At 46.3% G+C, this 72089-nt stretch overlaps 1 protein-coding gene and 1 non-coding gene across 3 annotated transcripts; one reads left to right on the plus strand and one right to left on the minus strand.

The window, feature by feature from the left end:
* The first annotated feature begins 13173 nt into the window (after positions 1 to 13173).
* Positions 13174 to 13247, plus strand: TRNAQ-CUG (transfer RNA glutamine (anticodon CUG)). The gene has a single exon. It is a non-coding gene; the product is annotated as a tRNA-Gln (tRNA).
* A 4734-nt stretch (positions 13248 to 17981) lies between these two features.
* On the minus strand, positions 17982 to 37913 carry LOC129383068 (sterile alpha motif domain-containing protein 3-like). 2 transcript variants are annotated; one of them, XM_055067299.2, is made up of 9 exons: positions 37519 to 37913; positions 35096 to 35154; positions 34791 to 34982; positions 33090 to 33183; positions 32005 to 32166; positions 28583 to 28789; positions 27015 to 27150; positions 23796 to 23869; positions 17982 to 20737 (listed from the first exon to the last, which is right to left on the minus strand). In XM_055067299.2, the coding sequence occupies exons 1-9, from the start codon at positions 37621 to 37623 to the stop codon at positions 20459 to 20461; spliced, it is 1308 nt and encodes a 435-aa protein (XP_054923274.1). In that variant the 5' UTR covers positions 37624 to 37913; the 3' UTR covers positions 17982 to 20458. The 2 variants fall into 2 exon arrangements, with proteins under 2 accessions (XP_054923274.1, XP_072143462.1); XM_072287361.1 differs by lacking the exon at positions 34791 to 34982.
* Between the last annotated feature and the right edge of the window lie 34176 nt (positions 37914 to 72089).

A 72089-nucleotide genomic window follows, 5' to 3' on the forward strand; every position in this document is an offset into this window, starting at 1 on the left:
GTGCATAGACGACTTTTCGAACACGTTTACTTGAGTCTGTTGCAAAGCTTGTCACGAATATTTCCAAACAAAAACCAGTCTCGTTCACAAGGCAGCTCGTGTGAAGGTATGTGCAGCAGCCTAGAAGCTGTGGGTGTCAGCGGCTGGCTAATGCGAAGGCCTTGCCACGAGTTGGATGGCTCCACGTGCTTCTCGGGGTCTCGTATGCCAGTACTGGACCAAAACTCCGAGGGCATCCTGTATTCCGCTACATTTCAAAACTACGCTACGTTTTCAGTATGGAACTGAAAGCATGCATTGAACACACTTGAAAACTGTGCCGCCACTTTGTTGTCGTCATTTCTAGAATCGCATGCTGTACTGCATACAATTGCACATATTTACATGTATGGAAATTTTAATGGTTTCTTTTTTTCGCTTTCTCTGCGCTGAAAAAAAAAAGAATGAGAAAAAAACAACATTTTATTCCCAACCTTCTTGGATTTGTTCCAGGCCCTTACATCTCTAGTCGGGAGATCCTTTTCTTTTCTGCTGTGCAATACAGTGATCTCTGTAGAATGAAATAGTACTGTGTATGCTGCAAGCTGCTCATCTGTTCATTTACTCACCATTGCTTATTTATTAGAAGTGCTTTCAAGGCTTAGCAACATTGTAGAAAGGAGTGGGACTAAAATGAATTATTTGCAGTTAAAAATAAAGCCATACTACCACGATATGTGACAGAACAAATGCCAGCTTAAACTGACAGTTATGTCAGTTGAAATTTTTACCGTTCATAGCCTCCATAAAAGCAGATGCATGTGAAAGCCTGTCCTTTGATCAGTATGCTAGCATTCCTACAATGGATTCTTTAAAATCACACACACACGCACGCACGCACTTTCAAGGATCCCTTTCAATCATTTGCATTGCTTTCAAGGTTTGCCAAGGGACATCAGGAAGGAAGACAGCAGCAACTTGTATTTTGTACTTGTAGCAACTGTAGCAGCAGCAACAACAACTTCTACCATTTCATTTCATTTTCTGTATCTTCATGCAACTACTCTGAAATGATTACCATCAAGTCAGGTACATTAATATAGTAGCAGAAGAATCGCGCGTGAAAATATCAGACACACTGGCAAACGTGACTGAAAAAAATGCAGCAAAATGTTCCTTCATATATGAAGGTTCACTATTGCAAGAAAGTTGGCGAAGAGGAGTAGAAGTCTGAAGCTCCGATTGTTGCAATGTCAGATTACCCTTGTTCTTGTGCTAACAGCAAACAAGACAATAATATGCACAAACGGAACTGAATATGTGACATACAAACTGTTGTTTATTGAAAAAGGAAGGCAGAAAAGAGAAAGAAGGTGATAAACGATGAAAGCGGTGGGGAATTTTTGTTTATGACCAAAGGTGACTTGGAATTGTCACTAAACTATTTACTTTTATGAAACACACCACACTCCCCTTTACTGCTATACATCAATCGGTGCATGCCAGTGTGCTCTGCTTATTTCCTACTTCAGTGTTCCTAGTACAGGAGAACCTCATTACACTGCAGCTGTCAAAATTGAAAAAAAAAGAAGACTTCGCTATACTCTCAACATCCATATTCTAACCATAGCTCACGGTTTTCCCATTTGTTCTTCAGGTATATAGTAGAACCTCGTTCATGCGTTTTAGAAAAAACCGCGAGATAAAACGTACTAACCGGGATAACGTACGATCTGAAGTAACAAAAAAATTTGGCACACTCAACCATTGTTGAAATTACGTATATGCGAAGCTCGCGCGGATCGTCGCGGCATGAGACGCCGACGCGCATGGAGCTGGTGGTGCTCCGGCGGCTGAGGCGCGTTTGATTGTTTTCCTATTGCGTGGTGTTTCAAGAGGGTGACGGAAAAGCGAAACGTGATCGAGCTGGTGGGCGACGCCGGATGCCGCCGGAATGAAGCGTTATGCCCACATCGCGCCTCCTGCAACAGGCAACGACGACGTGTTTATATTATCGCCTACTAAAAGCGTGTAGTACGCTACCAATGGAACTACGCACCACGCGCTGTAAAACAGGTGAAGATGCTTATCGAAACAGGTTTGGTGGCGATAGCTGTGAATGCGGCGTGCGACGACCCAGGCGGTATCGCTGGTATCGGAATAAGAAATTTCGCGCGCCGTCGTTTTCGCGTGAAACGGGTGGATATGTAGTTAGTGCTCTCTATCGCGCCCGTCTCGTGCCTTTTGTTGTTCACATGGGAGCTAGCGGGCGGAAAACCTATACGATCGCGGTCTGAAGCATGCAGGGAACGGCGGCGCGTTTCGGTTATCGCATGTTAAAAGCGCGCTTTACGCTTCCGACGGCACCACGAGCTGTGAAACAGATAGGCGAAGATGCTTATCATAATAGGATTGGCGGTGATAGCTGCCAATACCGCGCGATATGACCATGGAGAAAATTTGCTGGCATCGAAATGAAAAACTGAGCGCGTTCCGGGGTTTTCACGTGTGACTGGCGGGCGAGTATTGCGGTGAAGCTGCCACGGCGGGCAGCTATGTATAGCGTTCTCGATCGCGCGCGCCTTGCGCGTTGCGCATTTTCTTGTTTACACGGGATCTAGCGACCGGAAAACGTGTTATACGATCGCAGTTTGGCGACGTACTTAACGTTGGTGGCGAAAGAGTGTGTTTTCCGGGAACGTATGAATCGGTAAAAAAATGAGCGTAACTCTATTTGGTCATTTTCTGGGTTCTCGATTGCGAACGTTGGCGCCGGAAAAGCGCACGTAACGGGAACGTATCAACGAGGTTTTACTGCACTTGCCTAAGTACAACTAATTGATTCTCGTTCAGGAGGGCGCAAACCTGCTCTTTATTCAGGCTCGTTATTATTATACGTTATTGGCTAATCCTGTCCGTGGTACATTCTTATTTTCAGGATTTGTCAGAAGTGTCTTGAGCCTCAGAAACAGCGTATACAGTAATCCACTTTGGTGTCTTGTGGTTTAATGCATCTTCGATCAGATAAAAATTTGAGCTGGAAAGTGCAGCGTCTACTTTTGTTTCTTTGTTTACCAGTTTGCACTATGGCATTTAAAGACGAGTTGCGAATAATAGTGAAGTCGCAATGCTTCTATCAAATCCAAAAATTAGTATGAATATTGATGTCATTCATGAATTAAAATATGCAAGTCTTGAGACCAATTGGAATCGAGACTGACATGGCGAAGATACTGCCAGCCTTCAATATTAGAATCCTGCATAGACCTCTTCGTACAAAAATCATACCAAAGTGCTGAGCAATTTCTTTCAAAAAATTTGAAGATTCTTAATTAAGTTAATGCGTCCTATTATGTTGAGTAGGCTTATTTTTTATGCAGAGGTCATTTTTCTTTCAGAGGATTTTTCTTGAGGAAGAAGGGCTCTGTAGGGATATCAATTAGTTGAAGCAAACCAGCGGGAGGCATCGCAGGCGTCTTCCGGCGCTGACACAGGTCGCAAGAAGTGACATAACGGTGCGCAGAGCGATGAATGCCGGGCCAGAAGAAGCGGCGCCGCAGGCGGTCGTAATTACAGGTGATGCCCATATGTCCAGCAGTAGGAGTGTCGTGAAGTTGCTGGAGCACGGCGAGTCGAAGGTGCTAGGGAACGACTAGGAGGAGCTCCGGGCCGTCAGCACGAACGCTGCGATGGTATAAAGTTCCATCGCGCAAGCTGAACATCCGGAGGGACGGGTCATTGGGCGAGGAGCTTAGGCGTTCCATAAGTGTTCGAAGAACAAGATCTTTGCGCTGCTCGTCGCCAATATGAAGGAAGCCCGAGAGGGATAGAACACTGTGTCCGAGTCTGCATCGGTATCGTACGGTTGATTCACGGGATTGCGGGACAGGCAGTCAGCGTCTTTATGCAGGCGCCCTGACTTATACATAATGGAAAATGTATATTCTTGTAGACGCAATGCCCAACGTGCAAGTCGTCCAGTTGGGCCCTTCAAAGAGGAGAGCCAGCAGAGGGCGTGATGATCGGTTACGACGCGGAAGCTCCGACCGAAAAGGTACGGTCGAAATTTCGCGACCGCCCATACGAGCGCGAGATAAGTAATTTCGCTCGGACGTGGAAAGAAGGCGGCCAGCGGAAGCGATGACACGGTCTTGGCCCTGTTGACGCTGAGCGAGGACAGCGCCGATGCCATGACCACTTGCGTCAGTTCGTACTTCAGTGGGCGCAGAAGGATCAAAGTGTGACAGAATCGGGGAAGTTGTAAGCCTCTCCATCAGGGTAGAGAAGGCTTTCCCCTGTAGTGGTCCCCAAAAGAAAAATACGTATTTCTTAAGAAGGTCAGTGAGAGGGCGAGCGATGTCGGCAAAATTTTTCACAAATCGCCGGAAATAAGAGCATAAGCCCAGAAAACTACGTACATCGTTTGTGGAACAAGGTACAGGAAAATTTCGCACGGCGTGAACTTTCTGTGGATCAGGTTGGATCCCGGCGGCGTTTACGAGATGGCCGAGCATGTTAATTTCACGGCGACCTAAATGGCACTTGGAGGAGTTTAGCTGAAGGCCAGCCCTGCGAAACACGGAGAGTATGATTGTGAGGCGCCGCAGGTGGCTCTCAAAATTCGGCGAAAACACAATCACATCGTCGAGGTAACAGAGGCATGTAGACCACTTCAAGCCGCGCAAGAGAGAGTCCATCATGCGCTCGAATGTAGCTGGCACATTGCACAATCCAAAGGGCATGACTTTAAATTGGTACAGAACGTCCGGTGTGACGAAGGCGGTTTTCTCGCGGTCCAGCTCATCGACGCTAATCTGCCAATAGCCGGAGCGAAGGTCAATTGATGAAAAGTATTGGGATCCGTGAAGGCAGTCAAGAGCGTCATCAATGCGAGGCAGGGGATAAACATCCTTCTTTTATCCTGTTGAAGTGACGGTAGTCAACGCAGAAGCACCACGAGTTGTCTTTTTTCTTTACTAAGGCAATATTGCGCGACAAAACCACATCAGTAAGCGGCGACACGACGTACTCGCCATCAGGTACGGGAGGACAGGGCGTCAGGAGGACATTTGTAGCCGTCTGTGGAGACAGCCTTGCAAACTCAGCAGAACATAAGCGGTGTGAAGCGCAAGTGGTTGCGTCAGCAGGAAGTGGTAGATCCAACTGGACAACACCTACGGAGCAGTCAATTTGGGCAGAGTGTTTCGAAAGGAAGTCGAGGCCGAGAATTAGGTCGTGCGGACAGTGTTCAAGGACGATAAATAGAACAACGGTATAATGGCCCCCTATGGTCACACGTGCTGTGCACATTCCAAGAACAGGTGAAGTACTCGCATCGGCGACTCGCAGATGCACGGTACGGCGGATGCCAGAACCTTTTTGAGCCTTCGGCGGAGAGCAGCGCTCATAGCTGAAAGCTGCGCTCCTGTATCAACGAGAGATCTAACAGGAACGCCCTCAACTTCAATGTCCTGTAGGATTCCGCATGTAGGCAGGGTCAATAGAGGATTTGTGGGCTGGGTCGGAGTTGCAGCGTCACCTCCGGGAGCTGCACCGCCTAGTTTCCCGAAGCGAAGCGACCGGTTGCAGAAGGGGAGGAAGAGCGGTGAAGGAGAGGCGAACGGGACCTACGGCCTTGCGGAGACGGGGAGCGGCTGGATCTTGGTGGAGCACTGTCGGCCTTGATGTTCCTAGTCGGCGTATAGGGCGAGAAAGTACGATTGTCTGGCACTTGGCGGTAGTGACTCGGAGACGACGACCGAGGAGGCGACGACTAGTGGTTGCGGCAATGACGGGCGATGTGTCCAATATCGTAACAATTAAAACAGATGGGTATATATCATCCGCTGTGTGCCAGTCAGCTGGGTTGCGACGGAGTGGCGGAAAGCTTTGTGTCTGGGAGCGAGCGGCCGGAGAAATCTGGTAGGTGTTCGTATGGCGGACCGAGCAGAGAGATTGAATGCCCAAACTTGCTATTTCCTCCCGAACGACCGCTTGTATTAGGGAGATAGCGCGCACGCCTTCCCGACAGTCGGAACGAATTGGAGCCGGAGCCATGGCCTCAAGTTCACGGCGAACGATGCGCGTTATATTTCCCGGTCCTGTCGGCTGAACGAACCGCGGCAGGTCTTCGCAAGAAGATGTCGCGGCAGTATTGGGCAATCGGTCGAAAGTTTGAGCGAAGCGGCGGCCCTTTGCTTGTTCGAAGCGCCGGTACTCCTTTATAATTGCGTGCACAGTGGCACAATCCTTACACATAAGGAGATTGAAGGCATCGTCTGCAATACCTTTTGAGTATGTGACCAATCTTGTCTGCCTCGGTCATGCTGTTCTCAGCCTTGCGACAGAGGGCCAGCTCATCCTGTATATACACGACATAGGATTCTGTGGACGTCTGAGCGCGGCACGCAAGTTCTTTTTTTGCTGCCAGCTTGCAGATATCCCAGCTCGTTAGGTCAGCTTCATGTGTGTCGTACCATTGCTTCGCAGTTCCTCTCAGATAAAATATCACGTTTGCTAGCATCATTGTTCGATCCCACCTGTTGTTGTCGCACACTCGTTCGTACATCGTAAGCCAGTCCTCGACGTCGGCGTTGTCTGTGCCACAAAATGTCCCCGGGTCCCGCGGATGAGTGAGGATGACCGTTGGCAAGGGCTGCTGAGGCGTTGTCGCTTTTGTCGGTTGATTTGCCATTGTGACGGCAGATAGATGACGCCCGCTGCGAAGTTCCGTGATTGTACACCGCACTTTCCATCAAAATGTTGCAGGAAGAAAGCAGGCCCACGAGTGTAAAATATAGTATATTTACAACTGGTGTATATGGCGTTCAGGCAACTGCCAGACTTCGTCTTCCTCTAGTCCAAATCAACTTCTTCCTTCCCTTCACCGTAACGATATATATCCGGATATATGATGTGCGAGAGCGCAGGATTCGGATACGTCCTAGTTTGTAACTGCCGCCAAGCGACAGACTGCTTTTTGTCAATTTTGCGTGAGGTCGCGAGAATATGCCCCTCTGTAACCTATAGTGTTTCGTGAAGTCATTATATGTGGTCATTCTGTCCTCTCACTTCCACTCATTTACCGCACCGTCACGTCCGGAGGGTGCCGGGGCGTCACTTGCGACTGCGGTTCTGTCCGTAAGCCCTCGGGCTGCGTTGTGTGCCGCCTCATTGTTGCCGTCCTCCGCGGGGGTGTGAGGGGTGTCCATGTGATGTATATCTTTCTTTTGCAATATTGACCTCCTGCGAGAAGAATGCGTAGTGCCTCCGGAGAGATTCGGCCGTTGGCAAAGTTTCTTGTTGCCGTCTGAGAGTCGCTGACTATCACGGTTGCGTTAGTCTGAGTTACTGCGAGCGCTATGGCTACTTCTTCCGCTGTCTCGTTACTTGTGGTGCGTATCGTCGCGCACGTCTTGCACCGTTTCTCCCTATCGATTACGGCTGCCGTAAACCCCCGTCTGCGACTGTATCGAGCCGCGTCTACGAAGACTGCGCCCTTTTTGCTGCCGAATTTCTTCTGTACCTGCTTCGCTCTGTTCTCTCGTCTGTCCTTATTGTGTTCTGGGTGCATGCTCTTTGGTATGGGGGGTATTACCATTGTTTGATTAGTCTCTATCGGGATGCCCACCTTGATACCGTGCTGTGTGTGGTAACCTATGTCTAATCTCTCTAGGATGTGTCTGCCTGCTCTAGTCTTAGAGAGACGTTCATATTGTGCCGTACATTGCGCTTCAATGAGCTCGTCTATCGTGTTGTGTAGGCCTTATTGCAGCAACTTGTCCTTGCTGGTGCTGATCCTTATCTCTATGGCTAGTTTGTATGTTTTCCGAATGAGGCATTCTAGTTTGATCTTTTCCGCGACCTCCAATTTTAAGTACGGCGATACGTATACTATTCTGCTTATGACGAAGGCCTGTATTAACCTGATGGTGTTTTGCTCTCTCGTTTCTCTGTGTTTGTTGGCTATCCGTTTGATTAGCCTCATTCTTTGCGCTAGAGTTCTCTCCAGTATTCTGAGGGTTTCTCCCTTGTTGCCCTTGGCCTCAATGAGGAGTCCCAATACTCTGATCCTATCGACCTTGGGTAAGGGTTTCCCATCGGCCGTCTTTAACTGTATCTCCTCTCTATGGGTGAGATCTTCCCTGTAGTTGCCTGGTTCGCGACCTCTGCGAGTCGGTCTGTACAGCAACAGCTCCGATTTCTCTGCTGAGCAGGTTAGCCCTGTCCCCTCTAGATATTTTTCGATTGTTTCGATCGCTGTTTGAAGCGTTTGTTCTATTTGCCCGTCACTTCCGTTTCTCACCCATTGGGTGATATCGTCAGCGTATAAGGTATAATTGAGTCCCTCGATTTCTTGTAGCTTGGCTGGCAGCCCGATTAGCGCCAGATTGAATAGCATCGGTGATAAGACCGATCCCTGTGGCGTACCTGCGCTGCCTATCTCGATCTCCTCCGAAACTAGGTCCGCTATCGTGATCTTTGCCTTTCTGCCCGTTAGAAAATTGCGTACGTAATTGTACGTCCGTTTTCCCAGTCCTAGTTCTCCTACTCTATCTAGTATCGTTGCATGTGTTACGTTATTGAAGGCCTTTTTTAGGTCCAACCCGAGAATTGGCTTTGTCGATCTGCCCGAATCTTCTATGATTTGATGTTTTAGTTGTAACAGAGCGTCCTGCGCTGAGAGATTTCTCCTTAATCCTATCATCGTGGGTGGGAGCGCGTCCCAGTCCTCGAGGTAGGTGGTTATCCTCGCTAGGACCACGTGCTCCATGAGTTTCCCCACGCAAGAAGTGAGAGATATGGGTCTCAAGTTCTCAATCTGCAGCCGCTCGCCCGGTTTAGGTATTAACACGATTTGTGCCGTGTTCCATTGCTGCGGGATCTGACCTGCCTCCCAGCACTCGTTAATATATTCTGCTAACTTAGTTATAGACTCATCGTCCAAGTTCCATAGCGTTTATTCGTTATCCCGTCTAGTCCGGGTGCCGACTTGGTATTGAGTTTCTGTAGGGCTGCCCTGACTTCTGACTCGCCGATTTTGCTGTCTAATTCGTCAATTACCTGCCCTGTGTAGTCAGGGTGTATGACGGGCATCGCTTGCGAGATGTATCTTTTCTCGATTTCCTTGGAAGTCCTGCTCTGTCCCTGGGTACGCCTGTATTAGCCAATTTATATTTTGCCTATGTGCCGACTTGGTCCCGTCCGGGTCTAAGAAATATCGAAGGATGTTCCACGTTTTTGCCATTCCTTTCTGACTGCCCATGTCGTTGCCTTTTTCCTCCCACTGTTGTCTGCATGGCTGCTGGGCGTACTGTTCTATGTCCCTGTTCAATTTGGCTATCTTTCTACGAAGCGTCCGGTTGCGTTTTTTTTTTTTCATCTCCGTTGCAACCCTGCCTTAGCTTCCCACATGTGTAGAAGCTTATTGTCTACGTTCTCTAAATGCGCCTCCGGCGGGACCGTTTTCGTCGCTTCCGCCACATCTCCCTTTAGTTTTTTTTTTGTCCATTCTTCAATACCTTGTGTCGTGTCGTCGGCGTCCTCCCTTATTTTTCTGAATTTGTCCCAGTCGACAATCTTAAGTTGTCTGCCCTTTGTCTTTGCGCTGTCCTGTCCTTACCGTTATTTCTAGTGTATTGTGATCGCTCCCAAAGTCGTGTTGCGTATTTGTCCACTGCGTGTCCCGTATGTTCTTGGTGAATGTTAAATCTGGCGTAGTATCCGCACAAGCGCTGGTACCTATTCTCGTGGGAACCGATGGGTCGGTCACGAGGGTCAGGCCTTCCTGTTGCGCGTCTATCCAGAGGTTCCTGCCTTTCTTAGTATCGATTTCGTAGCCCCATGCCGCGTGTTGGGCGTTAAAATCGCCTCCGATCACTACCGCTCGGTTGTCCGCTATGGCTAGGATTTTATTAAAGAGCGTTCCAAATTTATCGTGTCTGCACTTTGGACTGCTATACATATTTAATACAAAGAGACTGTCCTTCGTTTTCCGCATGGGTATGAGTTCTAGAAGAATGTGACCGATTGCCTTAACATCCGTGTCGTGTTGCATGGCCGAGTGATTTCGCTTTACCAACGTCGTTAGCGCCTTCGTCTCCCCTTTGGCATTACCAAAGGACTTGTATCCCGACAAATTTCCCAGCCCGTGTGTTTCCTGCATCATTATAGTATCCGGCTTTTCTTTGTCTTTAATGTGTTGTTGCAAAATGTATCGTTTTCGATCGTATCCTCTACAATTATATTGCCAAATCGCATATCTATTGCGTCTGTCCATGGCGGCGTTACAGGTTCTCCAGTCCCTCTGCGGGTACCGGGGGCGCACGAAATTAATTTCTTTATTAAGCCATTCTTTTTGCATGTAACCTTCTCATATAAACATATCGATTGTCTGGCTTAACTTTTATATTCAATAAAAGTGTTAGGCAATCAGCGCAGAACTTATTTCGAAGTACCTAAACACGACGACAAATGTAAACTGCAAAACTGTATGCATATGAGTGCGCAAACCTAAGAATAGTCGGTGCAGCTAGCTGTGAGAAGAGGTTTATTGGCGGCTCCTAATGCAAAGGCGCAGCGACTGGGAACGGCGAGACAGCCCGAAGCACTGTCCAAAAAGACGCCAGCAATCAACAACGCGAGCCGAACCGAGCCGCGCGTTGGCGATGCGGCTGTGCCGCGAGACGCGTCTTCTTCACAATCTCCCCCCTGGCAAAAAGAGCCATCCTGGCGCCTTAAGAATCGGGAGGCAGAGGGTCGTGGTAGGGCTTGAGACGCGAGACGTGGAAAATGTCACGTCCACGCCGGCGCAAGTCTTCAGGTGGTGACAGTGGCTTAATGAGAAAATTCACCGGAGATGTTTGCTCCAAGACTCGGTAAGGCCCTTCGAATTTTGGGACGAGTTTCGAGGAAAGCCCCGGCGTTTGGAAAGGGGCAGACAGCCACACCAGACCGCCTGGAGCGTAGGTGGTATTTGGAAGCGTGTCGGTGCGGTTTTCTTTCTGGCACTGCTGTTGCTCTGCCGTAAAGGAGCGCGCTAGCTGGCGGCATTCTTCGGCCTGTCGGGCGACGTCGGACACAGGTAGACACTCGGAGGCGTCAGAACGGTATGGAAGGAGCGTGTCAATGGTATGCGTAGGCTGGCGGCCATACAGGAGGAAGAAAGGTGAAAGTCCCGTAGTGACCTGGATCGCGGTGTTGTACGCGAACGTGATGAATGGAAGGATGCGGTCCCAGTTACGATGATCAGATGCCACGTACATCGAGAGCATATCACCAAGTGTGCGGTTAAATCGCTCTGTGAGCCCGTTAGTCTGGGGATGGTATGCCGTGCTTGTCCGTTGAATAATATGGCATTCCGAAAGCAAACTTTCGACGACTTCGCAGAGGAAGGCGCGACCTCGATCGCTGAGGAGTTCTCGAGGTGCGATGTGTCGAAGCACGAAGCGATGTAGGACGAAAGAGGCTACATCCCGCGCTGTAGCATTTGGTAAAGCAGCAGTTTCGGCGTAGCGTGTCAAATGGTCAGCAGCAACTGCGATCCACCGATTGCCGTCTGGCGTCATGGGAAGCGGGCCGTATAGGTAGATGCCGACGCGATCGAAGGGTGTGGCAGGGCACGGGAGCGGCTGCAAGGCACCTGACGGGCGTAAAGGTGGCAATATGCGGCGTTGGCAGTCAAGGCAGCACCGAACAAACTTTTGTACAAAATTGTACATGCCGCACCAGTAGTAGCGGAGGTGAATTCGTTCGTACGTCTTGAAGACTCCGGCGTGGCCACATTGCGGGTCGTTGTGGAAAGAAGCACATATTTGTGACCTTAAGCTGCGGGGAATTACCAGAAGCCACCGACGGCCTTCAGGAGTGTAATTGCGTCGGTGGAGTAGCTGGTCACGAATGGCGAAATGAACTGCTTGGCGTCGGAGAGTTCGGGATACAGGGATGGTCGATTATTCAGATAGATAGTCGAAAAGAGAAGCGATTCACGGGTCACGACGTTGTGCGGCGGCAAAGGAGTCCATGTCGAGAGATGACACGGAGTGTGCGGAAGTTGTTCCGCAGGCCGAGTCTGGAGGTAAAGGTGAACGAGACAGGGCGTCTGCGTCGGAGTGTGTGCGTCCGCTGCGGTATACGACGCGAATATCGTACTCCTGGATGCGTAGTGCCCAACAGGCTAGGCGGCCAGTGGGATCTTTCAAGTTGGCGAGCCAACAAAGGGCGTGGTGATCTGTGACCAAGTTCAATGGGCGCCCGTACAGGTATGGTCGGAACTTGCCAAGTGCCTATATTAAGGCCAAGCACTCTTTTTCGGTGACGCTGTAATTGGCCTCAGGCTTCGTCAGCGTGCGACTCGCATAGGCGACTACGTATTCGGGGTAGCCGGGCTTTCGTTGGGCGAGGACGGCGCCGAGACCGACACCGCTGGCATCTGCATGTACCTCAGTTGCAGCTGACGGGTCGAAATGGCGAAGAATAGGTGGGGAGGTTAGAAGACGACGCAGCGTAGCAGAGGCGGAGTCACATGCAGGAGACCAGGAGGAGAGGGCGGCGTCACCGCGTAGAAGCTGAGCGAATTCACCATATACTGAAAGGCATCGATGACGGCACATTCCAGATGCTCTTAGCCAGGAATCCACGCACTGTGTCCAAAGTCGTCAGCCTATGCAAAAGTTACGATGAGTTGAGGAAACAGCGCGCTTCGACTCAGCGTGCTCTGGGAAGCGACGACTCGTTGGCGCGCCTTGATAGCATGGGGATAGCATAGGGGTAATTACTTGTACTTAATAAATGAAATAAAGAAACGATACATTAATGGAAACTAAAGTGGATGAAAAAACAACTTGCCGCAGGCGGGAACTGAGCCCACAACCTTCGCATTTCGCGAACGTTGTGGGTTGTATGTTGTCCTTGGTGTCAGTGTTTGTTGGCTTCTTATATATGACTAATAAAAATCGGGCCCCTCGGTTAACCCCCTTTCTTCTCGCTTATTACATAACGAGGGTCTCGAATTCGGCAACATGGATGCCTTCAGGTAGCATGTGTGGGTTTATTGACCAGTTGCCTTCACCCAAAAAGACAACGTTCTCGTGACGCCTGCGGCAAAAAGGAGGTCTGTGACTGGTGGCGCTGGTTAACACTCCCATAATTCTACTAGGACGCATAAATACCCAAGAAAGTGGATGGGGAAACAGCGCCGCGGTAGCTCAATTGGTAGAGCATCGCACGCTGAAATGTGAAGGTTGTGGGTTCGGTTCCCACCTGCGGCAGGTTGTTTTTTCATCCACTTTATTTTTCCATTAATTTTTCGTTTATTTCATTTATTAAGCACAAGTAATTTCTCCTATGTTGTCCTTGGTGTCAGTGTTTGTTGGCATTTTACAACAAAAATAAAGATTGTTTAAAACAACGCATTAGCAGCCGTGTACCAGAGTGTGTTTGTTTCTAAGGATTAAAACTTGTTCAATTCAATACTGGTCCTATATAAGAAGCAGTTGCGCACAGTTGTGGTCAAAAAACATTGAACTCTATCTAAGTGCGAATGAGGCCACTGCAAGAAGTCTCTCTAGCCTCCACAGCGTTGACTACTATGTATGAAACGGAGTAAATATAGTTCGCGTTGATGCGAGAGGCAGCGCGAAGGTCAATTCGATCGCTGCTGCTGCCGCACTTCCTCACTCCAGCGTTTTGACAACGAGTTTGCGCGGTTATTGAGTGAGATGTGTTCATGTTTGCTTGTGCACGCGGTGCACTATGCTTGATAATTTATTTAGTATGCCTATATTTACAAGTTTAAACGGCCAATAAAACTACTATCCTTCCTTCGTATAGCTGTCCACTAATTTGCTGTAGCAATCGATGCTTCGCCTTATTCGGGCGAAACTTCTTTTGAAACATTTCTAAATGTACACCATTCCACGTTTCCTTTTCTTACTGGAACATTTGTTGACCTCGTAGGGCACGTATTTCAGAGCTTCTCTGATTAACCGTTTAGCAGCTTCGCTGGCCTATTTTGTGTTTTTCGCGCTTGCCCCATTTGATGCACCTTTGTAAGAAGGAAAGTTTAGCCATTACGTATACACAACCTGCTCATTGCGTCAACAGTGATATTATACATGTTGGGGGCGGTATGCGCATTGACAAAAAAAAAATGTGCCCTCTCGTGTGCACAGCAACGCCCTGTGACCATATTGGCTTGCACAATATGGTTGCTGCCGTTCAGCTAGACTTCGCAAGTGAACGCTACGTCGGTTTTCTTGTGATGAAAATAGTCTACAAACACTGAACACATAAAAAATGTGGCGGCACTATATAGGTCAGGGTGAAATAGGCAATACAATTTATCCAGAAACCATGGCCTGTTTTACTTTGATTGTTAATGTATTAAAGAAATGGCTAGAAAACGGTGAGCCTAACGCTAAAAATTATGCGCCAGAAAAGGTGGATGAAAGTTGACATAGAAAAATATATTTGCCCCCTCCCCCAAAAAAAAAGAAATAGAATTTTTTAATGAAAATTAAAAAAAAGTGCATTGAAGTTTGGGGGAAATAAAAGCCAAGGATGTGTGCATCCTAAACATATAAACGCAGCGTGGACATGCACATTTATGCCGAAACCCATTATTTTCTGATATCGCCTTTTCGCTGCCAATGTGGCCTTTGCTTACAATTAAGCACAGTCATGGGCCAATCAAGGTCGAAAAATAACAAGCCAGAAACGTGCTAAATGCATCGTGCTGACTGTTCGCTAAATATAGCCCAGGCTTAATTCCTGAGTGATTTCCTTAGCCCATTACTGGTAACGCTGGAGGAAGCTAACAGATCGCAGAGCGAGGGTGAATTAATCGACAGCTGGAAGCACCGGAACACGTAATGTGGCAAACCAGTCCTGCGGGAACCCACAAGGTGTAGGAAAGTTAATAAAAGGGAAGGTTGGACATTCATCCGTTTTGTAGCACGAAGCTACAGAATAAACCAAGGCGGGGTTCTCAAAAAGAAAAGCTTCGCAGTTCAAGAAAAATTCGTCCTGGTCCGCCTTCGGGCTTCCGCACAACTGATTTGCCATAATTTGTTATTATACTCAGCTATAAGAGAACATTCGCACCGTTCGCCGCTTCTAATTTTCTGGCAACTCTCTTGGAAACTTGGAAGGAAAAAAGTCGCAGCTTCGCCTGAAAGGCGGTGCATCGATTACGATTGCAAATTAGTAGACAGCTATACGAAGGGAGGGTAGTAGTTTCCGTATTAAATAGAGAATTTCAATGGATGCACGTTCAACTAAACAATGTCAATTTCGTTATCTGGTGTTTGTTATCTGAAAATGTTTTCACGCTGTTTCTTTGTATGTTCTCGCGTACCACTGCCAAGCCTCTGTATATATGGTGCGTCGGCCTCCTCATGCCTTCTCATTGGCTTTTTGCCGGCGCGCCCAACATCCGAATGATGTTAAATAAACATATTGTATTGTATAAACTTGTAAGCATTTGCTTACTAAATTGACAAGCATAATGTCACGCGCGCACAAGCAAACGTGAGCACGTCTCACTCGATGACCGTGGAAACTCGCTTTCCAAACGCCGGAGTGAGGAAGCGTGGCAGCAGCAGCAGCAGCGAGCGAATTGATCTTCGTGCTTGCTCTCGATTCAAAGCGAACTAAGCGGCGGAAACACAGCGCGCACGAAGCTATCAGCACTCGGCGGACTCTGTCCCCATCGCAGATCGCTTTCAAGATAGGGCCCGCGCGCCCGGGCCATGCACAGCAGCCGCAACAGCAGAACTCGCCCCGGTGACTTGCGTGCGACGGAAGACGGCGCGCAAGATTGAGCGGCGATTGTCGGCTGACTCTCGCAAGCTTTCACTCGCGCACGGAGCATACGGGCGACGATGTTATCGCCCTTCGACTTTATATGGAACATCACGGCGACGAGAGAAATGCGCCAGGAGTGACCATATAATTGCTATCGCAATAATAAATACAAATAACTAAGGCGTGTGTACATAACTAGGACTTCGATGTTAACATGTTAGCCGTGGAGTAGTTAGAATGCTCGGTTTCAAACAGCTGCCTCGAAAATTGGCTGAAAAGCCTCAGCAGTTGGCGCTTCATGTAAAAAAAAAAAGAAAAACATTCATTCATTTAGATGGCAGATGTACCTATCATACTGCACAGGCGTTTCGCGTCGCTTTTTAGATAAGTGCGTGTCATCGGTTAGTGTTGTCAACAGGTTGGCCGTGGGTCATTCTATAGTATACAGCGAGTTCGATCATAACTGCTATTTGGAGTAAAATGTACTCCGTTGGAAAATTGCGTTGTGATGGGTAAAAAAAAACAGCTGCTGATAGACGTCACATCCAGATGAAGGACCACTACGATAACAAAGCTAATTCCGCGAGCATGTCCTTATTATAGGAAAAGTGTCATGTAGTTTCTACTGAAACCAGTGATCCATTGGAAGGCGCACTGTATCCAGACGATAGTGGATTTCCTTACTGAAACCGCATTTTTAATTATAGCACATGTCTCCGATATACGCCTTTCGATAGGTTCCAATGCCGGAAACAGGAATTTGCGGTGTGCCGTATGAAAACACACCTCAGGCTCCAACGGAAGCACAGTGATAATCGTGCCGGTGACAACCACGGCTGCAGGGACGACGGCGACAACGACAGCTCGGAAGAGGGCCCGACAGTTGAGATATCGCGAACACAAGATAAAATCCAACCGAGTCGGGTTCAGTTGCCTGCGTCATCTCCTTCTGGCGAGAGAAACTTGCTAGTGATATATATTTGATGAGGGCTGAGGAGGACCTGCGAGAGTCGCCACAGAGGTTGGCTGAAAAATCTGAACAGTTGGCGCTGCATGTAAAAAAAAAATGCATTCATTTGAAAATGGTAGGTGTATCAATCACTGCAGTGGCAATTCGCGTCGGTTTTTTGGTAAGTGCGTGTCATCCGTTTGTGAATTGTTAGTAGGTTGGCCGTGGGTCATTCTACAGCAAGTGCGCGTCTATAAGTAGCGGGCGCGAAAATGTGGCACCCGCAGTTTCATTCGGAAGGAGAAACCGTTCCATGAATCCGGGGGGATGGGGCGACAGGCGCGACGTTCATCCACCATTGCAGGCCAATACCGGCGCGGCAACTGTTTGCGATGCACAACCGCGGGTACTGGGATATTGCGTTGGCCCAACTGGTTCTGCGGCTGCGGAGTGCAATGCAATGCAGGCATCTATCGGGCGCTTCGCACCACAGCGACGTGCGCCGGGCGTACGGTATAGAGAGTGACGGGCAGAGGTTGCGCAAGGATATCGGGGGTGAAAGGAGGGATCCCCGTATAGAAAAGGAGGCCGAGGATTACGCGGCTCCAATACTTGGACTTGATCGCTTTCCCTAATTTGGCGCTACTAGCAGCTGCCGCGAGGCTAAACCGAACACTGTAAACAGAAAAACACCCAGATGGGCATTTTTGGCTTGTCCTCTAGCGCATTCCCTATTGTACATGTTTCTACTCTCATTGAAGGGAGTGCAATAATACTCCCATTTAGATGAGAGTGTTTGCAGGGTACATCAGGAGCAATCAGCAGTACCATTTTACTCCTGCTTGCAGAAATTCGAAGAGGTACAATGGGAGTTTTATTATTTCCATTTGGGAGCATTTGCGGTGGAATCAAGGAGTTTTTTTTTATGTTAATTTAAGAGTAAATAGGTGGAAATAAAGGCATTGTAGTTTGCTCCCCCTCTACACCCCCCCCCCCGTTTTTTGGGCAGTAAATGGGAGCAATTTTTACATCCGAAATAAACCCCTCCAAAGCTTTTACTCACTGCTGGAAGCTCAAAATGCAGTCCAGAAAATGCAAGCCATTGGCTTGCATTTCCACGAGACTGCTTTTTGAGCACTTAAAAGTGGTTACAAGCTTTGGAGGGCTTTGTTTCGGGCTGTTCAGACGCCAGGGTAGAAACCTCTTGGAGTTCTTCTTGTGCACTATGAAAGATTACATGCAAAGCAAGCACTCACAAAATATTTTATTAGAAATATCACATTTTATATATTGCAGTCCTGCGGTTCCTTCCAACAATGAGTACAAATGGTGACTAGACAGTTTGCACATGTTTAGAACAGTATTTTTAAAGATACAGGTAATGTACAAAAACTCCAGTGGCCAGGAGACGGTCTCGCACAATAAAATAATATGACAAACCTATGGCACAAACATAAGAAGCCTGAACTTATCACATATTCAGCATTTACCACAAATATATACTTCGACCTAGTGACTAGAAAGCTTGCACAACGGCTAAAACAAAGAAATCCAGGCACTGTACAATGGTGCCAGTGGCCAGCAAAGAATGAAAAGGCACAAATTTAAGGAACTTATCACACACTTAAATTATATCAACATACGAAGCTTTAACCAGCTTATTAAACTCCCTTTTCACCAGACCATGCCCAACACTTTTGCATATGACTAGATTTGTGAAGCTGCCAAATTTAAGCCTTGTCAAATTGAAAGTATTGACCATTTTTGTGCCATTTTTTACTTCATTTGATAGACCTCAACCGAATAAATAAATTATGGCATCTCAATTCCCTAAGTATGCAATAATTAATAAAATTACTTTTTATTAAGACTCAAAATGCATGCCAAGAGCAGTGCTGCTTCAGAGGTGTAGAAGGTTACGCATGTAGCGACGAAACCAATTGCAATTTCATGGTACCGGATACTACCAACATGTATGCACACCACGGTCATCGTGTTTAAAGCCCGGCCCATTTAACACACCACGGGACAAGAGGGAAGGGAGTGTCTCCCTGTATTTCCAAGAGAAGTGAACAATCGGAGGGGACAGTTGGCAGCTTTCGGCGACACAATCAGTTCATGCCCTTAACTTCAATTCAATTCAACTACTACACCCTGCCAACTCAACTTTCGGTGAAGCGACAAATAACCTTTTTCATGTCCGAGGCCTCACTCTGCCAGAAGAGTGTTTCGGACAAGCCGTACATAGATATTTTAATTATTAATTTGTAGCACTCTCATGGAACTGAGGCTTCGCACCGTAAATATGGAGTCAGCAGCTACTCAAGAAACCGGGACACTGAATTTTCGTGTCAGTACTCCTTTAACAATCTAGCACTGATGCCAGTCAGTGGTAGTCTGTGCGACTTAGTACAACAGAAATAAAAGTGAAAAACCTTAGCACTATATTGAGAGGTCAACTCATCCCATTTATTGAGCTGAAAGCTGAAACACAGCACAGGTGACCAACATTCCTGAGGGCTTTCTTGCACACCTGTGCTCATTACAAACATTTATCTACCTAAATAAATAATAAAAATTAAAGGCACTTTTTAAAACTCCTAAAGTCATATATAAAAAAAAGGTTTCACTAGGCCATTTGACCAAACATTCTTGAAGCCTGTTCATACTGAATCAAATTTGAATGGTGCATAACATAGGAGCCAGTACGTTAAAATTAGCTCACAGCATATCTGCTACTGTTGCTTTTGTGTATCAAGCTCAGCACCTTTACAACATAAAACACATGAGCTGTGCACTACTAGTCACTTTGATGCGCTGGCCACTGTATCTTGAACAAATGCACATTGCAGAAAAAAGCCGGCACATATTTTTAAACTAAACTGTGGCAAACAGCACAAAAAGAACTAGGAAAACCATTGTGTGCAAGGCAACAATATTACAAAACACAAGCAATAACTTAACACTTAAGCTTGACTACCACATTATGATTGAAGTATTACAGTATTGAGGCAGTTTAACATCCACTGTCTTTATTGCAACCCCTACTTGCCGAGAAGGCCCCGGTTTTCGCTTCGCAGCTGAACCACAACTTCATATGCAGCAACAGCTGGCTGGCGAAATTTAAAGTGAGGTACGGCATAAACATGACCACTTCAGGAGAAGATGCCGCTGGCAACACAGAGGATGCAGAAACATGGCAAAATGGTCAGCCGAGGCACATCTTGATAGACTGCGCACCCAACAATATCTTTAACACGAATGAGTCTGCGCTCTTCAAGCTGCTACTAGACAGAATGCCTGCATTCAATGACGAGACATGCACTGGCGGTAAGAATGCCAATGACAGGATTTCAGCTGCATTCGAAGTGAACCATTTCTTGTGATTGGGAAGTCAGCCATGCCAAGATGTTTCAAAAGCACCCAACTGCCGTCTAGAGTTGTCTACTGCAGCAATACAAAAGCATGGACTGCAAAGCTTTCCGAGGAGTACATGTGCCTCACTGACCACTATGTTGCAGCGAAGAACAGAATTGCAGTTATCCTAAATGCATCGGCGCACATCGCACTGGATAACTTTGCAGCTGCGAAGTTGGCATTTCTGCTTCCTAACACATCAGATTGCCCAGCCCTTGGACCAAAGCATCATTTGGGCTGTGAAACTCTACACAAGAATCGGCTGCAAAGAAGTTTTTTAGGCCTTGAGTGTGGCCACTGGTTAGTAGCCTATGGCTCTTCCAGGGAGTCTGCATGGCCTCTGAAAAAATTGATTAGTTGAAGAGCTTTGACGCGCGGCTTTGTGTGCGTTAAGTTCAGAAATGCATGTTCTATGAATGTTAACATTTTGTGCGCCTTTCGTGGGTATTCCACATGAAACACCCAAAAGGATGCAAAGAGGCAGGCTACTCCCGAAAGCAGCGAGGAGACTTGAAACACTAGTTGCTTGTCGATGTGCAGTGCAAATCCTTCATCCTGCACCAGACACGGGGTCAGCGGGGCTTCTTCCTAAGGTTAAAAAAAGGAATGCTATTGTGTAAAGTCTTTTAGAGTCAATAACGGTGAACCAACTACAAAAAAAAACTCTTTCACTTTAGACCCACACACGAGTAGTGAGTGTTTAGGAGTAAGCCGGACCTGTCCAGTGACTATTGTTATCCTGATAAAAAAAGACTTTCTTTCCTTTGTTTTTGCTGCCCAAGTGCTGAGGACAACAAAATTAGTTTTCAAGAAAAATTTGGCTTCACAAAAAAAATATAAGCACCTAATGAGTTAAAGTACTTGTTGCAGATCTTTTTGAATTCACATTTTGGTTGGCTCCCAAAGCAAAGGATAGCGGGTACTGCTCTAAGAATACTTAGCAATAGACTACAGGTCAAAAGCCTTGATTCCGTTTTGCGCCGTAAAGTAAAGGAACCTGCGACAAGCACATACAGACCACATGTGTCGCAATGGTGGAACCATTTATTCAGCCACATTTCTCATTTTCCAATTCCAAAACTAATATAATGCGACTTGTTTTTTAAGATTGCTTTAGTAAAGCCAATAAACTTATTTTAGGAAAGTCAGACTGCTTTTTTGAAGAGTATTTTATCATAAAGCTCATTTACTGATCTGGCCAAACTTGACCACCTCTCGTGGGACATTTAGTGCTGTTGAGGGAAGAGATACTTGCTCGAAATTCAAACTTCCATGGCAACAGGTTGGCAAAATTTTGAAACCGTGCACTACATGAATTCAAATAAGAATAAAGAAAAATCTGTAATATGCAACACTTCGTTCTTGCTTTTGATATTGTAGCAGTGATATTCTGCGGTAATCAGTTGCAATTGAGGCAATTGACATGTAGTCTGTCGCTAAATATTCTTAGAGCTATAGCTACAATACTTTTCTATTAGTACTTAACCAAATGTGGATTCATAAAAGTTTGCACAAGGCAGTTCTGGCTCACCAGGCAGTTCTATACTTTTGCATAGAAAACAATGGTTTCATTGTACATGACACTCAGGCAACAGATTACAACTTTTTCAGTAAAATTAGGATAGCCACCTACATGCCCCCGACAAACATGCGGTACTTGAAGGGACACTAGAGGCAAATACTAAGTCAATGTAGATTGTCAAAATATCATTCCAGAAACCTCACAGCACTTGTTTCGTGCCAAGAAAAGATAAAATCACGTTTGAAGGGTCCGGATGTCTTTGGCACAATTCATATAACCAGCCCGCAAGTGGCGGCACCGCATACGCAGTCACCGCCCTTTACTGCCATCGGCGAGTAAAACTGTGCCCAACAGACATCACGGTTTTCTGCAGAAAGCGCAAGCACACAGCCAAGAAGCAACAGAGCAAAGAGAGAGTGTTGGATTTGCTGCTGCAGCTGCTCTTGGTCAAGTGGTGTGAACTGTTCAGGAATACCACAATATCACATGGATGTGGCATTCTCTGCTATTCGCAGTACGCGAGTTTCTTGAGCCAGCAAAACCAGCTCAGCACTACACGATAACTACTGGAATGTGAAAATACAGGCGATAGAGTGGAGAAAATGAAACCTTTCAACCACTCGCGTGGTTGTCAGGGCTTCCTTTTTCTAAATATGAAATAAAACTGGACATCTTTTTCATCTTAGATTGCAATACAATTATCTATTACAAGTGGTTGATAACTAGTGAGTTATAATGAGTGCCTTTGTCATCAGGCTAGTACTTGAATGTCCTGGGTGAGTCTGATTGTCTCTTGCCCTTACGTAAATTTCTCGATTAATAAAGCTTTGTTCAAGATAATATTGAGGCCTTAAATGTTCTTGAGCTCTAATTTATCACTTCAGCTTGACTTAATATTTGCCTTTAGTGTCCTTTAAAAGCATGATGCCTATTGGCAAAAGTATCCTGTGGCAGTTAGAGGAAATAAACAAAGGCATTAGGTTTTGGCCGAGTTGGTTGTACATGGTTCTTATTAGCGTTTTGCACGCACAAAGACTGGACGTCAAACAAAAAAGGGACACACAATATGCGCAAACTCAACTGGCTTTTATTGTGACAGCAACATATATAAACGCTTCCACAATCAGAAAAAAAAAGATGGCAAGAAAACAAACAAAACCACGTTTCCTGCAAAACTGCATAGCCACATGTGCCGGCGAAACCAAACGTTGTCACTGTCATACCTTTTCACCGCCCAGAAACCTCACTACCTTATCCCTTAATGCTACAGATGGGGCACTAACACAACTCTGATCATGCCGAAGAATTTCTCTGGCTTCAACTATCTCCCTGGTTAAGCAATTTATGTGAGAAAATAATATTGTGCATCTGTTAAAGATAGGATAACACCCATTGCATGACTTGCAGTGTTCTGCCATGTGACCTTCAATGCCTTGCTTTACCTTGCGGTGATGTTCTGCTAGCCTCTCGTTTATGCATCAGCTGGTTTGACCGATATAATGCCCGATATAACACCGCACGAGTTCGTTGCATGCAAAGAAAGTGTAGTATATCGGGTCCCCTTGTCGTGCGGCAAGGTATCGGTCAAACCAGCCGATACGTAAACGAGGCTAGCAGAACATCGCCGCAAGGTAAAGCAAGGTATCGAAGGCCACATGGCAGAACACTGCAAGTCATGCAATGGGTGTTATTCTATCTTTAAGAGATGCACAATATTATTTTCTCACATATATCGCTTATATCATATATATCACATATATTGCTTCTGGGCAGTGAAAAGGTATGACAATGACGTTTGGTTTCACTAGTGGCTATGCAGTTTTGCACATGGTTTTGTTTGTTTTCTTGCCATCCTGTTTTTTTTCCCGATTGTGGAAGCGTATATATATGTCGCTGTCACAACAAAAACCAGCTGAAGTTTGTGCATGTTGTGTGTCCCTTCTTCGTACGACGTCCCGTCCTTGCATGCAAGTCTAATAAGAAATAAACAATCTGCTTTTAATTCCTGTGTGCTCATTTTAATAGCCAAATGTAGCACACTGAAACACAAAGTGAACAGAAAGCCAATCAGAATGATAAACGGAACAGAAGCATCTTGATAGTCAGAATCCTACAGGCACTCACCTGCGTAATGATGCTATCTATGGGCTCCTTGCAGCGCTTTGCTACAAACTGCAGAGCTGCCAGAACAGCATCCTCTGTTAAAAAAGAAATCAGATATTGTAGAATGCTTAGGAAACCTTTCACGCCAAACAGCTTACAGCTTTTTTATAGTGCCTCAGAGCCCTGCATGGGTAATTCATCTACTGTGATAAACACTTGAGGTACACATAACTAGTGAAATAACTTGTGCTTTAATCTTCCAAAGGATGATTACCACCAGTAGCAATGACTGTGGGTCTAGTTTCGTCTGCTCGCTGCTCAATTAAACGGGAGGAAATGGTATGTGCTGAAAACTCGCGCGCTTGCTCCACCCTTAGAACTATGGCATATTTTAACATTTCTTTTAGATGCTTTCCCTCATGTTTCATGGTTTCATAACATACTGCCAAGTATTCCACATATTGACACAAGGCAGAAACATATTTAAACAACGCGCGCAGGTTCATGCACCCCTCAAGAGGACAACGGCGTATTGGAGAAAAAGAAGACGAAATGATGGCACGTGTTTTCGCCGCACGCACTTGCATCGTAGATTGCCGTTGTCAGCGTCTACAAGAGGAAGAAGAGGTGAAGCGACGCTCGAGAGAGAAGAAGAAGGCATTCTTGATCTCCTCTTCAGAACGCGGCAGTCCTTTTTATTTACCCCCAGGGCACAACTTAGCCCACAATAAATAGTTGTGTCTGGACTCCCTTAATTGTTCGTTACAATTCTGGTGGAGGCGCTGGGTAATGACTTCCAGCCCAATTCGAGTTGGAGAAAGCAGCCCGGAACCACGCCATCTCAGACCCAACGAGTTCACGCCTGTCCACCAGCGCACGAGCCGTCGCCTACGTGGTGAGCCGCCTGAGTTTCCTCTTTTGCCGGAGCAAACTATAATAGCAGCAGCGGACAATCCTGAAATGACATCCCAGACAGCCTCAACCCGCATCGTCGTCGATCAGCCGCGGACGTTGTCAATTTACGTAGACTTAGAGCACCGTACATGGGACAAGATACTGCCCTATGCAACATTCGCCTACAATACTGCATTGCAAGAGACCACTCAGGTAACGCCATTCCAGCTTGTTTTTGGTCGAACAGTTACCACACCCTTGGATGCAATGCTCCCTGTCAGCGACAGTACAGAACAGAACCCTGACACCAGCGACTTTACAGAGAGGGCCGAAGAAGCACGTCAGCTGGCGCGACATCGCATTCAACAAAGGCAGCGCATCGACGCGGACCGATACAACCTGCGGCGAAGGGAAGTCGAGTATGCCCCAGGCGACAGAGTATGGGTGTGGACTCCCGTGCGGACGCGCGGCCTGTCCGAAAAGCTCTTGCGCCGTTATTTCGGCCCTTACCGAGTACTTCGCCGCATCAGTCCCCTGAACTACGAAGTTACGCCAGAAGGACAAGTGAGCTCATCACGATGCCGGCGTCGCACGGAAACTGTACATGTGGTCAGACTGAAGCCATATTATGACAGGCAGTGAATGTTCGACCAAACATCTATTCTGTGCCATACACCACTTTAGTATGAACAACAGCTTGTGAACAATTTAGTCGCTGTACGCATCGGGACGATGCGTTTTGGAGGGGGGATAATGACACAAGGCAGAAACATATTTAAACAACGCGCGCAGGTTCATGCACCCCTCAAGAGGACAACGGCGTATTGGAGAAAAAGAAGACGAAATGATGGCACGTGTTTTCGCCGCACGCACTTGCATCGTAGATTGCCGTTGTCAGCGTCTACAAGAGGAAGAAGAGGTGAAGCGACGCTCGAGAGAGAAGAAGAAGGCATTCTTGATCTCCTCTTCAGAACGCGGCAGTCCTTTTTATTTACCCCCAGGGCACAACTTAGCCCACAATAAATAGTTGTGTCTGGACTCCCTTAATTGTTCGTTACAATATCGAAACATACATACATCCTATTTTTTAAGTGTAGAGAAAACTATGGTTACAACACTTCAGAACAAGATCACAAAGAATTCAGAACATCACATTAGACAACCACTAAACCACTCAAAAATGTTAAAGTGGCAGCGGTGTTCACAATGAACATACAACCAGAATTTTTCCAATGGTTCCGTATTAGCAAAGTTACAGGCCTTTGCTACCCTCTTCACTGCACTCTGTTCTCTCTGCATATTCCCACCAACTCCATGCAGGGCAGCGAAAAGTAAGGGTTGCGACAACACCCTGCGTGCATTACAGCATGCAAAGGAGGCAGCAGAAAAGCCGGAAGAAGAGCACAAGATTCTTTTACAAATTTTTGGGTTCTTCGCAGAGCATAGCATTGCTACATTCACAAAGATGGTCATTACAGAATGACTTATGCGATGCGCATGTTTATACAATGTGCAAAAAAAGCTAGAGGTGATTTAAGAGCCCTTTAACTAGCTTATTTAGGTTAACTCAGCTCTCCATTGGAGAACTGAGAAAGCACATAATAATTGCCCATTACTGGCTTAGGTAAGCAGCACAAATATAGTTGAGTAAGGTATACAAAAAACAACTTACTTTATAACTCTTTGCAAGTACAAGTAAAAAAAAAATTCAAGGTTTCAATTCAACCAGCATTGCCGACTTTCTGATACCCGATACTGACCCCACCACCACCGTAGTTGCCATCACCCCACAAAAAACAATTCCTGAACTCCCTTTAAGGGCAACACCGGCGATTTTTCTATGTCCACTGATTTTAATAAAATTTGGAATATGTGTTCTCTTTTGCACTCTGAGTATCTGTACCAAACTATACGGCTGAAGATGAATTTTAAAGATTGGTTGCATTCTTGATTCGAGACTTTCTACTGGCCACCCTGTGTATGTGACATCAGAGACAACACCGCCACTGTTGCTGGAATCCTCACTTAAATTGCCACTGCCTAGTTTGGAAACTCTGCAAGAGCTCTTTGTGTCAGGAGAAATGATCCGCTTGGCTTCTTTGGCGTTAGCACCACATGTACTGCATGTTTACATTATGGTGGTGTAGGATCTATTGTCACACGAAGCAGCTACCTATTTCGGTATCTCATTTATTCGTTATTTAAAATTACTGGTGAACTTCTAAGCAAACTAAATCACCCTACGGGTGACAGAACTGCCAATGCCATTTGAATATGACAATGTTACAATATGGTTAAAAAAATGCCAGTTGCCCTTTAAGAGCGTCATCATAGAAACATATTTACCGGATCCCACTTCGGAAAATGCCACAACCTCTTCTGCTTCTCCGAAGCTCAGAATAGTGTAACCAAGCTGCTTGCAGCCATTCTCCATTGCCTCCATCACGTTTCTTTGGAAAAGTAGGTCAAACTCCACAAGAAGCTGGAAAGAAAAGAATGTTCAAGAATTCTTTGCTCTGCTAGCAAACTAATGCAATAGTGAAAACCAATTGTGCAAGGACAGCCAAGGCAGCAGATGTCAAACATCTCTTAGAGCAGGCATCACATAGTAGTACATAAGCTTAGGAGCAACCAGCCAATAAACCTTCGTACGGCATCAGCATATTGTCGGAGTTAAGATTGCTTGTTGTTACTACATAAGAAAACAGTCAACAAATCCAGAAAGCCAGGTAAATTATGGTTGATTTAAACGTAGAAGCGATAAGAAAAAGGGAAATGAAAGTGGACAAATAAACATGTAGCAAATGGTCTCTTAGTCCACTTTTTTTTCTAATTGCCTTATGAGTGGCATGTTTAAATAAGAAATAATTATTCACGCATAGTTCATCTAGATTCATTGAGTGTTTTCTTTTATAGCAGTAACTCACAATCAAGCACCTTGGGTCACTTCATTCTTCTCACTCATTGCATAGAAGAGTTCTCGACAGGCAGAATTAATGCCAAAGAAAGACTTATCACCGCATTATGTGCGTGGTGGACCAAAAAAGTGAATGGTAGAATAGTCACTATTGTAGTCTTGAAGAAACGCACACATAACTTGGCTCCTTACTGTATCTGTTTTCCTTCGCTCCTTTCATTTGCCTTTTTATGCGTTGCATATTGCAATCACTCAGTTCAGCCCTTGGGCACGGCCGGGCAGCCACCATTGACCTTTAGCGCAACCACGTGACGTGACATCACGACAGCCGGAGGAAAATCTGGGCCCCAACTCGCGCAATATGCAACGCATTCTTGGCTTAACCAAGCTAAGCCTGGCCATTTTTGTTATACTTCCACATTTCAATCAAGCAATTAGTTTCCACTATGCTTTCTCTGCCTTCCCTGTTTTCTTCTTACACAACCAACAGCAATAAAGGCACCTTTCAATTAAGTCAATCGGTGAGTTGCAAGACATCTAAAACATTGCCTCTCCATATAAATTATGCCTATGGGGCGAATGGCAGTACCTTGAAGCTGTATGAACATGTATAAATCAATGGTATGTGACTGTACCACATCTTTGAAGACAAATGTGACTGGTGGAACACTGTATTAAAATTTTTTTAACCTTGGTTATAGCACTATGCTGATGCATATATTCCACGCACTTCCAATGCTGAGCATCTTATGGTTGTGCTCTTGTCATTACTTTATCATTACATAAGAGTTTGCTAAGCTTACTCATACCAAAATACAACTCAGTTTTGTTATCCTATGTTATTTTGTCACTGCAATACACACACTTGTTTGCTTTGTCCTGAAAGAAAAATGCCACAATTACTGACTGAAACACTTAAGCCACTGCCTTAACTTAAAGCTGAGAACCCAGTAAAACAAAAACAAAAAAGATGACAAAAGCTCTTGCTAGAGCATACCGATGCCTCAGTTGCCAGAAAGGGGAACAGCAACAGAGCATCTGACAGCGTAAGGCTGCGAAGTTGTTCATGCCTGTCTTTTGCTGTTGCAAGCAGCCTCGGCCTTACTGCCTCTTCATCTTGGCAGCCAGCATTGTCTTGAAGCCATTCGTTGTGCAGCCTCAATGACTCGGCAGTTTCTCCATATGCTACAAGATGACTGCAATCCTGAAACACAAGGAAAATCAAGCCCTTCTTACAAGTTGTGAATGCGAAAGCATTAATGTCCAACTGAACGCCACTGAGTAGTCCTTCGAATTATTAACTATTGATGGGCAAGCGAGCATGTTTATACGATGTTTTCAATTGGCTTTACTGAGATGCAGTAACTGAAATGATGCAGCAAGACCACAAGAATGCAGAGGTAAATATTTCTGAAGAGCAAGTCTGCAGCATTACATCACATTATATACGTGTAATCTTGCCTTGCTTAACCCTTTTAATGCCCCCTTCCCCTTTTTTTCTGACTGCTCCTCCATCCCTTTGGGTCTTTTTAATGTATGTTACAGCAGACATTGCATGCTACAGCTTACTTTGTCGTCCCTTTCTCCCAATTCAGAACTTTGAAAAAGTTCCCTAATTCCAATACCAGTCAAAGTGCAGATTCCACACTGGCTTGGCATGGTTTCCCTGTCAATCCTCAGCTCATGTCAATTTTTTTTCTTTGCATATAGGTTCAGCAAACAATTCATGCCACATAGCTGGTTCTTCGTTGTCCCTTTATCTGATTATTCAACAGTTTATATGTAGATTCTTTAGCCTGTCAATGTGCAAATGGACCTGCTATATTCACTCACCCTGGCTTCCCTGCCGAGACACAGCACCAGAACACAGGCCACAGGCACATGCCCCACCTACTGTCAGAAGTCTAACTTACAAATTTCGTGTGTTTAAATTAACTCTCTACAGATGGAACAGTGGGTATGCTTTGTTTTGAATACAAGCTAAGCAACCAATGGTGCATATGCTGCATTTATCAGTGCCCCGCAGCCTCTGCTTTAGTGTCGTACTGCAAAATGACATAAGTGTTTTAAACCCAAGCATGAGTGATGTGTATGTCAATGGTAAATTTGATGAAAATTGTATTTAGGTTTCATTATTGCTTCCATATGTTCCATGGACTAAGAAGCAACGTGCAGCAATACAGAAGGAACCCGAATGCTTTTCAATAGATGCAGCTAATAGTTGCGAATCTTTCACTCAAAAGTCAAAGAACAGCAGCTGACTAGAGATGCATGAAATCTGTTTTGGTCATCATGTGAACCAAACTGACACTAAAACAAAAGGCTCCAACTCAAACTTAATTTTCATTTCTGTGGTGTGTACATATAAGAAAACACCTGCAGTCCTTGAGCATCACTGTAGATTGCTTTTTAGTTCATGGAACAAATGGAAGCCATCATGACGTGACATGCAACTTTCTAAGAGACGCCAATGGTCACCATAGCCTATACATTATTCATGGCTTTCTTTTGCACTCGGAACAAGATAAGGCACTATGCTTTTGCATATAACATAACTGATCGCAGTAGATAACCTTGGGGAAATGCGAATGACAATGAACATGATTGATGTTTTTTTAATTTGCATGCACAAACTCACTTTCGAAGTTTCCGATTTTTTCAAATTTTGCCACTAACATAGAGAACAAATGCATGCGAGACAAAATACACTTGGCTGCCTGTTTAGCATGTAGCAAAGTATGCACAGGCTGAATTCGTAAAGAAGCTTACTGTTATGAGACATACTGAAGGATAACCAAAAATGTCCTTTCTTGCCCCTCTCGTTGAAAAGCTAGGTTTACCCTTTCTTGTTCATGCTATAGGCTTGTGCGAACAACTAAATTTATTCTATTTCATTGAACAACGTTCTGCAAATAAAGTACAACAATTATGAAATCATGAATATATTTTTTGCCCTCTCTAAGTTGCAACATTACGCAATTTGTAAGCTGCGTTTTCTTTGTCAGTTACAATTTTCAGGATTCCCGTGTGAAAGGTCTTTCAGTTCGGTCAGCAAAAGTGGTCACTTGCTAAACCACCTGCAACATAAAGATGTTGCACTATTACCGCTTAGATCTTTGCAATTGCACTTCCTTTACTTTGGTATCATTGTGTAGAGGAGAGAAGCCATTACTCTATCATGAATGTGTTCCGTGCAAGCCCCCTCCCTCATTTCCCTGTGACCTCCGGTTTTATACACTGCCTGGAAATACTGGCTGCATGATACTACAGTCGCCGACTGATTTCTCGGACTTGCACTCCAAAAATTCGGACATGCTCGATTATTCGGTCTGCTTCGCGGCAAGGCCATTCTCCCGATAGACCATAATGTATAATTATACAACTGCCAAAAGTTCAGATACGTTGCAACCTCTCGTCCGATTTTTCGGACACTCCTTGAGCCAAGTCGATTGAGAGCACCATGCACAGACTCTGACTAGTGCATGGTTCGACTTGCTGAATGCCATATTTGTTTTGAACGGAGCTTCCTTGCTGCCCCACGAAGTGGCTACTGCAAATCCCCGCTCATCATCATAGTTTCTGCCTGCTTCGATAGAGTGGCTACAGCAGTTCCGGTCTCAGCTTAGTAAGCCACGTCAAGATAATCCAGCAGCTGATTTGTTTCTTCTTTGTGCACGAGGGTGCGAATAGGTTACGTTTTTCGTTTGTGCAACTGGTGTCAGCACGGTGGTGTTTGCTTTGTATGCTGTGTAGAAGTGATGATCCAACGCGGCATACGGAAACATCACATTAAGTGTCTGATGGCGCCAACAGTGCCCGCGCAGACTGCGCTGGGGAATGCCCGCAAGCGGGTGCCGGGAGGCCTAGGACTTGTCGCCTTCCGATGTGTTCCCTACTGACACCGAAAATCTTCTGCCCAGACCTGAGCAATAGTTGCATTGCGATTCCGGACACCATCTCATTTGGCAGTTTCACAGATGCTAACACTGCTGTACTGACGTGTCCAGAGCTCGACGACGGCAAGATCATTCGTCAGGTTTCTGCTACACTGCCGGACGACTCCGAGTACAAGCAGTGACTGTGCTTTCAGCTGCCTATAGTGACCGTACGACCCTCTCAGATTTAGGCATATCTGATTGCATGTACATGGAACAGCATGCAATGGCGCATTCACAATTTCTTCAAGCCTACTGCCAAGCCTGAATAAGTGCGTGGAAATAAAGAACTTCTTTTTTTCTTAATCTGCTTTTTCGGACATTTCTGCAGTCCCCGTGAGGTCCGAATAAACGGTCGGCGACTGTATACTGTCCTAGGTCTGTCACTTTCAGTTTGCAATTTGCAGCTCCACAAAATGGCAGTGCACTTGCTCGACCGTAGTACTGTTGGAAAATGTCGGAAAGCTTTTCAGCTGCAACTCACAAAAAGGCGGCATAACTTCTTGTTTGTAGCTTCACCAGAAGCCATCTGTTGTTTCCGCTTGACCAGGAAGTGCCTTTTTTTTGCCAACATTTCTTCAGAGCAATTCTCCGCCTTCTTACGCATGTTCTTGAATTTGTTTCTCAATGCCATGACCCACGAGTCCTGTGAAGAATTGGAAACATATCACTACTGTTAAAAGCACTTTGAAGTTTATTGGTATTGCCTGTATACACATAGAAGTATGACCATAATTGCAGTTTGTTTTATGCATCGAACATAATTGCTTATTAACAGAAGGTCCGGCCATAAAGTTCACAACATCCACGCCATAAACTTGGAATAGGCATAACGACAAACATAAAAGTTAGCGTACATCTCTAGTTCCGGCGGAATATATGTATATATATATAATGCTGCAGAACACCCCTAGGGCATCAAAACAAAGATGGCAGCATGCATCATAAAGCTGGTAGAAGCCCAAACAGTGATCCACTTTTTGCATTTAAACGGACCTAATGCCATGAAAACATGCCAACCTGGCTGCAGTGTACAATAACAATGCTGCAGCCTGACGTGAAATGGTGCAGGTGATTTCAATGCAGTCAAACAGGCCACAACGGCAAAAAATGAAGTGGCCAACCGTTGCTACTTGATGAATCATAAATTGATGCCGTATCGCTTGCTGATAGGCAGATAGCTGCTGAACAAATGGTGCAACAGTTTAATTTGATGCTGGGCTCAGACTAAACTCCCAGATGAGTCCCATCACTTATCTCTTTTCCTTCATGACCATACTCCATCACAAACTATGAACACTGTTTGTAAAAGCTTATCTGTAGCAAAGGAGAAGTTCTGGATGAACTGAAACATACGTGTCATTATTAGCACAAAGCAAAACACCAGACAACACAAAGTTTATCCCTTTGATCATCTCTACATGACCACGAGAATCAACAGCCATAATATAACATGGCAGCTCAGAAGTGCAGATACATGGTGCAATTGAATTGTCCATATGAGGTAGAAATGATATTTCTTTCTTAGAAATGCAAGTATGGCGACAGTATGGGATGTATGAAACTTACCAGGCCATTTCCGCTGCCAACTCTGTCAGCAAGGTGTGGGTATGCACTGACAAGCCTCTCGGCAGCTACGCGGTACAACTGTCTAGAAGGGTACCTGTAAATAAAGTGAAATAATCATAGAATTAATAAATGGGCAATTTTGTATTCTTTTTCCCAAGAAAAACCAGTGCAAAATAATATTTGCCAGTTTTAATTAAATTGCTAATCTTAAGTATAATAAATGCAAAATACACATGGAAGTGATCTCAAAGACTAAAAAGATTTTTCGTCTTTGTACTTCTGTCTACACACGAGTTTTGTGGAGCTGCGTCTGCTGTGCACTGTGGGAGATCACACCAGAGCTACGTAGCAGCGTGGCATAGATACTACAGCCACCACAGGGTGCTGCAACGTGTCCTCTCACCAGTGCAATGCTCTGACAACTGTGTTCTGATTAGCCTCTGTGAATGACATAGCTCAAGCACAAGTGCCCATCTCGCATTGAGAGTGCGTCATGCACGGCTGAACCAAAAGTAGTATCACAAAAAATATTTTTAAATTCCCAAATTTTTGCGTGAAGCCTTGTTAGCCCCCTGTGTAGCTTCTGGCATGCTAGTGGACATGAAAGGAGAGAAAACTGCATCAGTGCAATAATACCTCTAACTCTACTTATGCTTGAAGTACACAACAAATTTTGTGGCACAAGATTTGCTAGGCAACATTCTTTACAGCAGTGGGCAGGACATGTAATGAGGGAAGATAACCGATGGTCATTAAGGGTTACGGACTGGATTCCAAGGGAAGGGAAGCGTAGCAGGGGGCAGCAGAAAATTAGGTGGGCGGATGAGATTAAGAAGTTTGCAGGCACAACATGGCCACAATTAGTACATGACCGGGGTAGTTGGAGAAGTATGGGTGAGGCCTTTGCCCTGCAGTAGGCGTAACCAGGCTGATGATACTTTACAGTGACGTCATTCTACAATTAGTTAGAAGTGTTTTAGGGCCCCTTGAGCACCAATTCGGAATTTTTTCCACTGAAATCTGCACTTGATGCTGAGTTACAAGCACTTCAAAAAACTGAGTGCCAATTGGTGTTGACACAATCTGGACCAGGTGAAGTGGGTGCCATCGCAGCATTGTCATGTTGCTACATCGATGCCCCCCTCCTCTTTGTGGCCTACTGGTTGCCAGTGTCCACTCAGGATGTAGCAGGGGTCATAGGGCGATGTTATCTCATAAAGGAGGGCAGTTACCTCAAGGAGGGAAAGCAAGCTGGAACATTTCCCAGACTTAAGACCGAATTCTAGGCTCATCATAACAGAAGCAAGGTTTGGGTACGGGCTAGCTGGTATTCCATGGTATCAATCGTCACTTACAGCGCATGCATAGACGAGGGACAAAAACGAGGGACAGCGCTTGTATTCGTAGTCCTTTTTGTCCCTCGTCTATGTATGCACTGTACGTGACAATTGATATCATCATAACAGTGTTAAATGGTGCACTAATACTTTTAGACAGATTCTGCTTGCTTTGGAAGCAATTCTGTGTTCTGGCACTACAGCAAGCAGAAAAAGTTATCACACAGGTAGTGTATTCTGTGCAACTATTTCATTACCAACATCTTATGGCAACGCTGAACACTTATGATGAAAGGTTGAGTCATTGAGTAGTCAAAATACCGAATTAAAGCTGAAAGCAATAGAAGCATAATGGAGCGCTCACCAAGCTATCTTGAAGCAAGCTGCAAACAGCTTGTTGATAATAGCACGTCGCACTGCACAATTTATCGGGACTTTTCTACGAAGCACTTCCTCGTAATGGTCAAAAGAGGGTAGCACAAAATCTAAATAGTCCTTGTCCTTCTCCAACGGCACAGACTGTACATGCTGCACCTCTGCACATTCTGTAACAGCACTGCAAGGCAATATACAGATTGCTTTATATATCTAAGTAACCAAAAAAATAGTAATAAGAAACACTAATATCCCAAAATGTGTGGTTTTTCCCTTTCGGTACTAATAATTTACCTAGACTGAGTCATTTCCGTGTTGCCTCCACCTCGAACAGCAAACGCAGGGCCTGCACGCTGCGAGATGCACATATATTTAACTTTTCAAACGGAAAACATGAGGCAGAGCAATGTAGCTTAATGAATGAATTGTCAAGACAGTAAAGTAATTGTTTTAACTGTGCACACCCCACCACTTCCAAGTCAAGGTCTTCATAGTGGGTGTTCATTACGCATATACCCATTAAACATACTTCCACTTCAAACCTATATTCACAGCTCAAGTGAGCTATTTATAGAACAAGGCTGAGCTTATATAGCAAGGACATATAGAATATTGCGAGCTACGCACATAGTCAATATATGGAATCACATTGCACAAGTCTGGAGGCACTGTGACTGCTCTTGTTTGTTCACGCCACATGTAAGTATTCATAAGGTGAATGCTCTGTTAATACTGCAGTTAAAACAGAATACAATTTTCTGATAACCTATTATTTCTCATTACTATATTATACTATATTATTTCAATTAACATGCCTTAATTGCAAACTATTGAAACTGCTATGATGTATAATTTCCTTTCCATTCTTGGACTTTTCATGCGGTTTGCTAACACTATTTATTTTTATTTTTTTAACAATCTTTTTCACTAGACGCCTGCACACCGGTGTAACAGCCAGATAACAGTCCTAAAATTTGTGTAAACTTTTTCAATATCTTTAACTGTAATCATGCTATGAAGCCTGGATTTTTTCAGCAAAAGTAAATTCATGTTACACATTCATGCAACCAGTTGAAAGTATGCATGGCTTCAGATACTAAACTGTCTGCAAGTGAAAGGATCGTAAGCAGATATGCTGGTTCCATTTAAAAGAAACTATGCAGATCCCACGTACAGTGGGAATCGAAGTCATGCGATGCATTTTGTAGGTAGCTGGCTATAGCGTCGACCCTGCGGTGGTGTGCCTCCACCAGCTCTGACTCTCTCAATTGCTTTAAGCGGACGCTCATTGTGGAGTTCAGACAAGCTGAGGGTCAGAACAAATGCGGGCTTGTCTCGTTGCTCAATCATGGCAAACACATCCCCTTTTCTCTGCACCAAGTAGTACCTCTGTGGTACACGATCCTAGAGCTGCTCAAGTAAATTTCCAAAGAATGCAATGTACAAGTTCATGCATTTCTTGACGAAGCTGCAGTTTTCCAAGAGCTTCTTTGTGTGCAGCAGGAGCTGATAGCGTGCATGAGGGGGAAAACTTGCTATCAATTTGCTGTTCGTGCAAAGGCAGCAACCATCCGCTGTTCTGCAGCCGACATACCAATATCTTGCGCAGGCCGTCTGGTTCAGTGCAGGTAGTAAATGATATCAGATGCGAGAGTCGGATAATGCAGCTCGACTGACAGTAATGTCGTGACCACACGGCAGCGAGACCATGAGCACATACCCAGCAGCTCAAGTTGGTTGACACCACCAGCCCCACCGAAATAGAAGCTAGATAGCTAGATAGACACACTCAATGTGCCCAAAGTTCGCAAAGAATGCTTCACGTTGAAAAAAAAAAAAAGAATGGCGTACCACAGAAACCCTATGTAGTGAAACCCACTCATCATTCTGCATTCCCAATTTACAAGGCAGGTTATCGGCATCGCTCTTACTCTTCAGTGTTGCTAACATGGGGGCAATGTGTTTTAGTGTTGCTCAGATAAAAAAAATTGCTTATTAAATTTCCCTGCACCTTCGGAAGCAACTGCTGGAGGTATAAACACTTCCGAGGACGAGTTTATTGTTGTATCATAAAAATCTCGGTCCTTAAAAATCACCTGTCAGTCCTTTGAAAAATTAATTGTGCCTAAACAGCTTTCTGTTGTGCAAAACTGCAATGTAGAAAGCCTGGCATATACCAATGCCTGATACAGCTTTAAGGTGTCCAGGCAGCAAGCGAGGCAGAAAACTGAGTGAAGAGGGCACAGGATTCTTTGAAGTATTTCTTTGGCTATTTGCGAAACATAGCTATTAGAAGAGAACTGCAAATTGAGACAAATACACAGAGAAAGGCAAGACAAGTGCCATGTTTTGCATGTCCTTCTCTGTGTATGCGCACCATTTTGCACCCTTCATGTAATAGATACAAAATGCTGGCAAACAAGACATTGTCATCTACTAAAAAATGTGATTTTCTATACAACCTCAACAACATGTTTATTTTTTAACATTCTTACATGTACCTTACAAACAACTGCTAATATGTGCGCAAGTTTTATCAGTTTCAGTGTGCTGCAATCCCTGCTGCCTCTTACTAGCGCACTCTAGCCTTCTTTAATGGTTCTCCATCCTAGGTTGCTGGCTGCTCTCCTGAAAGTTATGTACCAACTATCAAACCATTAAACAATTATGACCCTTTTCACTTGATGCCAACTACGTCAACCTGTAACCGTACTCACATCCATTTGAGGGGCTATCCTCCGTGCCAGTCTTATTTTGGCCTTGTTTAGGATGTTGCTGTGCATATCCAAGTCAACGTAATCTTCAACCTCCTCGTCGTACATCTGGATCTGGCAGATAAATTTAACATTATAATGAAGAAACGAGCCTTCCGAGGTGAATGGTCCATGTTCACAAACAGTCTAATATGATCAAGGGGGAATGTATACAATACCGCAGCGAAAATTCAAGAGCTCCAAAATTAGACACAAGTGCAAGATCAAATGTGGGACAAAGTTATCTGTATAAAGTTTGTGCTGCTAACATGTGCCAGAAATCATGCAACCAAAGCCCATCCAACAGCACAATAATTTGGATAATGCTGGAGTTGAAATTCAAGTAAAGAATGCTCTGTTTACACACTCGTAAAAACATTCCTATATTGCTGCAAGCTTATGAAAGAGCAAAATGAAAATACGTAATACGAAAGTTTGCTACTGTAAAAAATATCCTAAGCCGCAACAAGACTTCGCGCGCCTGAGTAATAAGTTACTAGGCGTAATTACGCATATAACTTCGCAGGTTACTCCTTATAGTTGTCATTCAAAATAAGAGGAATATTGTAAGAAACGCCACAAGTTAGAAAAGCTCAAGGAATGAAGGAGAATAAAATGAAGTCCGCATAAATCAGGTGTTCCGCTTTACACAACAAAAAGCTTAACTTTGAAAGATAATTTCGCTTTGGCAGCACATACTGTCTTCCAAGTATATTAGGTATATCGTGGTGCTTTGAAATAGTCAGCCCTAGAAATAATTCAACTGGGACACAACGACCCGCAAAGCGCGCCAAGTTTGCCAGCAAGCGCGAACCGCGCTTGTGAGTACCGCGCCTTCACGACGAACTTCTCCGTCAGTTTGGAGCCGCAAGTAATTCAACAAAAAGCCTCTTAAAGTTACAATTTCGAGTTGGATTATGTAGCAAACGGGTCTGGAATTAACGTTTCGCGGGCCACACTGGAAAAGCGCGCCAACACAGTTATGCCAACATTGCAGCAATTTTAACAGAACCGGCGTCTAGCAATACACAAAAGTTCAATTAAGATTACTTCCATGATCTGTCAGCGCAACGAACTATACAGGCAAAGTTCTTGCGGTGATAGATCAGGAACATATTCCAACTCGCCCAGTTCTCGCTACTTGTATAGTACATTAAAATTACTTACCAGAGTGGTGTCATCGATGTCGGTCAGAGAGCGTAAAGCACATAGCAATTCGCCGTAGGCGCCGTTTGGCAGCGAAATCTTCTTTCTTTGGCCATCCTCCAGGACTGCGAGGCAAACTGTGCCTGCCATAACTGTACGACCGCACTGAAAAGTACGCGAGGAAGTGGCGGGCACCAGCTCGTACCGAAAGAGGCGCCTAAAGTTCTTATATCTAAAGCGCGCCAAACAGCGAAATGACGCTACCACAGCGCCGCCTGCAAGAAGTATCGCAATCCGAAATTGGTGTTTTGGTTTCGATTGTCGTTTTTATAACTTCGAGTGTCGTCTGCCATTGAACTTATGGGTCAAGTTATTTGTTGAAATTGTCGATGATGGCCTCTCTCCGTAATTCTTCCCTTTGTTAGTTCGGGCCAAACTCTGATTCCGCATGTTTAAATGCATGTAAAACGCAGAAATGCTTTTCTCCAATAACCACCGGGCCGATCTTAATGAAATTTGTTAATTTTGAGAGAAAAAGTTAGATTCTAGTGACTATTGGAAGCAAAATCTTAATGTAGAGCCTGATATTTATTTTTTTATTTTCAGAAATTGGTCAATTTGAAAATTTTACAAATGTAATTAATCGATTAAGCAATTAATGATCCCGTCACTTAATCAACGAACCGGTCATTTGATTCGTGAATTATGGTCAATGATTCGTTAATTAAGTCATTAATTAAGATTAACTTTGTTACCCGGGCGGCCAGTTGAGCTGACGTTAATTCTTGCTGCGTTCAGTTCGGAGAAAAAGCACGACGTATGTACTACATGATGTAGAATCTGGTAGAATCTATTGCTACAGCAGTGTTTCGAAATTTCCGTTGTCACAGCACGCAGTAACGATCGACGGCATCGTATATCGATGTGATTCTGTGCTGCGTGATTGCCGAGTTCTCGCACGCAAATGTGAGGGATGGAGGGTAAGTTAGATGCAGTGGTTCATAAACAACTTCATTGGTTTCTTGTGGGGCTCTCTGCATGTGCAGTGCAGCACCTGTCGTTCGGCATAAGAGAAAGAGGGGGGGGGGGGGGGTCGTCTTGATCTTTTTTGATACTAAAAAAACCTTCTTGTTTGTCATTCTCTTTATCCGACTCTTGGCGTTGAAATGACTCCAATAGTCAGTTTTTTTATATGTATATCAAGTTCTACATCTGCAAATGGCATCCCAGTAATAAAAAGCAAGAATTGCTCGAACCAATTGGAAATTTCCATCTGGAACTAATTGGATATTTGCAATTCTGCTTTAGGAAGCCAATTGGAAAAATCCAACAAGAACAATTGGACCAATTTCTTTAATTTTTTTTAACACAGTCGAACCCAATTGGTCTCTGAATTGGACTCTTTGGGACCATCATGAAAAAAAAAAAGTTGGAAAAGAAATGAAACCCAGATGGGCCCTCACATCAACATAACACCGATATACTCGAAACTCTTTTTCGAGAAGCATGCTCATGCATGAACACACACTGTGACAATTCTCTTCGCTGACAACCAATATTCACCATTTCACTATATGAGAGAGACGTCAGGTGCTATATATGTAAGCAATATTTAATTGACAAAGTGATGCCAGTGGTTCATGAGAAATAGGTAAAATTTCAAGAGAGATTTTTATCTTGATAGAAAGCTAAATTGTTCTGTCCAATGATCACACCAAAATACAAAGATCTTCTACTTGAAAACTAACATTATAATTCTGCTATTATTAGTATAAACTATTTTGCTGTTTCACAATATTACTCATCAATTGTGTCCACTTGGGACCAATTGTCATACTATGCAACCTCCAGTGATGTCCAACTGGAACCAACTGAACTTTTCATGATGCCCAATTTGAACTAATTGGACTTTGCATGAAGCCAAATTGGAACTTGGCCCTCCTATGATGTCCAATTGGAACCAGTTGGATCCCATTCAAAAATCCAAAAGGCCTCAACAACAGGCCTTTTTTATTGGGATTGCTGCAGCTGCTGCCTGATCATTTTATGGCTTTTGTAGTTACGTAAGAGGGGAAGTTACGCTTATTCAGTAATCTTGTGTTGCAGCCAGTACATCACGCATGGACACATATGCTTGCAACCGGTGCCACCAGAGGACCCACTCCTTGTCATCTCTTTTTCGTCATTTCTGCACCTGGCATGGCACGGAGGACAACTGGAAATGTGACTTGGAAGGCTGTGAAAAAACTTATAGGCTTTATAGCTCCTTCCGTAAACATGTCAGCCGTCATCACAATCATCTGTTCCTCCAGACAACCACAGCTGATGCATCCTTGGCACCCCGTGCTGACAACCTCGAAGAAACACTACAAACTTATCCCACCCAGCCTGTTGGGCAAGCAGCTGAACAGGCATGCTTGGATGTTGATATTTTTAACACCAGTGGTCAGTGTGTTGATGTTGGCACTCCTGACAGCAGTGTTCAGTGTCTTATGGTTCTGTCTTCGTTGTTGCTAAAGTGGCAAGAAGGCAGGCAGTTACCTGAGAGCACCTTGAATGAAGTTACGAATGATATGATAAACTTCATTTCAGAATTTAGAGCAGACTTCAATGCAACCACTATTACAAAACTTGAGCAGCTCAGAACAAAAACAGGCCGAGAAAACTGGTGGAAAACTTCACATACGTTTGTTCCTCCGCGGACAGTATACCTTGAAGATCAAGGTACTTCTGACAGCTATGAATACATTCCAATTTTGGAAACATTAAAGGCTGTCTCAAGTGCCCATGACATTTTCCAAACAAATCGCAAACCTTCTTCAACTCTTCTACAGGATGTGCCTGATGGCATGTACTTCAAGGAGCACTACTTGTTCAAGAATGCCAGCAATCAGAAACTTTTTGCTCTACAGCTGTACTTTGATGAATTTGAAGTCTGCAATCCCATAGGAAGCAAGCGTGGAAAACACAAAGTCTTGGCTGGATATCTAACAATTCTAAACTTGCCACCCCGATTTCGCTCGAAAGTTGACAGCAAGCACCTTGTTCTTCTTGTGAAAAATTCCACTGTAGCCAGATTCACATTGCACAGAATTGTCCAACCATTACTTGAGGACATACAGCAGCTAGAATCCCAAGGAGTTGCGATTGATGGAGAACTCATTAAAGGCTCTCTTCTTTATGTCTGTGGAGATAACTTGTCTAGCCATCAAATTGGCGGTTTCCGAGAATGCTTTTCATCGGGGCCAATCTGCCGTTTCTGCTTGGCAAAGAAAGAGGACATCAGTGAGAAGTGGAATGAAGAAGAGTTTATCGTTCGAACACAGAAAATGCATACTCAACATATTAATCTGTTGAAGACTGATTCAAGCCTCAGCAATGTTTATGGGATCAGTGGTGAAAGCTGTCTAAGTTCACTTCAGTCATTTGATGTGACGAAAGGCCTTCCGCCTGATGTTATGCATGACCTGTTCGAAGGAGTCATTCCATTTGCCATGAAACACGTCTTGCGCCACATTATGTCATGCCGTGTGTTCACTCTTGATCAGCTAAATGAGAGGCTTAGCTCATTTCCCTTGCAAGGAGGGGAGAAAAAATCACGACTACCTCCTCTGTCCCATCACTCAGTGTTTGGCACATCAGCCATAAAAGGTTCTGCTGCTGAAAAGCTTTGTTTTTTTCGGTTCTTTTCACTGCTTGTGGGCGATGTAGTTGCAAAGGGAAATGCTGCATATGATGTGTACCTTGCATTGCGTGCAATCGTTGACATTGTACTTGCACCACAACTGTGCTGTGGTGCAGCTGCGCAATTGCAAGTCCTCATTGATGATTTTTACATTGCATTTAGAGAAACTTTTCCAAATGTAAAAATCATTCCGAAAATGCACTATATGATCCATTACCCCAGGCTTATTCTTTTGTATGGTCCTCTGTGCAAGTTGTCCTGCATGCGTTTTGAGGCAAAACATCAATTTTTCAAAACAGTTGCAAGGAAAACTCGTAACTTTAAGAACATTTGTGGAACCCTGAGCCGCCGACATCAGATGCAGTTTATGTACTCATTAACCCAACCACTAGAATCTGTGGCTACTACAGGTAGTGCAAGAATGGACATAAACTCATTACCAGACCTTTTGAAGGACAGACTGCATGAGCTTGACATGCATATGGCAGATGTGCATAGTTTGACTTCTGTCAAAGTGTGTGAAAGAAAAATCAGTGTGGGTTGTATGCTGCCACTCTTTGTACCAGATGATGACCTTCCACACTTTGCCCAGGTTGTGTTGATTGTGTCCTGTGACCAGAAATATTTTCTTTTCAGTTCAATTTTTGAAACAAAGTATTTTGACGACCACATGCATGCTTTTGTCGTGGAAAACACAGCTCACAATGTCATAGTTGAAGACACTGCACATGTGTTTTATGACCCACTGTACCTTTACAAGGTAAGGAACACAAACTATGTCAACCCTCGCTATGCTTTCTTCACTAGTGCAGACTGACGACTTCTAACAAGAGAATAAAATAGGCAGTTCAGGTCTTGTAACCAAGTACCAGTGACAAACGAACATACAGAGCATTGTTGCAAGTGGCTTGAACTAGCGAAGAACACTCCTCTTTGCCACATGTTTTTTTAATTTAAAATATTTTGTTGGGCCAACCAGCTTGGATTCAGATGTCACTTAATTTGGTTTGCAGTAAATCACACAATGCATAAACAAATGCAATTAGTTCAATTCAAGCAGAATGACGAAGTATACTTATTACAAGGATGACTACGCATTTTGGACAACCTTAAATCAATTTAGCTATGCTATATTTTTCAAGCGGACGAAATGAAGACAACAAAGTTAGTGTCAACTGTACCCAGCCAGACTTCAAAGAGATGCGATAGGGGTAAGTGCCCTGAAAGTGCGCATTACAGATGAAGTTCACATTGAGAATATACATATAAACATTACACAGCTGTGAGCAACTCTGCATGTTTTAAAGTATTTTCTTATGTTAGACTTTTGTGGTGACTTGTGCAGTTGATGAAATGGTGCGTCTACTCGTTAATCTCATTAATGCATTGAAATGGAAGTACAATGCATTGTATTGCATTTTACAGCAAAAAAGGTGCCAAATAAAAGGCATTACTGAAGTGCAACATGAGCATATTTGGTTGCTTTCATTTGTCAACTATGTTCTGTAATTGCAGTGCTTTTACTCAGCAGGATGCATTGAAGAACAAGTTCATGCGTATTCATAACAATGCTTAGTGCAAACAGGAAGACACAAAGAGAAAGGACAAGGCAATACTCTCAACCAACATCTTCAGTACACCACACTTCTATACTTACTTGTAAAAGTTTTTATAAGCTTCCTTAATCTTTGTAAGTAGGTATAGAAGTGTGCTAGACATAAAAATACATTCCAGACATAAAAAGCATGAGTGGAGAAAATGCCATTACATCACAAAGATCAAGGGAGTGATATCAAATAGAAGTTTCTAGTAAACAAAATGCAATGTTGTGCAGAACAACAGCAGCAATAAATCATAGTGTTAACTGGCACCTTTATTACGTCACGGTTCTAGTTACAGGAACCCAGACATAAGAAGCGCAAGAATATTCTGATCAAAGTAATCTACAAAAAACGCTACAGATAATTATTGGGCAGGAGTACCCTGGATCCATATCGATGTACCTTTGAGTCGAGCTTGCCAGGTGCACATCTTGCAATGCCCTGTTAGGTGCCAGGTCATTTGTGTCAATAACGACTGCTCAGATGCTCCTCCAGGTGCTCATTAATGCAGCGGCCAGTCTGGCCAAAGTATATGTTGCGACATGATGAGGGAATTTTATCATCTACTCCAACAGCACAGTCTACAAACTCGGCATGTTACTTTTTGCAATGCAGTTTCTTAATCCTTCGTGACACACCGCTACAGAACCTCGACAGCTTGAGAGGTGAAGAGAAATTAAGTGCTACATGGTGCCTGATTGCCATGTTCTTCCACTTATAAACTATCCAATAATGGTGCTGTTGCTCAGCACATTTATGTCCTATTCTTTGTGTTTATTAGAATATACCATATAGGGTTTTCAAGCGGTGGTTTGTTACCATGGGCATATACCAGCTGTAAAAGCCAAATTTCACAGTGGAGCTGTTTACCAAGAGTTACACAAAGGTTTTCGTATGGTGGCATGCAGTCACATTGCCAATATCAACTTGTAAGTTCAACAGAACATGGTGTGGAACCCTCAATTTGCTTTGAAATGGAATGATCAATTGCTATGAAGAAAAGTTACCATGCGTATAGCTCATTCAAAAAGAAAACAAATTATATGCTCATATATTTAACTAGTATTTCATAATTTTTGTTCTTCGCATTGTGTAATTTTGGCTTTGTGGTTGATGACACCAAGAAGTTTGTAATAAGAAAGTAAAAAGCTGTTAATGCAATGCAGGCTACATGACTAACAACAACTAGGCACAGCCTTTTTCTATTGAAGCCTCAATTGAGACTGTCATTAACAAAAGCCAGCCAAGACTCCACTTATAGGCGGCAGCAACTGCTCTTGCATTCAAGCATAGTTGTGGCTGGCTGTACTTAATGATCGCTTTCACGCAAGCTGTGTGTGAGTGAGCCCATGGCTGACCGTTCCTAATGACGGCTCCCATGCAAGAACTGCTGTGTTGCTGTAATGCAGGCTGCATGGAATCCATCACTAACAACAACGAGCCACAGCCTCTCTCTATCACAACCTGAATTGAGATTGTCATTAACAAAAGCCAGCCAAGACTGCACTTATAGGTGGAAGCAACTGCTCTTGCATTCGAGCATAGTTGTGGCTGGCTGTACTTAATGATCGCTTTCACGCAAGCTGTGTGTGAGTGAGCCCATGGCTGACCGTTCCTAATGACGGCTCCCATGCAAGAACTGCTGTGTTGCTGTAATGCAGGCTGCATGGAATCCATCACTAACAACAACGAGTCACAGCCTCTCTCTATCACAACCTGAATTGAGATTGTCATTAACAAAAGCCAGCCAAGACTGCACTTATAGGTGGAAGCAACTGCTCTTGCATTCGACCATAGTTGTGGCTGGCTGTACTTAATGATCGCTTTCACGCAAGCTGTGTGTGAGTGAGCCCATGGCTGACCGTTCCTAATGACGGCTCCCATGCAAGAACTGCTGTGTTGCTGTAACGCAGGCTGCATGGGAGCCATCACTAACAACAACGAGCCACAGCCTCTCTCTATCACAACCTGAATTGAGATTGTCATTAACAAAAGCCAGCCAAGACTGCACTTATAGGTGGAAGCAACTGCTCTTGCATTCGACCATAGTTGTGGCTGGCTGTACTTAATGATCGCTTTCACGCAAGCTGTGTGTGAGTGAGCCCATGGCTGACCGTTCCTAATGACGGCTCCCATGCAAGAACTGCTGTGTTGCTGTAATGCAGGCTGCATGGAATCCATCACTAACAACAACGAGCCACAGCCTCTCTCTATCACAACCTGAATTGAGATTGTCATTAACAAAAGCCAGCCAAGACTGCACTTATAGGTGGAAGCAACTGCTCTTGCATTCGACCATAGTTGTGGCTGGCTGTACTTAATGATCGCTTTCACGCAAGCTGTGTGTGAGTGAGCCCATGGCTGACCGTTCCTAATGACGGCTCCCATGCAAGAACTGCTGTGTTGCTGTAACGCAGGCTGCATGGGAGCCATCACTAACAACAACGAGCCACAGCCTCTCTCTATCACAACCTGAATTGAGATTGTCATTAACAAAAGCCAGCCAAGACTGCACTTATAGGTGGAAGCAACTGCTCTTGCATTCGACCATAGTTGTGGCTGGCTGTACTTAATGATCGCTTTCACGCAAGCTGTGTGTGAGTGAGCCCATGGCTGACCGTTCCTAATGACGGCTCCCATGCAAGAACTGCTGTGTTGCTGTAACGCAGGCTGCATGGGAGCCATCACTAACAACAACGAGCCACAGCCTCTCTCTATCACAACCTGAATTGAGATTGTCATTAACAAAAGCCAGCCAAGACTGCACTTATAGGTGGAAGCAACTGCTCTTGCATTCGAGCATAGTTGTGGCTGGCTGTACTTAATGATCGCTTTCACGCAAGCTGTGTGTGAGTGAGCCCATGGCTGACCATTCCTAATGACGGCTCCCATGCAAGAACTGCTGTGTTGCTGTAACGCAGGCTGCATGGGAGCCATCACTAACAACAACGAGCCACAGCCTCTCTCTATCACAACCTGAATTGAGATTGTCATTAACAAAAGCCAGCCGAGACTGCACTTATAGGTGGAAGCAACTGCTCTTGCATTCGAGCATAGTTGTGGCTGGCTGTACTTAATGATCGCTTTCACGCAAGCTGTGTGTGAGTGAGCCCATGGCTGACCATTCCTAATGACGGCTCCCATGCAAGAACTGCTGTGTTGCTGTAACGCAGGCTGCATGGGAGCCATCACTAACAACAACGAGCCACAGCCTCTCTCTATCACAACCTGAATTGAGATTGTCATTAACAAAAGCCAGCCAAGACTGCACTTATAGGTGGAAGCAACTGCTCTTGCATTCGAGCATAGTTGTGGCTGGCTGTACTTAATGATCGCTTTCACGCAAGCTGTGTGTGAGTGAGCCCATGGCTGACCGTTCCTAATGACGGCTCCCATGCAAGAACTGCTGTGTTGCTGTAACGCAGGCTGCATGGGAGCCATCACTAACAACAACGAGCCACAGCCTCTCTCTATCACAACCTGAATTGAGATTGTCATTAACAAAAGCCAGCCAAGACTGCACTTATAGGTGGAAGCAACTGCTCTTGCATTCGAGCATAGTTGTGGCTGGCTGTACTTAATGATCGCTTTCACGCAAGCTGTGTGTGAGTGAGCCCATGGCTGACCGATGTTAGTGGCTGCTCCCATTCAAGTAGTCCTGTGTTGGTGTAATGCAGGCTGCATGGGAGCCATCACTAACAACAACGAGCCACAGCCTCTCTCTATTGCAGCCTCCATTGAGAGTGTCATTAACAAAAGCCACCCAAGACTGCACTTATAGGCGGCAGCAACTGCTCTTGCATGTGAGCATAGTTGTGGCTGGCTGTTCTTAATGATGGCTTTTACGCAGGCTGTGTTTGAATGAGCCCGTGGCTGACCGATGTTAGTGGCTGCTCCCATTCAAGTAGTCCTGTGTTGGTGTAATGCAGGCTGCATGGGAGCCATCACTCACAACGAGCCACAGCCTCTTTCTATCACAACCTGAATTTAGACTGTCATTAACAAAAGCCAGCCAAGACTGCACTCATAGGCAGAAGCAACTGCTCTTGCATTCGAGCATAGTTGTGGCTGGCTGTTCTTAATGATGGCTTTTACGCAGGCTGTGTTTGAGTGAGCCCGTGGCTGACCGATGTTAGTGGCTGCTCCCATTTAAGTAGTCCTGTGTTGGTGTAATGCAGGCTGCATGGGAGCCATCACTCACAACAACGAGCCACAGCCTCTCTCTATCACAACCTGAATCGAGACTGTCATTAACAAAAGCCACCCAAGACTGCACTTATAGGCGGCAGCAACTGCTCTTGCATTCGAGCATAGTTGTGGCTGGCTGTTCTTAATGATGGCTTTTACGCAGGCTGTGTTTGAGTGAGCCCGTGGCTGACCGATGTTAGTGGCTGCTCCCATTCAAGAAGTGCTGTGTTGCTGTAATGCAGGCTGCGTGTGAGCCATCACTAACAACAACGAGCCACAGCCTCTCTCTATTGCAGCCTCCATTGAGACTGTCATTAACAAAAGCCAGCCAAGACTGCACTCATAGGCGGAAGCAACTGCCCTTGCATTCGAGCATAGTTGTGGCTGGCTGTTCTTAATGATGGCTTTCACGCAAGCTGTGTGCGAGTGAGCCCGTGGCTGACCGTTGTTAGTGACAGCTCCTACGGGGTCTGTTGTGAAAGTAGTAGGACTCAGTTTTTTTTTTTTTTTATTCATGAGAATAGTACAAACGATGAGAATTTTTAAAGGTAACACGCTTCCGCATCTACACACTGCTGCCAACGAGTTTTCCTGTTTTCGTACGCCTTGAGGAACGCCTGGACTGGAATGCTGTTTAGCTTCGTCGCCACAGCCTGTTGAACCGCCACTATCGATTCGTGATGCTTCACCTTGAGCGTCGATATTATCCTCGGGAATAGAAGAAAAGCCTGGCGGGGCCAAGTAGAGGATGTAGGGCCGCTGAGGCAGCGTTGCCACCTTGTGCTGGGCAAGATACTCCACTACGCGGAACGCTGTGTGTGTCTTGGCGCGTTGTCATGGTGCAGCCGCCAATTGTTGGCGATGGCTGGGCGGGCACGAACAATGCTTTTTCACAGTCTTTTGAGGACTTCCACGTAAAAAAACTGCATTAACTGTTGGTCCGGGGTGGTACTAACTCTTTGTGGATGACTGCATGCATGTCGATCAAAAAGGCAAATGAGCATGGATGGAGGTTTGCTTGGATTGGCTCATGCATGCTTTCTTGGGGTGTGGGGAAGAAGGGGTGTGCCATTCTGAGCTCTGCCACTTGCTCTCCGGGGCGTAATCAAACACCGAGGTCACATCACCAGTCACTACATTGTCCAAAAAGTCGGGGTCGTCATTCACATGGTGAAAAAGATCCTGGCAGATCGCTCTCCCGTTGCCTTTTGCTCCTCTGACAACACGATCGCGGCATGAACTTCGTGTACACTTTCCTCACTGTCACGATCTCATAATCTTGGGTTTGAGGAACGCTCAAGTCATCAGCAATCATTGTGATACTCATCCTACGATCACTGTTCAGTAAATTTTTCACTCGCGACACATTTTCATTCGTCTTGCTGGTCGAAGTGCGTCCGGAGCGGTCGTCGTCTTCCATTCTTTCCCTACCTTCTCAGAACAGCTTGTGCCACTGAAAAACGCCTGATCTAGCAATGGCAGCATCACCACAGGCCTCCTTAATTATGTTGTGAGTCCCTTCGCCCATTTTACCAAGCTTTACACAAAACTTGATCGCGTATCGCTGATCAAGTAAAGGCTCCATGATTCTCGATCCGTAACGAGGCGTTTCGACAGAGGTCAGCAACGGCCGAGAGCCGACTGCCGATTTTTCCCAGCGTTCCCAATATCCCCCTTCACCGATCCTGCGCGCGCAGACCGCCACACGTCCGCCCGTTCGCCAAGGAAAAAGCCAGTCCTACTACTTTTAGAACAGATCCTGTATGCAAAATGTGCTGTGTTGCTGTAATACAGGCTGCATGGGAGCCATCACTAACAACAATGAGCTACAGCCTCTCTCTATCACAACGTGAATTGAGACTGCCATTAACAAAAGCCAGCCAAGACTGCACTTATAGGCGGATGCAACTGCTCTTGCATTCGAGCATAGTTGTGGCTGGCTTTTCTTAATTATGGCTTTTACACAGGCTGTGTTTGAGTGAGCCTGTGGCTGACCGTTGTTAGTGGCTGCTCCCATTCAAGAAGTGCTGTGTTGCTGTAATGCAGGCTGCGTGCGAGCCATCACTAACAACAACGAGCCACAGCCTCTCTCTATCGCTGCCTCCATTGAGACTGTCATTAACAAAAGCCAGACAGGAGTGCACTTATTGGCGGATGCAACTGCTCTTGCATTCGAGCATAGTTGTGGCTGGTTGTTCTTAATGATGGCTTTCACGCAGGCTGTGTTCGAGTGAGCCCGTGGTTGACCGTTGGGACTGACAGCTTCCATGCAGGATGTGCTCTGTTGCTGTAACACAGGCTGTATGGGAGCCATCAATAACAACAACGAGCCACAGCCTCTCTCTATTGCAGCCTGCATTGAGATAGTCATTAACAAAAGCCAGCGAAGACTGCACTTATAGGCGGATGCAACTGCTCTTGCATTCGAGCATAGTTGTGGCTGGCTTTTCTTAATTATGGCTTCTACACAGGCTGTGTTTGAGTGAGCCTGTGGCTGACCGTTGTTAGAGGCTGCTCCCATTCAAGAAGTGCTGTGTTGCTGTAATGCAGGCTGCGTGCGAGCCATCACTAACAACAACGAGCCACAGCCTCTCTCTATCGCTGCCTCCATTGAGACTGTCATTAACAAAAGCCAGACAGGAGTGCACTTATTGGCGGATGCAACTGCTCTTGCATTCGAGCATAGTTGTGGCTGGTTGTTCTTAATGATGGCTTTCACGCAGGCTGTGTTCGAGTGAGCCCGTGGTTGACCGTTGGGACTGACAGCTTCCATGCAGGATGTGCTCTGTTGCTGTAACACAGGCTGTATGGGAGCCATCAATAACAACAACGAGCCACAGCCTCTCTCTATTGCAGCCTGCATTGAGATAGTCATTAACAAAAGCCAGCGAAGACTGCACTTATAGGCGGATGCAACTGCTCTTGCATTCGAGCATAGTTGTGGCTGGCTTTTCTTAATTATGGCTTCTACACAGGCTGTGTTTGAGTGAGCCTGTGGCTGACCGTTGTTAGAGGCTGCTCCCATTCAAGAAGTGCTGTGTTGCTGTAATGCAGGCTGCGTGCGAGCCATCACTAACAACAACGAGCCACAGCCTCTCTCTATCGCTGCCTCCATTGAGACTGTCATTAACAAAAGCCAGACAGGAGTGCACTTATTGGCGGATGCAACTGCTCTTGCATTCGAGCATAGTTGTGGCTGGTTGTTCTTAATGATGGCTTTCACGCAGGCTGTGTTCGAGTGAGCCCGTGGTTGACCGTTGGGACTGACAGCTTCCATGCAGGATGTGCTCTGTTGCTGTAACACAGGCTGTATGGGAGCCATCAATAACAACAACGAGCCACAGCCTCTCTCTATTGCAGCCTGCATTGAGATAGTCATTAACAAAAGCCAGCGAAGACTGCACTTATAGGCGGATGCAACTGCTCTTGCATTCGAGCATAGTTGTGGCTGGCTTTTCTTAATTATGGCTTCTACACAGGCTGTGTTTGAGTGAGCCTGTGGCTGACCGTTGTTAGAGGCTGCTCCCATTCAAGAAGTGCTGTGTTGCTGTAATGCAGGCTGCGTGCGAGCCATCACTAACAACAACGAGCCACAGCCTCTCTCTATCGCTGCCTCCATTGAGACTGTCATTAACAAAAGCCAGACAGGAGTGCACTTATTGGCGGATGCAACTGCTCTTGCATTCGAGCATAGTTGTGGCTGGTTGTTCTTAATGATGGCTTTCACGCAGGCTGTGTTCGAGTGAGCCCGTGGTTGACCGTTGGGACTGACAGCTTCCATGCAGGATGTGCTCTGTTGCTGTAACGCAGGCTGTATGGGAGCCATCAATAACAACAACGAGCCACAGCCTCTCTCTATTGCAGCCTGCATTGAGATAGTCATTAACAAAAGCCAGCGAAGACTGCACTTATAGGCGGATGCAACTGCTCTTGCATTCGAGCATAGTTGTGGCTGGCTTTTCTTAATTATGGCTTCTACACAGGCTGTGTTTGAGTGAGCCTGTGGCTGACCGTTGTTAGAGGCTGCTCCCATTCAAGAAGTGCTATGTTGCTGTAATGCAGGCTGCGTGCGAGCCATCACTAACAACAACGAGCCACAGCCTCTCTCTATTGCGGCCTCCATTGAGACTGTCATTAACAAAAGCCAGCCAAGACTGCACTTATAGGTGGAAGCAACTGCTCTTGCATTCGAGCATAGTTGTGGCTGGCTTTTCTTAATGATGGCTTTTACACAGGCTGTGTGTGAGTGAGCCCGTGGCTGACCGTTGTTAGTGGCTGCTCCCATTCAAGAAGTGCTGCGTTGCTGCAATGCAGGCTGCATGGGAGCCATCACTAACAACAACGAGCCACAGCCTCTCTCTATCACAACCTGAATTGATACTGTCATTAACAAAAGCCAGCCAAGACTCCACTTATAGGCGGCAGCAACTGCTCTTGCATTCGAGCATAGTTGTGGCTGGCCGTTCTTAATGATGGCTGTCATGCAGGCTGTGTTCGAGTGAGGCCGTGGTTGACCGTTGGTAGCGACAGCTTCCATGCAGGATGTGCTCTGTTGCTGTAACGCAGGCTGCATGGGAGCCATCAATAACAACAACGAGCCACAGCCTCTCTCTATTGTAGCCTGCATTGAGATTGTCATTAACAAAAGCCAGCGAAGACTGCACTTATAGGTGGCAGCAACTGCTCTTGCATTCGAGCATAGTTGTGGCTGGCTGTTCTTAATGATGGCTTTCACGCAGGCTGTGTTCGAGTGAGCCCGTGGTTGACCGTTGGTAGCGACAGCTTCCATGCAGGATGTGCTCTGTTGCTGTAATGCAGGCTGCATGGGAGCCATCAATAGCAACAACAACGAGCCACAGCCTCTCTCCATTCCAGCTTGCAGTGAGATTGTCATTAACAAAAGCCAGCGAAGACTGCACTTATAGGTGGCAGCAACTGCTCTTGCATTCGAGCATAGTTGTGGCTGGCTGTTCTTAATGATGGCTGTCACACAGGCTGTGTTCGAGTGAGGCTGTGGTTGACCGTTGGTAGCGACAGCTTCCATGCAGGATGTGCTCTGTTGCTGTAACGCAGGCTGCATTGGAGCCATCAATAACAACAACGAGCGACAGCCTCTCTCTATTGTAGCCTGCATTGAGATTGTCATTAACAAAAGCCAGCGAAGACTGCACTTATAGGTGGCAGCAACTGCTCTTGCATTCGAGCATAGTTGTGGCTGGCTGTTCTTAATGATGGCTTTCACGGAGGCTGTGTTCGAGCGAGCCTATGGCTGACCGTTGTTAGTGACAGCTCCCATTCAAGATGTGCTGTGTTGGTGTAATGCAGGCTGCATGGGAGCCATCACTCACAACAACGAGCCACAGCCTCTCTCAATCGCAACCTGAATTGATACTGCCGCTAACAAAAGCGAGCGAAGACTGCACTTATAGGCGGCAGCAACTGCTCTTGCATTTGAGCATAGTTGTGGCTGGCTGTTCTTAATGATGGCTTTCACGTAGGCTGTGTTCGAGCGAGCCTATGGCTGACAGTTGTGAGTGACAGCTCCCATTCAAGATGTGCTGTGTTGCTGTAATGCAGGCTGCATGGGAGCCATCACTCACAACAACGAGCCACAGCCTCTCTCAATCGCAACCTGAATTGATACTGTCGCTAACAAAAGCCAGCGAAGACTGCACTTATAGGCGGCAGCAACTGCTCTTGCATTCGAGCATAGTTGTGGCTGGCTGTTCTTAATGATGGCTGTCACGCAGGCTGTGTTCGAGTGAGGCTGTGGTTGACCGTTGGTAGCGACAGCTTCCATGCAGGATGTGCTCTGTTGCTGTAACGCAGGCTGCATGGGAGCCATCAATAGCAACAACAACGAGCCACAGCCTCTCTCTATTGCAGCCTGCAGTGAGATTGTCATTAACAAAAGCCAGCGAAGACTGCACTTATAGGCGGAAGCAACTGCTCTTGCATTCGAGCATAGTTGTGGCTGGCTGTTCTTAATGATGGCTTTCACGGAGGCTGTGTTCGAGCGAGCCTATGGCTGACCGTTGTTAGTGACAGCTCCTATGCAAGATGTACTGTGTTGCTGTAATGCAGGCTGCATGGGAACCACCACTAACAACGAGCCACAGCCTCTCTCTATCGCAACCTGAATTGAGACTTTCATTAACAAAAGCCAGTCAAGACTGCACTTATAGGCGGAAGCAACTGCTCTTGCATTCGAGCATAGTTGTGGCTGGCTGTTCCTAATGATGGCTTTCACGTAGGCTGTGTTCGGGCAAGCCTATGGCTGACAGTTGTTAGTGACAGCTCCCATTCAAGATGAGCTGTGTTGCTGTAGTGCAGGCTACATGGGAACCATCACTAACAATAACGAGCCACAGCCTCTCTCAATCACAACCTGAATTGAGACTGTCATTAACAAAAGCCAGCCAAGACTCCACTTATATGCGGCAGCAACTGCTCTTGCATTCGAGCATTGTTGTGGCTGGCTGTTCTTAATGATGGCTGTCACGCAGGCTATGTTCGAGTGAGCCCGTGGTTGACCGTTGGTAGTGACAGCTTCCATATAAGATGTGCTCTGTTGCTGTAATGCAGGCTGCATGGGAGCCATCAATAACAACAACGAGCCACAGCGTTTCTCTATTGCAGCCTGCATTGAGATTGTCATTAACAAAAGCCAGCGAGGACTGCACTTATAGGTGGCAGCAACTGCTCTTGCATTCGAGCATAGTTGTGGTTGGCTGTTTTTAATGATGGATTTCATGCAGGCTGTGTTCGAGTGAGCCCATGGCTGACCATTGTTAGTGACTGCTTCCACGCAAGATGTGTTTCTTGCAAAGCAGCTTCTAATAACGTATACTGCAATGTTACTCTACAAAAAGACCTGCTTACAGTGACTGGTGATTACTTGCATACAGGTACACTTTATACAGTTTCCGTGGGGAGAAGTTTATTGATGTTTGGCATATTATACCGAAAAAACGAAGTCTATTATTAGAATATGTAAAATGCAAATGTATTTCTGCAATTTTGGCAACAAATATTATGGCGCTTATGACTTGCATGCGTGCACAATGAATAGCAGTCATCAATTAAAACAGTTAGTAGTACATCCTTGTTATTTAGGCGAACGTCGAGTACTCTGAAATACGCGATCTAGCTTGCAAGCTGTGCAGGCGCAACGGCGACCCCAGTTAGCGTTGTTTTCGAATGCGCGACAAGGTTCGCGTATTAGAAATTTAAGTTTAGCGCACCGCCGCATTTTCGCCGCGCCCACATTCAGAATGCGGTGAATAACGTGCCTTAGGGTAACGTGAAAAGCTATCGTCGCTCCGACATTACGGCAAACTTCATACCACTTGACCACGAACGCATATGTTTGAGGATTATTGCGCGAAACAAGTTTCTCAAAATATTTGTTGAACAAGTCACTCTATGTATGCAATGTAGTACATTCTTTATTCGGCAACACGTAGGTCAAGAAAGGGAAGAAAAAGAAAGCATATCGGCCATGCGAGTATTGATGCGATAGTCCAAAAGTTATCACTCATTTGCTCTTATCAAGTTGTTGAGCAGGCTCACGAAGGTAGCAATCGTAGTTACCTGCACACGAACGAATCCTTATATGCGAGTCACGGCCACGGCATCTGCCAGATGCGCTTCGTTCTACAAAAGACTGCACTACACACCACTCATCGCCACGTCTTTCCGCCACAATATCCACTTCCATGGGGAAATTCACTTGCAGATACTCCAGGTGGCTTCACACTTGGTTGAAAATTTTATACCGAGTGCCTTAACAAGTCTGTAATTCGACGATAATAATAACAAATGGGCTAAGTCGCTCAGCAAGCTGACCCGCATGTTGACAGTGCAGACTATGCATGGTGCAGACGGCTGGGGATGATTCTCTCCGCTCATTGGTCCACGCATTGGTTCGCACGCTGGCACATGACAGAAATTATCCGTTCAAGGTGGTCCGGGCAATTAAATTACGGATGACGGCCGTCGGACGTAGAGCCTGACACCGGTTCTTCGCCGAGTATACAATTGCCGCTTACGTGCAACACCTGGGTGGATGACCGCCGCAGAGGGTTGAATGGGCATATTCTTAAGCTCCCATTATAATCTGCGTGCGGTCCCTTCTTAGAAACGCCCGTTTCACCATTACGATACTCCGATTCCTGGGGACCCGAGAAAAATGAAGATTTCAGCCCATTTTACTACCTTTCGTGGAGGTACGCATTTTGGGCTCGGGAGGTAAAAGGGGATGTCAGCTGCTAAAACGCTCATATGGGCTAATTTGTGTTTACAGTGAAGGAATTGCGCTGTCCCCGGCGAGCCCGTGACAGGGGCGATGCCCAGCCGCTTAATGACGGCGCGGACGCGACGCTGCAAGCAGGAGACGAGACAGGGAAGCGGGTGATGAATGGCGGCAGCGGCCGGCTGCCTCCAACGAAGCTGTGTTTTAATTGTTTCGGGCATCGATGAGTGGCACGCGGCCAGTGGTCGCGAAATTACGGCCTAAATGAAAGCGGCCAACAGGTTTCTACACGCAGCAAAGTCGCCCGTTTGAGAGGGGCAAAGTGAGTTGGCAGAACGAAGTGCGGCCCCGCTGGCGTTCTTCGATGAAAAGATTGAGTTCTAGGTAGGTGTATATTTGCTTTCAACACTGGGGAAGCCGTTCGATCAGTGGTTGCGATAGCGCGTTCTTTGCGTGAAGCTCGCGCAAAGAATGTGATAAGTTCTTGACCGTGATGTGCTTCCGTTTCAGGTTATACGCGCCGCCGAAGTTTTGTTGCGAATAATTATTGGGGGGGGGGGGGGGGGGGAGGGCTCATCCCAGGCACATTGAGGCAGGCAGGCAGGCAGGTAGGCGGGCAAGGTAACGGCAGGGTAGGTAGTCGGGCCTCTCCAAGAATATATATATATATACATATATATATATATATATATATATATATATATATATATATATGTATAGTGTACACCAATAGCGGCGGCCGCTTTCCATTCGGTCACCAGCTCGGCCTTGTCACTGTCTTTCTCTCGCTTCACGGCGAATATCGACAAGCAGCAAATAAACGGGCGAGCGTCCCGCTTCCTCCCATTTCTTCCCTCGTGGCCGCTAGCGCTTTCAGACGCTGTGCCAGGTGGCAGCACCTTCGGGATCGGCCCAAGTCGTAATGAAACAGGTTGTAACATTTATTCGAGTATACAAAAAAAAAAAACCAAAATTACCTTCTGAGGAAGGTGCGCTGTAGTGGGAGACTCGGGATTACCTTCGACTTTCTGGGGTTCTTTAACGTGTACTTATGCATGGTAGGCAAACGTTCTTTTTTTTTTTTTTGCATTTTGCTCCCATCGGGTAGCAGGCGCCGCGGCCGGGATCGAACCCTCGACCTCGACCTCAACAGTGCAACGCCAAAGTCGCTGGACCACCACGGACCGTGTCACGCAGATCGAGGACCCGCGAGGAAGAGGGTGAAGCCACTTGGACGGCGGGCGCCAGCAACAGTTCTCCCTCGACGCTGCAACCGACCGAGAAAATGAGCACATCGCTTGGCTGTATGTCTTACACAAGAAATAAGCGCAGTTATCAGTTCGATCCAGTCCCCTGCAATTTATTCGGTAGGTCTCAGCTACATTGAACTTGCACCGTGTATTATTGTCGAACGTACCCTGCTTGCTTTTTTTTTTTTCTCTCGTTGGATACGCTCAAGTTCTGCGTTCGAGTGCCAACTGTCCTGTTTCCGCTGTTGGTATACACAATTCAAAGACGCGTAAAACACGGTCTTTTCAGAGCGGCCGGGTACACTTCGCAACGTTTAAGGCTCCGCGAGCATTCCACTGACATCGTTATAGCCTCGCGTGCATCTTGGCGGTGATTTGTACATTGCGTGAGTCAGAAGACAAGCGCATTTTATAATAATATACTTCGCCAGAGATGCATACAGACCTCCACGTCCCAAATGACAGAAAAAGAAAACAACATGTGTTATTCATCTCTGCCCCTTTGGCTTGCACCACAGAAATGGATAAAATTTTTTTTATCGAATTTTGTCCACCTTGTTCATTTCGTCGTGCTCAGTGATGCCACTTTCCGAGCTATTGTGCGAGTGGATTCGTGTGCGCTACTTTCTTTTCTCTCCGTCCTTTGGTCTCTTGTTATACGTCAAACATGTATAGCAGCGTTCCAAGCCTTTGCTCAGCTAATCTCTCCAGGCTATTATTAAGGTTTATCCCACCAGCGCGTACACGCATTTTTTGCTGCCGGCTGATATTACGGTTCCCTTGCGATACACTCACGTAATACGCAAATTATGTGCACTGCGGGTGGGCTATGGGGCGTGAATAAAGCACGACGGTAGTGCGTGTTCCAAAGGCTATATTGGCCAATAGAGTAGCGGTCTGGCATGACGCAGCACCGACACTTGGAACAGTTTATGTGACAGGACCCAAATGCGAAATATCGCATCTTCTTGTTCGCTGTACTGTATATGGTTACACGCACTATGCCTAAATTGACCGGTACGCACGTGAGGTGAAGATAATGGGCCACGGACATTCAGACAAACACCGAAAAAGAAAAGAGAAATAATTGGACGCGAAAAATGAACACGATTGAAAATGGCGTCGCTTTAATAACAATAGTAATACCTTACTGCACAAAGTTGGAAGGAAACATTGCACAAATCAGCCTTGCCAAAGCTATATATAGGCGCATTGAGTGGCAGTGGCTGGCAGGCAGAAGAACCGAATTAATTTTAGTTCGCCTACATTTTGCATTACTTTAATTTCCATTGAGGGGGGAAAATAAAACGTGATTTCCAACCAGAAATAAGCCGCTGAAAAGTAGGGAGTGAATCCCTGATTTGACTTTATTATTTTAGGCGTTCTCGCTGGATAGCAGTGCTACAGAAGGGAAAAAAAATAAAAAGGTGAATGACAGTATCGACTTAAATTCTGAAGGAACTCGTGGAACTTTAGAAAATGCATACACGCCCGTGCAGCGTGGGGCATTAGGAAGTCAAGCCAGGGCACCGGCAAGATCGGCTCCGAGGAAATCCGAGCAGCGCGTTCGATCGGCCTTTCACGTCGAAGGCCCTCGTAATCCGCTCGCGTGACCGCACGCGCCATTTGCGCCCGGTAAGGCTATAGCTGCGGCCTTAATTAGCGACTAATTAGGGTCGCCACCCGTGGCGCGTTTCGCAAGCGCAGCAGCCTGTCGCGACGAGAAACTTTTCCTCGCTTTTTAATTGTCTTCTCAAGTTTTAGGTGTGCGTCCAGTTTGGACAGGATCGATGTAGCGCTATATTTGGTTCCCTGTAATTTAAATTATTGCTGTTATCACTTTTCTTACGCTTTCACTTGCAGAGTTTTAAAGTCGCGTCCCAGAGGCAAAGGCTTTAACGGAAGTCGATGCCCAGCGAAAACAAAAGAAACAATGAAAGAAAGCGGATGTCCACCCGGAAGCGCCGTCACCCTGTATAATGAGCGCCGGTATTCACTCGCATCGTCGCGACAGAAGCTATGGGCTCAGCAGCCGTGTTCTCACGGCGCGCGGTTGCTCTTAAAAGAGGATCGTCTCGCATGCCTCCTGCCTTTCACTTTGAAGTCCGTGTTCCGGCGACGTCAGCACTGTGTGGGGAGCGAATGACCGGGTGTATGCGCCTCCCTGGAAGCTGGCATCCATCAGCGCTTTTTTACACGTGTTGCCAACTCAAAGGAGGCCGCATGCCAAACCGCTGTCTCTCTTCTTTACTACTGCGTGAAAGGAAGAATATTGTCATTCGTGTCTACGGGGCAGTCATTGAACAAATTCGCTGTCTTGTGACCACTGTCATCGTCGTCATCCTTCTTGACCGCTGGCGTCATGATTATCGTCGCCATTAGTAAACTGCAGCAGAGGCGTTTCTCTGTGCATGCACTTTATTGAATTTCGTTCTGCACGAGTTGCTGTGAAATCGCTAACCTTATCATTCCGGCCGTCTCTCTGCCGCCTCAGTTGCGCAGTCCCCTTATCTTGGAAGGTGAGCAGTTCTGGACCCGAACAATCAGCGCCTCTATCTGTGATGAGCTTGAAACAGATGCTGCAACCTATAGTCTTGGTACACAGGCCCATATCGAGTGCTGCGTGCCGTGACTCGAGTTACGTACGAAATCGCCCCAGTCTGTACCAGTGCCTCATCTGCCCCGAATTCCACAGACGTTGTGCATGTCGCACGCATCGAACCATATTACTCTCCGGTGATCACCGATATTTATAGACGCCCGGGACGGTGCTTCTGCCGCCGGGGATAATGATGCATGCACATTGCGTGTTTCTTGCGGCCAACGCGCGCCGGCGCCCCGACGAAGACGACGAACGCTCGCTGGCTCTCGAGCTGTCGGCTGAACTGGCCAGCGCTGCAGTTACCTTTTGTAAATATGCTTGGTAAATAGTCTCCAGTTCTTAATCCTTCGTTCGCGTAACAATATAGAGCAAGAAACTGGAGTTTTAGTCAAGGAAATAGTTTCCTCGAAACTAATTGGACGACATCGCACCCGATTTTCTCGCCCAAGCAATGTCCGCCTCTCTGAATAATCCAGCTCCAAGATTAGAATTATGTTATCCGCAACGAGCGATTTTTAAAAATTCCGCAATGCATAAAAATGATCTCCTCGTATAGGCAGCAATAATGTTTTGATTGCGCGAAAAAAAACAAGACATTATTATTATTAACATTAGATTATTATCATGAGCGCACGACTGGTTTATCTGTTATGACGACTTACAGTTGAAAATAGCACTTCCTTAATTTCAAGGAGGCCTTTCCTAAAATATAGTTGTAACAATATTAATTATAAGATCTTCTGCATGTAACCTCGCATTGTGCAGGAAATCTAGCGAGGCTTTGTGTTGACATTTATATTTACTCCACTAGCTGAATAGCTCTTGTCCCCAGTGCCATTTCTTTCCTTCCGTGGTACATGTGCTTGTTCGCGCTTCCTTACTACGTCTTGTTTAGAAAGGACATTTTCCTTTCATTATGTTTGTGCGCGTTCGCATCCTTGTTACCATTTCGTTCGCTTAGGTCGAAGCCATCCGTACAGTAAAGCACTAACTGTTTTTCTTTTGCTACCTTTATTTGTTTTATTAAATGTTCGTGTACGCGATCTTGGCATCATGCGTGACGCCTGCAACTCCTTTTCCTGCGGACAAACAGCACATAGCAAAGATAGGCCGGCTCAAGCAAAAAAAAAAAAAAAAAGAACGAGCAAACACGACAAGAAATGCGTAGTGAAAATGGGCTGGCTCAAACAAACGAAGTAGAATATTAAAATGAAATGGAAATAAAAGTCGGAACGCGCTAACGCGTAGTTCGCATAAAGTTGAAGTAATGTTGACGTAAAGTTCAGAACACTCAATTTGCATAGCATGTATTATTATTATTAATATTATTATTATTTGTTTTGAACACATGTGTACATTTAACAGGAAAGGGAAAGCGAGGAGCAGGCTGGCAACTGCCACCGGAAGGGGCACAACGCCTGCCTACTTTTCAGAAGGGAGGCAACAGCAACACAGAAATGGAAGATAGGAAGGAAAGTAGGAAAGAGGAAAGAAAGAGCAACAGGACAAACCTAAAAGAATAAAGTAGAACACACAGTAGGGCCGGTCACTGAAGGTCCCGCAACTACAGAATGGTAAATAGAAGAAATAGTATCGATGCTACATACGTGAGCCTAAGTTAGTTAACGCTAGAAAAGTAAGAAGGACGCGTTGAGCCTGATCACATCGAGAAGCACAACCATTGGGGTAGAAACATTCGTCGAGTGTCGTACACCGCAGGCCAAGGAGATGATAGTCTCTCACTAGCGTCATGCGCTGCGCACTGAAAGCGGGACACTCCAATATCAGGTGCCGAGGGTCCCGTTGCAGTCTTTGACTTTGGGACCCTCGTCTGTATATTGTATCTTACCAGTGCATTGCATTTAAAGAATAATAAACTGAAACTGAACTGAAACTGAAGTGTATCGCAGCAGCTGCAAGACGTACACGATGGATTGGCCACACGTCCTTGTCTACATAAGCGTTCGCGCACGTTCACGCAGCCAACCCTCAGCGTGAGTAGTTGTGTTCTAGGCCAACGAGGCAAGCCTCGACCGCGAACACGGGGCGGGAACGTTCCATTTGCGACGCGCTGGTCTGGATGCTGCTTGAGTAGATGGCAAAGAATAAGTAGATGAGCGTCATCAAGCTTGCACAAAATTTCAGGGCAGTCACAGTTGTTATGAGCGCAAGTTGAAGCCAGCCGATCAACCTCTTCATTTCCGGCGATTCCTACGTGTGAAGGTATCCATCCAGCAACCAGAAACACCCCACGTGATGAAATTTTGTTTGCAGAGTCAGTAATGCTGCGCACAACTGGGCAGTCAATCTGACTGCGTTGTAACCTGCTAAGGCCAGCACGGGAGTTCCTAAAGATGATAATCGTTGATGTGGTTATCTCCTCCTGCACGTATTTCAATGCAACATTAATCGGTGCTGGCTCCGCAGTTGTTGACGAAGTTGGATATGGTATTTGAAAGATACGTCGTACTTGAGTCGAAGGGCAGAAACAAGCTGCATAGACGCCTTGACCATCGCTGTGTACAGATGCATCTGTGAATACTTGACGATAATCTGGAAATCTTTCGAACATGTGAGACTGAGCCAATTGGAATATTGCCGAAACGGGCATATCAGACTTTTTGCGTATGTCAGGGATCGTGAGGTAAATGGGGAATATGTGTTTCGTGATATCAATTGGAGGAGGAGGCGTATCTGAAGCAGCATGTTCAGAAATGTCAGTGATATTCATAAATAATGCCGCCATGTTTCCCATGCGAGACAACGGGCGGTGAATGAGACGATCAAGGAGCGATTGACCATTCGATGCGCCGTGCAGACGCTCAATATGATATAGAGCTCTCCGGTCTGCTTGCAGTCTCAGGGGTAACTGATGCGCTTCTGTGAGTAATGCAACGGATTGCGCCTCACGAGGTAATCCAAGCATTAGTCGAAGGGCAACACGATGGTCTCGTTCCAGTTGGGCCATTAAACTAGGTGGCATGTTCAGGACTGCTAACTCGTGCATCATGCCTGAGTGTACAGATGAGTGGTACACCTGGAGAGCCGTTGTTTGGTCGCAGCCAGCACCACTAGCAGTCAAGGGGGCCACATACTTAAAGGGACACTAAAGAGAAAAATGATTTCTTCTGCATCAGTAGATTACCTATCTAGGACACCAAAAACACCTCTTATCACGATAAGACGCTTGGTAAGCCAGAAAAAGCGCAACAGCGAAAGACGGGTGGCGACGCCTCCTTGAAGTTCCCGCACCTGGTCGCTGTGACGTCATGGATTCTGACGGCATCTTCTAAGGACTAATTAATTATATAGCGGTACAGATTGACTACATTGTGTTCTAAAAGAACCAAATAAAAAACATGGCAAGTTTCGGGAACCTTTACTCAGCCAACGCGGTCCAAATGCGAAAACATACTTTGGGATCCCTGACGTCACACTGACGTAACGGCGTCGGGGTGTCGGCGCGAAATTCAAATACTGATACTTAGAGCTTCATTTCCTCATCTAATAATCAAACTGTTATTTTTAAATGACTGCCTGCAGTGTTCTCAAACAATACTTTATTAGTCTAAACTGATTTGTTGTTTCGCTTTAGTGTCCCTTTAAGGAAGGAGTGCGATTTGTGTCGTACAAGTTTAACGGGCCTCTTGGATTACAAATTTAGCGGGTCTCTTGGATTACTCCAGGGGCAAGTTTGAAGAAGAACTCATTAAGTTTCTGTTGGAGATAGCATTTAGGCTTACCATCGCGTCGACGGGCATGAAAGCTACTGCCGTAGTCTTGATGCTGCTGTATATGACAGTCGCTTCACTTGAGGACGATGCCGGAGACGTCCCTCATGGACGGCAGTGCTTGACAAGTACGAAAGCATCCGAATCTTCTGATCTTGGGTCAGAAATCTCAGAATCAGCAGCGTCGGATCCTAGTGTTGAACGGAGCCGCTTCGAAGCCGCGGGCGGTCTATGCTGACCGCCAGACGAGTCCAAAACCATATCTTCTATAGCAAGCTCCGCGGGGAGGATCACCCAGCAGAGTAGGAGTATTCAGGGTTCAGCACAAACGTGGTTACCTGTTACTGATGCACGAAAAGCACATAAATAGAGAGAAACTGCAGTACCAGAAGAAAACCACCAGCCGAGCACAAGAACTTCGACGTCAATAGTCAGTTAGGTTTATTGAGGAGTTACTTGCGCAGTTCAGTTGTATTGCAAAGAAGCGCAGTCTACAATACAATATATACAAGGTTACACCACAGGTTGCAACAAGATCAAGATCAAGGGACACTTTGCAGAAACCTTAAACTGCGGGGCAGCGACATTGTTGCAAAACATAATTCATGTAAAAGATGTTCTTATATCCATCTAGTAATCATCCGGAATTCTCGAGGCTTCCAAAAATTTTCCTAAGGGCGTCCAGTATTTTTTCCAGTGCAAGTGGCCTTTTTTCGAGGCCGCGCAATATTATGCCTAATTTTTTTTCGAAGTGGCGCATGAATACTGCAGTGGACTCTTTGTTTGTTTGTTTATTTATTTATTTATTTAGTTTATTTATGTTTATATGATGGTGAGTGAAAGAGGAGTCGTTTAGAGCGCAAGGGAACGTTTCTGACCGTTTATCTCTCGCTCAGGGAAGCGGCAATACCTCGTTAATAATGACATGTCGACAAATGGAGAAATCTTTTTGACGAAAGCCATTACGCAGTAAAAGCAGAACCTTAGCCAAACCGAACCATATTTCATAAATTTCATACCAACCGTCTTAAGAACGTTCCTAAGTTGGAGGCGCGTCAAAGTTTTCGCATGGCGAGGTGTTACTAAGCGCGAAACAAATAAGCGTCCTCTTATTTGTTTCGAATAAAATAGAGTGGCGTGCCGCACAGGTCCTCTTCTCTCTCTTCAACTTCAGCGCCTGAGAAACACTGCAGATTACCCAACTGCGCACAGCATAAATCGAGCACTGTTTGTACTAGACCTAAACTTGGGAGTATAAGCCAGCGCCACCAATCACAAACCTTGGGCGCTATAACGTAAAAGTATTCCAAGCTTTTCTATTCAAATTCTGCAATGAGCCCTCTACGATTGGTCAAAAACCTTTTTCTACCACCCCCACTTCTCCTGTCTGTCACGCGACGTCACGAAAACCGCGATAGCTCCCCATCTGATATGACGTGTACACACTGATTATGCATAATTTGACCTAACAAAAGAAAAATAGTTATTTCTCATTCGACGCTTTTTCGCCATTAGCCCTCGGCTATTGGTCAAAAGTTTTCAAGCTGCACCCACTTCACCTGCCTGTCACGCGACGTCACAAAAATGCAAGAACTCACGGCGTCAAAGTGACGTGCACGCGTTAAAGATGCATTAATATGCCGAACAAAATTGAATTTTCTTCTGAATAGCCGCAGGCTGCCCCGTTCCGAAAGGAATAAAAGGTGGGTGCCGCCGATCGCTGAGGCACTGGCTACTCGCACCTGCCGGAGAGCATGGGTTTATTTGCGTGTAATAAAGCTTTCTGCGTGGCCACGTAACGTTTTGGAGAACTTTCGGCACGTCTACGACCTCGTTCAGCGAACTCTTCTTTGCTGAGGATCCGTTGTAGCGTCATTCTTAAGCTTCCCTTGCATGCCGCCGTGATCGTCGACGAGCCACCGCAAGCTAAGTAAGAGAAAATGGACCAATCCCAGACACCGGCAACACCCTCTTCATCCAGTTATCTATTTTCACTGCACTGGCTCGGCCCCATCGAATCCCTCTCCACTTGAGCACGCTCCTCGCCTCTTGTGAGCCAATTAGATAAGACAAGCCGCTCAGTGTAGGCCATGTTATTCGTTTTTCAAGCAAATGAAAGTGACCTCCTATGAACGAGGACAGCGTTTGATTGGTTTGTTCGGACAACCCTGCGGGTGACTACCCGATGCTTGCGTCGGCGGTTACGCAAATTTGACGTCAGGAGATTGGAATAAAAACATATTGGAATAGTTTTGCGTTATACGGCCCCTTGGCAGTGGATGTGATTCCGAGAACCCTTTTTTGTTTGTGGAGCAACTTATGTGCCGCACGCTGCACTGCAAAGTTTAGTTCTAGGATATAAAGATAAATAACCCAGAAAGTGGACAGCAAAACGTCTCTGCAGTAGCTGAATTGCTAACAGCATCGCACGCGTAATGCAGAGACGTGGGTTCGTTCCCTACCCGCGGTCAGTTATATTTTTCATCCAATTTCATTTCCATTATTATTGATCATTTATTTAATCCAATTAAGAAGTACAAGTAATTTACCTATGTTGTCCTCGGTGTCTTTGTTTGTCGGCTGCTTATGATATGACTAATAAAAATCGGGCCCTCGGTTTTTTTTTACTGGTTCATTACAGAGGGAGGCCTCGAATCTGGCAGCACTGATGACTTCAGGTAGCATCTGTCGGTTTACTGACCAGTCGCCCTCACCCAAAAGGATTACGTACACGTGACGCCTGATCACAGAATACATACTGATCATAGAACCACAACTTACAGTTCGTAAACAAGCGGCCTGACTGAACGGCTCAATAAAACGCTCGCTGACATGATTCTCAACGTATGTGGACATAGAGCATCGAAAATGAGACAGTATTGTACCATATGCTACCTTTGCATATAATACTGCAGTGCAATTAAGATACGACGCCTTTCAAGCCATTTGAACATGTTTACGGCCGGACAGTAACAACGACACTAGAGGCGATGTTACCTGTAAACAACAGCAGCGAAGACGAGCCTGACGTTAGCGAGTACATAGAAAGGGCAGAAGAAGCACGGCAGTTCGGAAGGCACCATATCATACACATCAACACGTTGACGCGAACCGCCTCTAGGTGAAGGGAGGTGCAGTACCATCTTGGAGACAAAATATGGATATGGCGACATGGCTTCGGATGGAGCCCGTGCCTGGCACTTGCTCAGGGCCTTGCTTATAGGACCTCGTGCGCAACGCCAGGAGCTCTCAGCAGCTATCTCCGTCGGCATCTCCGCATCTACTCTGGCGGAGTTACTAGCTGACCGGTTTACCGCCCGGCCCATGGTACAGTGGGTCCTGCCTCCACTAGCTACTGGGCCTCGGCGCCTTCCCCCCACAATTGTCACCACTCGGAATGGGTGCTCGAGCAGATTGATGCTCTTTGCTGCGAGCCCATCCGGGTACATGAGCTCAAGGCTGCCCTAGGACAAAGGAAGCGACGGAGCGCTCTAGGAGCCAATGGAATCACGTACCAGATACTTCGGAACCTGCAAGATTCAGAGCAAGATCGTCTCCTGGAGTACTTCAACACCATCTGGAGCACTGGGGCTCTCCCGGACAGCTGGCTTACCGCGGCGGTGGCGCCAATCCTTAAGCCACGGAAACCTGCATTGGCACCCTCCTCGTACAGGCCAGTGTCTCTCACTTCTGCCGCCTGTAAGGTGATGGAGATGATTGTCCTGGTACGCATGGAATTGATTGCCGCGCAGGTGCGCTACTTCCCGAAGAAGCAGACCGGCTTCCGGCGCCTCCGCTCCACTGCCGCTGGAGGATGCAAAGAACAGCGGTGACGTGGCCCTTCTCGTGCTGCTTGACGTGCAGAGCGCCTTTGACAGCCTACCCCACGTGGTCACCGAGACCTCCTTAGATATCCTCGGTATCACTGGCAGCCTCAGGCGCTTTGTCTCTGCGTTCCTGGCGGGAAGAACGTTCCGAGTACGAGTGGGCCAAGCACTCAGCGTCCCTCGAGTCATCGCCACTGGTGTGCCGCAGGTATCGGTGCTGAGCCCGTTCCTTTTCAATGCAGGCCTGGCAGGTCTGCCAGCCGCACTACCGGCAGACACCCGGTATCACACGCAGTGCTCCATCTACGCTGATGATGTGGCACTCTGGGTCCGGGGACCAAGGCGGTGCTTTCTAGCTGTCCAGAGATCACTGCAGGGGGCCCTGGACGCGGTGCCAACATTCCTCGGGAGCATCGGCGTAACCATCTCTCCTACAAAGACGGAGACCCTACTGGTACACTCAAGGGCCGCCTCCCGCCTCAGCGTCCACCATTTGTGAATCGGCACCGACCCCCTTCCATGGAAACAGACGGTGACGTACCTTGGCCTCACCATAGACCACCGGCTGACGTGGATCCCGGCTACTAAGGCCCTCAGCACCAAGGTGCCCCGAGTACATGCAGCCGTGGGCCGACTCCTGCAACGAGGCCGAGGATGCTTCACCAAGTGAGCCCTGCGCCTGAACAAGGCTGCAGCAACATTGTCCTTGTATGCCCTGCCGCTAGTTTCCCTGACGCATGCCATGAAAGGACAACTAAAGGTCCTGCACAGGACGGCCATCAGAAATGTCCTGGGGCTTCCAAGGCATTCCAAGATCATCGCAAGACTGGTTGAGGCCGGTGAATGGCCACTGTCACTGCTCATGCTCCAGCAGGGACTGGATCATACTGGCAGGCTACATCGCGCAGCAGACGGCCAAGCTCTCCTGGCCCGGCTCCGGAGCCTACCGGCTTCACGTATGGGCAGCCTGTGCCGACTCTATGAGGAGACAGTTCCCCACTTACCTGTGGCAGTGGCTCTTCCTCCTCCCCATCACCACCTCTGGACGTGCACCTCTCCCTCAAGGGGATAACCAAGCGAAGTGCACCAGCCGCAGCCCTGTAGCAGGCGACAGCCTGCAAGCTCCAGGATGAGTTGGAAGGACACCTGCTGGTGTTCACGGATGGTTCAGTCCTCCCCAGTGGGTCGGCAGCAGCGGCGAGCACAGCTCCAGCTCTAGTCTCTCAGAGGCAGTGCCGGCCTCCCGTTTACAGCAAGTTCTACTGCAGCTGAGCTCGCGGGGCTGCACGTGGCTGCCGACCTCCTTGCTGAGCATCCTCCCCAGCAGCCGGTGGCGGTGGTGTGCGACTCTAAGCCAGCGCTCCAGGCTCTCGTCAACCCACGGCAGGCAGGACTTACAAGGGTGCTGCTGCTTGCCAAGTTAACGGATCTAGCAACTGCTGCAATCCCAATATCCTTCCACTGGCTGCCCTCACATGTCGGGGTAGCCGGTAACGAGGAGGCGGATACCTACGCCAAAGCGGCCCACTATGATGTAGTCCCAGTTATCAGAGTGGTAGCGGCTTCGGACTACACAATATATCGGCTACGGTGCCTGCTCACCTCCATTCACCCGGACCCCCGAGTGGCTAGTGGCAGGGCCCCCAAGCCGCTTCCAGAGAACGGCCTCTCCAGAAGAGACCGTTCCACGCTCCTGCGCTTGTGGACTGGCTGCACCTGGACTGCGACCCGGCTGTACGCCAAGGGCTGTGCCACGTCACCTGCCTGCAAGAAGTGCAGAGACCCCGAGACTCTGGAGCACCTTCTCTGTGCCTGCCCATCCTTGGCGCACGAGAGCTCCACAGTGATCCGCACTTAGAGACGCCACGGCCTTCCAGCGGCCACAGAGACTGACCTGCTGTTCCCGGTGTGTCCCCGGCTCCCTGCGCTCCGAAGCCTGCTGGAGTTTATAAATTCCACTGGAATAGACACCCTGTGAGCGCCCGCTACAACGCTGGCCACTTTACTGAGGACTGCCACCTGTCGCGCATAGTGGCGTCTACTAGGCCACACCCTCCCTCTTTCTCTATCAGCTTTCACTTCCCACTCCCTGTCCCCTGACGATGCTTCGCCGTGCTCCCTCACTCACGGGATGCACAATCAAGCGTCTTTCCTTTCTTTAGATCACTATCATCACTATCATCATTGTGCAGTCTGTTGTGTAGGCGGGCACAGGTTCTCGCACAGAGTAGTTTTCTAAAAATGGCTGTCGCATTATATATATATATATATATATATATATATATATATATATATATATATATATATATATATATATATATATAGGCTTAAGCGGCAGTCGCGGCATTAGTTGGCATAACCTACTGGGCACGGCTTAACACTAGCAGGAAGAAGAAAGAAACAAAGGAAGGAAGGAATATAACGCGTTTCATGCAAGAGTTTCTGCCACTTGGTGTCCCTGTGGTACATCCATTGTAGTTAGTTACGCGCCGTTGGGTTCTCGGAAACAACGGCTTAGTTTATTTTTATTGCGCATCTAAGCGATCGAGGTTCGCGAACTTTTCATGTGACGCCCACGCAAACGCGGAACCGATGCAGGTGAATTTCGTCACAGCAGGTATTAAATTTTGACCCGGAAGTTATAACTTTCCGTACGCGTAGCGCCGATCGGTAGCAGGTTCAAATTTGCGCATCACCCACGCCCGAGGTCGGTCCGTGACGCGTACGCTCAGTGCGTGTTCGTAAAGCTCGCTAGTTGAAGTCTTCGGCGCGCCTGGAATGCCCCTCGAACGTCATCGATGGACAACGGGGGGCAGATAATATATAGGTGCAGGTTACGTTCGGAGCGCGACTCAAGTGTGCAATATTAAGCGCGAAGCATTTCTTGGCGAACATTTACCACCTTGACAGTATCTATCTCGCCACTTACGTCACCGTGCTATCATGGTCGGTTCGTTAACGTGGTAGGTACCGAAATTGGCATAGTATGAGAAGAGTCTATGACGAACATAAAATGATGGGTCAGCACATGACCATTATGGCATGTGTGTCGTGTAGGTCATGAACAATTCGCGTAAGTCTTGGTATGTATCAAAATTGGCGTAGTATGACTGTATGACGAACATAAATGACAGGTCGACATGAATGTCATTACATGAATGTCATGACATGTGTGTCATGTAGGTCACGAGTTCTAGAAGAGTTGATTGTTGGGCTAGTTGGTTTTAGTTGGTTATCCATAACTCTACAAGTAGCTCAGCGCAATAAAAACCAGACACAAGAAAGCTGGACAAGAAGCTGTCCACCTTTCTTGTGTCTGGTTTTTATTACGCTGAGTTACTTGTCCAGTTATGCAGGTCATGATACAGCCGCCTACGTGTTGGTGCTCTCATGATGGTTCCGTTAACTTGGTATGTACCAAAATTGGCATGGTATTACAGGAGTCTAGGGCGAATATAAATGATTGATCATGGCATGAATGTCATGACATGCGTGTCATGTAGGTTATGAAACAGCCGCCTACATCTTGGTGCTCTCATGGTGGTTTGACGAGATTATGTTCCTTGAGGCCCCTGTGTCTATTGGCAATTTTTCTGATGAGCTCGATAGCGCTGTTGGTCTTGGTGATGAGCTTCTGAACCGTAGAGGCATTGGCATCTTTAGTCTCTACGGTCATACCCAGGACTCTGATTTTGTCGGCGCACGGGATCGCGTGTCCCGAATTGGTTCGTACCGCAATTCCCTGATTGTAATCGAAATCTGACGAGTATGGCCTGCGGCCCTTCTGCTTGGGTCTGCGTACGAGCAGCTCCGACTTGGTAGGCGAGCATCTGAATCCTGTGGGAATTAGAAATTCTTCTACGGTGTTGACTGCTTCTTGCAAGATGTCCTGCACCATGCCCTGGGTTCCTTTGGAGACGCACATGGTAATGTCCTGTGCGTATATGGTGTGCTCGAGCCAGTGGATCTGTCCGAGTTTCTCAAGAAGTCCCGCTATGGCAAGATTGAAAAGCATAGGGGAGATGACCGAGCCTTAGGGCGTGCCCCTGCTCCCCAGCGAGAGTGTCTCCGTGGAGTGGTCAGCAAATCGGAGCGTAGCCGTCCTGTTATCCAAGACTAGCTTGACGTACGCGTGGAATCTAACGCTTTCGAAAGCAAGAGCGAGGATGACGTGGCGTCGCGGCGATACCCTCCTCCCTCACGCAGCAACTGGCGCGCCAGCGGGCCAGCAGGTGTTTCCTTTCGCCCGCT

Source organism: Dermacentor andersoni, chromosome 3, assembly GCF_023375885.2.
Source record: "Dermacentor andersoni chromosome 3, qqDerAnde1_hic_scaffold, whole genome shotgun sequence".
Lineage (NCBI taxonomy): Eukaryota > Metazoa > Arthropoda > Arachnida > Ixodida > Ixodidae > Dermacentor > Dermacentor andersoni.

Coding starts and splice junctions, on each gene's coding strand:
- LOC129383068 (XM_055067299.2), bottom strand. CDS start 37,623: ATGTACGACGAGGAGGTTGAAGATTACGTTGACTTGGATATGCACAGC. Junction 33,184..34,790: donor GCTTGCTTCAAGATAGCTTG/GTGAGCGCTCCA, acceptor CTTTATTTACAG/GTACCCTTCTAGACAGTTGT. Junction 32,167..33,089: donor TTGGCAGCGGAAATGGCCTG/GTAAGTTTCATA, acceptor AATTCTTCACAG/GACTCGTGGGTCATGGCATT.